Genomic DNA, 72,089 nt, shown 5'->3' on the forward strand with positions numbered 1-72,089 from the left:
GTATGCCGGGAGGCCTACATACAGTATGAGCCCAGTGCAGTACGCCAGGAGGCATACATACAGTATGAGCCCAGTGCAGTATGTCAGGAGGCCTACATACAGTATGAGCCCAGTGCAGTATGCCAGGAGGCCTACATACAGTATGAGCCCAGTGCAGTACGCCAGGAGGCCTACATACAGTATGAGCCCAGTGCAGTATGTCAGGAGGCCTACATACAGTATGAGCCCAGTGCAGTACGCCAGGAGACCTACATACAGTATGAGCCCAGTGCAGTACGCCAGGAGGCCTACATACAGTATGAGCCCAGTGCAGTACGTCAGGAGGCCTACATACAGTATGAGCCCAGTGCAGTATGTCAGGAGGCCTACATACAGTATGAGCCCAGTGCAGTATGTCAGGAGGCCTACATACAGTATGAGCCCAGTGCAGTACGCCAGGAGGCCTACATACAGTATGAGCCCAGTGCAGTATGCCAGGAGGCCTACATACAGTATGAGCCCAGTGCAGTATGTCAGGAGGCCTACATACAGTATGAGCCCAGTGCAGTATGTCAGGAGGCCTACATACAGTATGAGCCCAGTGCAGTACGCCAGGAGGCCTACATACAGTATGAGCCCAGTGCAGTACGCCAGGAGGCCTACATACAGTATGAGCCCAGTGCAGTACGTCAGGAGGCCTACATACAGTATGAGCCCAGTGCAGTACGTCAGGAGGCCTACATACAGTATGAGCCCAGTGCAGTACGCCAGGAGGCCTACATACAGTATGAGCCCAGTGCAGTACGTCAGGAGGCCTACATACAGTATGAGCCCAGTGCAGTATGTCAGGAGGCCTACATACAGTATGAGCCCAGTGCAGTATGTCAGGAGGCCTACATACAGTATGAGCCCAGTGCAGTACGCCAGGAGGCCTACATACAGTATGAGCCCAGTGCAGTACGCCAGGAGGCCTACATACAGTATGAGCCCAGTGCAGTATGTCAGGAGGCCTACATACAGTATGAGCCCAGTGCAGTACGCCAGGAGACCTACATACAGTATGAGCCCAGTGCAGTACGCCAGGAGGCCTACATACAGTATGAGCCCAGTGCAGTACGCCAGGAGGCCTACATACAGTATGAGCCCAGTGCAGTATGTCAGGAGGCCTACATACAGTATGAGCCCAGTGCAGTATGTCAGGAGGCCTACATACAGTATGAGCCCAGTGCAGTACGCCAGGAGGCCTACATACAGTATGAGCCCAGTGCAGTATGTCAGGAGGCCTACATACAGTATGAGCCCAGTGCAGTATGTCAGGAGGCCTACATACAGTATGAGCCCAGTGCAGTACGTCAGGAGGCCTACATACAGTATGAGCCCGATGCAGTACGCCAAGAGGCCGACATACAGTAGGAGCCCAGTGCAGTATATCAGGAGGCCTACATACAGTATGAGCCCAGTGCAGTACGTCAGGAGGCCTACATACAGTATGAGCCCAGTGCAGTACGTCAGGAGGCCTACATACAGTATGAGCCCAGTGCAGTATGTCAGGAGGCCTACATACAGTATGAGCCCAGTGCAGTACGCCAGGAGGCCTACATACAGTATGAGCCCAGTGCAGTATGTCAGGAGGCCTACATACAGTATGAGCCCAGTGCAGTATGCCAGGAGGCCTACATACAGTATGAGCCCAGTGCAGTATGTCAGGAGGCCTACATACAGTATGAGCCCAGTGCAGTATGTCAGGAGGCCTACATACAGTATGAGCCCAGTGCAGTATGTCAGGAGGCCTACATACAGTATGAGCCCAGTGCAGTATGTCAGGAGGCCTACATACAGTATGAGCCCAGTGCAGTACGCCAGGAGGCCTACATACAGTATGAGCCCAGTGCAGTACGCCAGGAGGCCTACATACAGTATGAGCCCAGTGCAGTATGTCAGGAGGCCTACATACAGTATGAGCCCAGTGCAGTACGCCAGGAGGCCTACATACAGTATGAGCCCAGTGCAGTACGCCAGGAGGCCTACATACAGTATGAGCCCAGTGCAGTACGTCAGGAGGCCTACATACAGTATGAGCCCAGTGCAGTATGTCAGGAGGCCTACATACAGTAGGAGCCCAGTGCAGTATGTCAGGAGGCCTACATACAGTATGAGCCCAGTGCAGTTTGTCAGGAGGCCTACATACAGTATGAGCCCAGTGCAGTACGCCAGGAGGCCTACATACAGTATGAGCCCAGTGCAGTATGTCAGGAGGCCTACATACAGTATGAGCCCAGTGCAGTATGTCAGGAGGCCTACATACAGTATGAGCCCAGTGCAGTACGCCAGGAGGCCTACATACAGTATGAGCCCAGTGCAGTACGCCAGGAGGCCTACATACAGTATGAGCCCAGTGCAGTATGTCAGGAGGCCTACATACAGTATGAGCCCAGTGCAGTACGTCCAGGAGGCCTACATACAGTATGAGCCCAGTGCAGTATGTCAGGAGGCCTACATACAGTATGAGCCCAGTGCAGTATGCCAGGAGGCCTACATACAGTATGAGCCCAGTGCAGTATGTCAGGAGGCCTACATACAGTATGAGCCCAGTGCAGTATGTCAGGAGGCCTACATACAGTATGAGCCCAGTGCAGTACGCCAGGAGGCCTACATACAGTATGAGCCCAGTGCAGTACGCCAGGAGGCCTACATACAGTATGAGCCCAGTGCAGTATGTCAGGAGGCCTACATACAGTATGAGCCCAGTGCAGTATGCCAGTAGGCCTACATACAGTATGAGCCCAGTGCAGTACGCCGGGGGGCCTACATACAGTATGAGCCCAGTGCAGTACGCCAGGAGGCCTACATACAGTATGAGCCCAGTGCAGTACGCCAGGAGGCCTACATACAGTAGGAGCCCAGTGCAGTATGTCAGGAGGCCTACATACAGTATGAGCCCAGTGCAGTTTGTCAGGAGGCCTACATACAGTATGAGCCCAGTGCAGTACGCCAGGAGGCCTACATACAGTATGAGCCCAGTGCAGTATGTCAGGAGGCCTACATACAGTATGAGCCCAGTGCAGTATGCCAGGAGGCCTACATACAGTATGAGCCCAGTGCAGTACGTAAGAAGGCCTACATACAGTATGAGCCCAGTGCAGTACGCAAGGAGGCCTACATAAAAGCCTGTGCAGTACATAAGATCATTCCATCAATTTCATCAATCAAAGTCAAATTTGATTCAAAGGACCTGACAAAACAGGAGAGAAAAAAGAGGATGGAGGCGGGGGGGGTTGATGAGAGGATACAAACCTGGTTTAGGGTAGAGGATACAAACCTGGTTTAGGGTAGAGGTTACAAACCTGGTTTAGGGTAGAGGTTACAAACTGGTTTAGGGTAGAGGATACAAACCTGGTTTAGGGTAGAGGATACAAACCTGGTTTAGGGTAGAGGATACAAACCTGGTTTAGGGTAGAGGTTACAAACCTGGTTTAGGGTAGAGGATACAAACCTGGTTTAGGGTAGAGGATACAAACCTGGTTTAGGGTAGAGGTTACAAACCTGGTTCAGGGTAGAGGATACAAACCTGGTTTAGGGTAGAGGATACAAACCTGGTTTAGGGTAGAGGATACAAACCTGGTTTAGGGTAGAGGATACAAAACTGGTTTAGGGTAGAGGTTACAAACCTGGTTTAGGGTAGAGGTTACAAACCTGGTTTAGGGTAGAGGTTACAAACCTAGTTTAGGGTAGAGGATACAAACCTAGTTTAGGGTAGAGGTTACAAACCTGGTTTAGGGTAGAGGATACAAAACTGGTTTAGGGTAGAGGTTACAAACCTGGTTTAGGGTAGAGGATACAAACCTGGTTTAGGGTAGAGGTTACAAACCTGGTTTAGGGTAGAGGTTACAAACCTGGTTTAGGGTAGAGGATACAAACCTGGTTTAGGGTAGAGGATACAAACCTGGTTTAGGGTAGAGGTTTAAGGGATGGGGTTGGGTAGAGGTTTAAAGGTTAGGGTTGGGATATGAACCTGGTTTAGGGTAGAGGTTTATGGGGTGGGTTGGTTTGGGTATGGTAGACGAAACAAAACTGTTTTAGGGTAAATGTTTAGGTGGTGGGGTTGGGATATGAACCTGGTTTATGGTAAATGTTTAGGTGGTGGGGTTGGGATATGAACCTGGTTTATGGTAAATGTTTAGGTGGTGGGGTTGGGATATGAACCTGGTTTATGGTAAGGGTTTAGGTGGTGGGGACAACTTGGGATAGCTGAACCTGGTTTATGGTAAGGGCTTAGGTGGTGGGCAGTTGGGATATGAACCTGGTTTAGGTAAATGTTTAGGTGGTGGGGTTGGGATATGAACCTGGTTTATGGTAAGGGTTTAGGTGGTGGGGTTGGGATATGAACCTGGTTTATGGTAAATGTTTAGGTGGTGGGGTTGGGATATGAACCTGGTTTATGGTAAGGGTTTAGGTGGTGGGGTTGGGATATGAACCTGGTTTATGGTAAATGTTTAGGTGGTGGGGTTGGGATATGAACCTGGTTTAGGGTAAATGAATAGGTGGTGGGGTTGGGATATGAACCTGGTTTAGGGTAAATGTTTAGGTTGCACTTGGTGGATCTCTGGGAGCAGGACATTGGAGAGCTAAATAGATAATGGGAGACAAAAGTGAGGGGACAAGACTGAATCAAAGAAATCATCACAACAAAGGAATGTAGCTAGAAATGAACATCCCGACAGTGTAAACAATGACAACACCTAGGATAGAGGATAGAGGCAGGGTGCTGGGCATCCTACAACACTTAGGATAGAGGATAGAGGCAGGGTGCTGGGCATCCTACAACACCTAGGATAGAGGATAGAGGCAGGGTGCTGGGCATCCTACAACACTTAGGATAGAGGATAGAGGCGGGGTGCTGGGCATCCTACAACACTTAGGATAGAGGATAGAGGCGGGGTGCTGGGCATCCTACAACACTTAGACTGACGGGGATAGAGGATAGAGACGGGGTGCTGGGCATCCTACAACACTTAGACTGACGGGGATAGAGGCGGGGTGCTGGGCATCCTAGGGTAACAAACTTTTAGACTGACGGTTTAGGATAGAGGATACGAACCTGGTGCTGGGCATCCTACAACACTTAGACTGACGAGGATAGAGGCGGGGTGCTGGGCATCCTACAACACTTAGACTGATGAGGATAGAGGTTACGGTTTAGGGTGCTGGGTTATCCTACAACACCTAGGATAGAGGATAGAGGCGGGTGCTGGGCATCCTACAACACCTAGGATAGAGGATAGAGGCGGGTTTAGTGGTGGGGTTGGGATCCTTTAACACTTTAGGTGGTGGACTGAACGAGGAAAGAGGTGGTGGTGCTGGGCATCCAGGTTTACAACACCAGGTTTAGGAAATAGATATGAACATGGTAAATGAGGCGGGTGCTGGGCATCCTACAACACTTTAGACTGCCTGGGATAGAGGTGGTGGGGTGCTTTATGGGTTTATCCAACAACCACTTTAGACTGTTTAGGAGGATAGAGGTAAATGCGGGGTGCTGGGCATCCTACAAATGTTTAGACTGAACGAGGATTAGGTAAATCGGTGGTGGGGTGGGCATCCTGGTTTATGGTAACACTTAGACTGAACGAGGATTGTTTAGGTGGGGGCTGGGCATCCTACAACACTTAGACTGACGGTGGATAGAGGCGGGGGGTGCTGGGCCTTGGGATATGAACACTTAAAATGATGGGGATAGAGGCGGGGTGCTGGGCATCCTGGTTTAGGGTAAATGTTTAGGTTGCACTTAGACTGATGGGGAAATAGAGGGAGACAAAAGGGTGCTGGGCATCCTACAACCCTTAGACTGATGGGGATAGAGGCGGGGTGCTGGGCATCCTACAACACTTAGACTGATGGGGATAGAGGCGGGGTGCTGGGCATCCTACAACACTTAGACTGACTGGGATAGAGGCGGGGTGCTGGGCATCCTACAACACTTAGACTGACGAGGATAGAGGCGGGGTGCTGGGCATCCTACAACACTTAGACTGACGAGGATAGAGGCGGGGTGCTGGGCATACTACAACACTTAGACTGACGGGGATAGAGGCGGGGTGCTGGGTATCCTACAACACTTAGACTGACGAGGATAGAGGCGGGGTGCTGGGCATCCTACAACACTTAGACTGACGAGGATAGAGGCGGGGTGCTGGGCATCCTACAACACTTAGACTGACGAGGATAGAGGCGGGGTGCTGGGCATCCTACAACACTTAGACTGATGGGGATAGAGGCGGGGTGCTGACATCAGCGAACCGCTCGCCCACACGACTCCATGCACATGGTCCGCAGTTCTGAAGTACTGCCAAATCCTCTACAATTGTTTTCGGAGGCGGCTTATGGTAGAAAAATTTAATTTGGATTGACGTTCCTGCAGTCAGCATGCCAATTGCACACTCCAGCAAAACTTGAGACATCTGTGGCATTGTGCTGTGTGACAAAACTACACATTTTAGAGTGGCCTTTTATTGTTCCCAGCACAAGGTGCACCTGTGTAATGATCGCGCTGTTTAATCAGTTTCTTGATATGCCACACCTGTCAGGTGGTTGAATTATCTTGGTAAAGGAGAAATGCTCACTAACAGGGATGTAAACAAATTTGTGCACAACAGTTGGGCAGCATCCTTATTATCGCCTGGCGGTGTCTCGTTTAACCATCAATACGTGCTGAAAGATAATTCCTTTTTATTGTTCCCAGCACAAGGTGCACCTGTGTAATGATCGCTCTGTTTAATCAGCTTCTTGATATGCCACACCTGCACGGAGGATCTCAATTGCAAACATTATTTGTCACCTTATTACCACTCCCTAAAAGATGCTTGCAAAGTATTTCAAGATATGTGCACTCTCTAGTTGCTATTGTCATCGCAACAACTTAGTCCTTTTAAAAAAAAATTATAAACAGACTACGGATGATGTATCTACTTGACAAGCATTCCTTTCAGTAGAATTTCCTCGTTTAGCACATCTACTGTGGCAATGTACCCCACACTGTGTGAAAAGGAAACTGTTGGTGTAGAGGAGTGTCAAACTCTTTCCCACGGACGAGACGAGTGTCTGCAGGTGTTTGGTTTTTCCTTTCAATTAAGACCTAGACAACCAGGTGAGGGTAGTTGCTTACTAATTAGTGGCCTTATTAATTCTTAATGTTTTATTCGTTTCCTATTTATGTTGTCGAAAGTGCTCTCTTCATATTAAGATCAGAGGTAAAATATCCCTGGACTGTCCATGTTTAAAATGTCTAACTACATAATGTCAATCGGGGGATTGAGTTTATTTTGCCAGAAAGGTGTGGGCTGGAACCTACTGTGAGGGTTGGAAATATGCTTGGCCTATCATAAGGGTGTCTGTGTGTGCTGGAAGTAGCATTTTGCAACATAATGTGTGACTAGCGGGAAGGCTATGGCTAACCTTGGGTGTTGGCAGTTATCATGAGTTGTGGGGGAAACATACAGAACGTAGGTGTCGCAAACAAAAGACTGTCTTTTGTTAAAAACTCAAACTTGGCAATAACGGGAAACAGAGGTGTGGGCTCATAAGATATTCTGCCCAGCAACAACTACACCTGCCAACGGGAGCGCCTGTGTGTGCCAACGATAGGCTGAGTGAGTCTAAACCACGCCCAGTCTCTACTCTGATAGGCCAGCTCAGAAGCAGGAACTACTTCTGTCAGAGTACATTAGAAGAACTTTGTCAGGAACTAGTCAGTTCTCTGTACTGTCCTGCGTGGTGTTACAGTGAACCCGTATATACCAAAATGGCATTTACCATTTATTGCTTACATAATAAAGAAGTTATGGTATACAATCGATGGTTAATTTGCATTTTGTTCTGATACCAGATTCGAATTAACGCAACCGTAACACTACACAGTAGCCCTATATATGTGGGCTGGAACCTACACAGTAGCTCTATATATGTGGGCTGGAACCTACAAAGTAGCTCTATATATGTGGGCTGGAACCTACAAGTAGCTCTATATATGTGGGCTGGAACCTACAAAGTAGCTCTATATATGTGGGCTGGAAACTACACAGTAGCTCTATATATGTGGGCTGGAAACTACACAGTAGCCCTATGTGGGGCTGGAAACTATATCTATATATGTCCCACTTCCCCCTATACATATCTACTGGAACCTCCATCACTCCAGTATCCCTGTCCCCTTCCCTATATATGTGGGCTGGAACCTACAAAGTATCTACCCCACATCCCTACTCCAGTATCCCTGTCCCCTTACCCCTACAAAGCAGCCCTATATCTACCCCCATCTGGAACTCCAGTATCCCTGTCCCCATTAGCTCTATACATATCTAACCTCCATCTCTATATATGTGGGCTGGAAATGACACCTGTGGAACCTACCTATATATGTTCCCTTCCCCTACAAAGTAGCCCTATATAAACTCAGCAAAAAAGAAATGTCCTCCTGTCAACTGCTTTATACCTGTTCCATAACTTCAACCCATAAACTGATAAATATCTGGAATAATGTGTCCCCATCACAAAAGTATCAGTCAGTATCCCTGTCTACCTTCCCCTCATGGACTGCACAGATCTGCCAGTCCATCACTCTCCCAGTATCCCTGTCTCCTTCCCCCTCCGATACATATCTACCTCCATCACTCCAGTATCCCAAAGTCTCCTTCCCCCAATGGATGATATCTACCTCCATCACTCCAGACCATATCCCTGTCTCCTTCCCCCTATAAATATCTACCTCCATCACTCCAGTATCCCTGTCACCTTCCCCTATACATATCTACCTATGTGAGACATCACTCCAGTATCCCTGTCCCCTTCCTCACCACAGGCCTCACAACCACCCACTAGGAAGCCCACATATCTACCTCCATCACTCCAGTATTCCTGTCCCCTTCCCCACCCATACATATCTACCTCCATCACTCCAGTATCCCTGTCCCACCTTCCCCCTATACATATCTACCTCCATCACTCCAGTATCCCCACTGTCACCTTCCCCCTATACATATCTACCTCCATCACTCCAGTATCCCTGTACATTGTTAATATGGTACTGACCCTGTATATAGTCACCTTCCCCCTATAAATATCTACCTCCATCACTCCAGTATCCCTGTACATTTATAATATGGTACTGACCCTGTATATAGTCACCTTACCCCTCTACATATCTGCCTCCATCACTCCAGTATCCCTGTACATTGTTAATAAGGTACTGACCCTGTATATAGTCACCTTCCCCCTCTACACATCTACCTCTATCACTCCAGTATCCCTGTCACCTTACCCCTCTACATATCTACCTCCATCACTCCAGTATCCCTGTACATTGTTAATAAGGTACTGACCCTGTATATAGTCACCTTCCCCCTCTACACATCTACCTCTATCACTCCAGTATCGCTGTCACCTTACCCCTCTACATATCTACCTCCATCACTCCAGTATCCCTGTCCCCTTCTCCCTATACATATCTACCTCCATCACTCCAGTATCCCTGTCACCTTCCCCCTATACATATCTACCTCCATCACTCCAGTATCCCTGTCACCTTCCCCCTATACATATCTACCTCCATCACTCCAGTATCCCTGTCCCCTTCCCCCTATACATATCTACCTCCATCACTCCAGTATCCCAGTACATTGTTAATATGGTACTGACCCTGTATATAGTCACCTTCCCCCTCTACATATCTACCTCCATCACTCCAGTATCCCTGTCACCTTCCCCCTATACATATCTACCTCCATCACTCCAGTATCCCTGTCCCCTTCCCCCTATACATATCTACCTCCATCACTCCAGTATCCCTGTACATTGTTAATATGGTACTGACCCTGTATATAGTCACCTTACCCCTCTACATATCTACCTCCATCACTCCAGTATCCCTGTCACCTTCCCCTATAAATATCTACCTCCATCACTCCAGTATCCCTGTACATTGTTAATATGGTACTGACCCTGTATATAGTATGGTATTAACTGACCCTCTATATCTACCCCATCATCCAGTATCCCTGTCCCTTATATAGTATGGTACCCCCATACCTGATATGTCACCTATAGTATACATATCTACCTCCATCACTCCAGTATATGTATGGTACCCCTAATATCTGACCTCCATCACTGTGTATTAACTGTCCCTTCCCCCTATATAATATTAACTGACACCCAGTATCCCTGTCTGGTTCCCCCTAACATATCTACCTCCATCACTCCAGTATCCCTGTCTACCTTCCCCTGTATACATATCTACTCCATCACTCCAGTATCCCTGTATATAATATGGTACCTACCTGTATATGTCACCTTACCCCTATACATATCTACCTCCATCACTCCAGTATCCCTGTACATTTAATATGGTACTGACCCTGTATATAGTCACCTTACCTGACCCTCCATATATATCCCTATGGTATTTAATATGAGCTCTGCTAAATGACTTCTGTACCCTGTACATTGTTAATATGGTACTGACCCTGTATATAGTCACCTTCCCCTATACATATCTACCTCCATCACTCCAGTATCCCTGTCACCTTCCCCCTATACATATCTACCTCCATCACTCCAGTATCCCTGTCCCCTTGTTACATATCTGACCCTCCATATAGTATCCCTGTCCCCTTCCCCTGTACATATCTACCTCCATCACTAACTGACCCTGTCATATAGTATCTACCTCCATCACTCCAGTATCCCTGTATATAGTATAAATATCTACCTATTACCTGACCCTGTATATAGTACCTAATTGTACCCCTTCTATATATCTACCTCCATCACCCAGTATCCCTGTATATATTATATCACTCCAGTATGGTAACTGACCCTGTATATAGTCCATCCAGTATCCCTTACATATCTACCTCCATACCCAGTATCCCTATCACCTTACCCCTGTATATCTACCTCCATCACTCCAGTATCCCTGTACATGTTAATATAGTATGGTAAATTACCTGTACCCTGTACATTGTTAATATGGTACTGACCCTGTATATAGTACCGTATTAATCCTCCAGTATCCCTGTATATAGTATGGTCCATCACTCCAGTATCCCTGTCCCCTATACCCCTATACATTACCTCTGACCCTGTATCCCTGTCACCTAATATACATATCTACCTCCATCACTCCAGTATCCCTGTCCCTGACCCTCTACATATCTACCTCCATCACTCCAGTATCCCTGTATTACCCCTGGTATTAATCTGACCCTGTACTTTATAGTGTGGTATTACCCCTGACATATCTACCTCCATCAGTGTGTATTACCTGACCCTTCCCCCTATACAGTATCTATTAACTGACCCTGTATACCTATGTATCCCTGACCCTGTATATATCTACCTCCATCACTCCAGTATCCCTGTCCCCTATTCCCCCCCATATACCCTGTATCTACCCTCCATCACTCCAGTATCCCTGTCTCCTTCCCCTATACATATCTATACTCCAGTATCCCTATTATCTACCTCCATCACTCCAGTATCCCTGTCTGGTTCCCCTATACATATCTACCTCCATCACTCCAGTATGGTATTACCTGACTTCCCCTATACATATCTACCTCCATCACTGTATCCCTGTCTCCTTCCCCCCTTACATATCTACCTCCATCACCCAGTATATGTCTCCTTCCCCCTATACATATCTACCTCCATCACTCCAGTATCCCTGTCACCTTCCCCCTATACATATCTACCTCCATCACTCCAGTATCCCTGTCACCTTCCCCCTCTACATATCTACCTCCATCACTCCCTGTATGGTATCTAATCTGACCCTGTCATATACATATCTACCTCCATCTACTCCAGTATCCCTGTATATTGTTAATATGGTAATATGGTACTGACCCTGTATATAGTCACCTTCCCCCTCTACCTATCTACCTCCATCACTCCAGTATCCCTAACCTTCCCCTATACATATCTACCTCCATCACTCCAGTATCCCTGTCCCCTTCCCCCTATACATATCTACCTCCATCACTCCAGTATCCCTGTACATTGTTAATATGGTACTGAACTGACCCTGTATATAGTATGGTATTACCTGACTCTGTATATAGTATGGTATTACCTGACCCTGTATATAGTATGGTATTACCTGACCCTGTACATTGTTAATATGGTACTGACCCTGTATATAGTCTCCTTCCCCCTATACATATCTACCTCCATCACTCCAGTATCCCTGTCACCTTCCCCCTATACATATCTACCTCCATCACTCCAGTATCCCTGTACATTGTTAATATGGTACTGACCCTGTATATAGTATGGTATTAACTGACCCTGTATATAGTATGGTATTAACTGACCCTGTATATAGTATGGTATTAACCGACCCTGTATATAGTATGGTATTACCTGACCCTGTATATAGTATTAATTGACCCTGTATATAGTATGGTATTACCTGACCCTGTATATAGTACGGTATTAACTGACCCTGTATATAGTATGGTATTACCTGACCCTGTATATAGTATGGTATTAACTGACCCTGTATATAGTATGGTATTACCTGACCCTGTATATAGTATGGTATTACCTGACCCTGTACATTGTTAATATGGTACTGACCCTGTATATAGTATGGTATTAACCGACCCTGTATATAGTATGGTATTACCTGACCCTGTATATAGTATGGTATTACTTGACCCTGTACATTGTTAATATGGTACCGACCCTGTATATAGTATGGTATTAACTGACCCTGTATATAGTGTGGTATTAACCGACCCTGTATATAGTATGGTATTACCTGACCCTGTATATAGTATGGTATTACCTGACCCTGTATATAGTATGGTACTAACTGACCCTGTACATTGTTAATATGGTACTGACCCTGTATATAGTATGGTATTACCTGACCCTGTATATAGTATGGTATTACCTGACCCTGTATATTGTTAATATGGTACTGACCCTGTATATAGTATGGTATTACCTGACCCTGTATATAGTATGGTATTACCTGACCCTGTATATAGTATGGTACTAACTGACCCTGTACATTGTTAATATGGTACTGACCCTGTAGCTTCTTACTTTCTGTGTTCTTCTTATTTCTTATTTGTATTTTTTGTGTTTTAGAATTTTATTTACAGTTGTAGAATTTTAGCTAAAGCAAAACCTAATCCTAACCCTTTTCCTAACCTAATTATCTTAACCTGCCTTTTTAATTTTCCTAAACTGCTACTTTAATTTGCCTAACCTTCTACTTAAATGATCCTAACCTGCTATATTAATTCTCCTAACCTGTTAAGTTAATTATCCTAACCTGCTTCATTAATTATCCTAACCTGCTATTTAATTTTCCTAACCTGTTATCTTAGTTATCCTAACCTTCTACGTTAATTATCCTAACCTGCTATGTTGATTATCCTAATCTGCTATGTTAATTACCCTACCATGTTATGTTAATTCCCCTAACCTGATGCGTTAATTAATTATTCTAAACTGCTATGTTAATTATCCTAATCTGCTACGTTAATTACATAACGTGTTATGTTAATTTTCCTAACTTGCTGCATTAATTATCCTAACCTGTTATGTTAATTATCCTAACCTACTGCGTTAATTATCCTAACTTGCTGCATTAATTATCCTAACCTGCTATGTTAATTATCCTCTTCTGTTTCGCTAATTATCCTAACCTGCCACTTTAGTTATCATAAACCGCTACATAAAGTCAATCAATCAGTTCCGAGAAAACCCATCAGTCATCACCACACCGGAATGCACCTCCACACTGTTACACAGACACAAAACGAGTCTAATTTCACTCCAAAGGTGCGTTCACACAACAGACACAAGAAGAAAAGCGAATAGATTAATCATATTTTCATGGCAACAACAACAACAAAAATGTTGACTTTCCAAAGTCCATATCAGCGTCCGACTGGGCACCAGTTCCGCACAGCAGCTGCGCTGCACGCAATGCGGAAGTGGTCAGCGTGCTTCTATGACAACGGCAGTAAACAACATGTCGCCGTGTGTGTGATCTCAACTTCATCACCCCCCCATCTCTCTCTCTCTCTGAAAGGTAGAACAACATTCAATACTTTTCTTGGAAATGCGTTGATGAAATTAGTGTATCTCCCGTTTTTTAAACTGAATTTACGTGATGATAAATGTTTGACATTGAGTGCAGTTTTGTGATTGCTACTGTTGTTGACTGACTATGCTACTGTATCAACAGTTCGCTGTTTGTTTTTTTAAAATATGCAACATTTCAAAAAGTAGCTAACAACCTGTCAAAGTTGTATTTGGTAAGATATACCTATTCATTTTGAAACCAGGAAGGCCTATCGATATGTCGTCAAAAAGTGACAACAAGCTCAGCCCCTGTGGTAACCGGAGGAGATCGAACGCGACTAAAGAGGACGTGAAGGTGATGTGTCCGCAGGAGCGGGCCCGGTACCTGGCCTACGAGGAGCCGCCGAAAGAGGCGAAGACCTGGATGGCGATGTCTCGGCAGCGGGTGTCCGCATGGGAGTCTTCCGGCGCTGGGGGGAAGAGACATACAACTGTCGGTCATCATCACTGCGACGAGAGGGACGAGGAAGAGAAGAAACGGCAAGATCTGATCATAGGACAGCTGAAGGCCGCGGAAGCCCGCAACAGAGTTCGGCAGATGAGACTGCAGTATCGGAGTATGAGGGTAGGGATATCCTCCCCCTCGTTCTGTTCCAAAACGGCACCCTATTCTATATATGCATATGCCCCTTATTTTGACAATATTCCTATGGGCCCCTGATCAAAGTTGTCTCGTACACAGAATGATAGTGAATAGGGTGCCGTCTGTCTCCATATGCACACATAGGTTTTTAAATAATTCACATGGATGTAACTGCTTCTTGTCGAGCTTAGACTGCACACACAGTGAAAACAAGCCTACCTTTAAATCCACTTTAGAAGTTCCTGTGGTAAGAAGTCAAATTATCTTCTATTTGTTTCTCTCTCTTCCTCTTCCTCTGCCATCCCTCTTAATTATGATGTCAATTACTGGGCCTGAACCACATTAATAATTGGCTTCCGCTCCATGAGGTCTGAATAACATGTTTCCCCGTCTGTGCATATCTCCATCCATCCCTCCGTGCAGACCGAGGAAATCAATCTAATTTGGGAAGCACCTCTTGTCATCATATTCACATAGTATTTTTATTTTTTTTTATTTTTTAATTAAGATGAATTCAACTGCTCCATGATCATTTGCTAGGCTATAATTCCCCTCTGCACACAACAACAATGAACGTAGCCTACTAGAAATCCACTGTTGTTTCATGTGAGAAACATGTAAGCCTGTTATCCTATTCTATTGTAATTGTTTGTTTACACTTCCTCTGCCCTCCCTCTTCATCAGAGTGGTATTATCAATCATTATGATGTCAATTACTGGGCCTGAACCACATTACTTCACGGTCTCTGCTCCATGGGGCCTGAACCACATTACTTCAAGGTCTCTGCTCCATGGGGCCTGAACCACATTACTTCACGGTCTCTGCTCCATGGGGCCTGAACCACAATACTTCACGATCTCTGCTCCATGGGGCCTGAACCACATTACTTTACGGTCTCTGCTCCATGGGGCCTGAACCACAATACTTCACGGTCTCTGCTCCATGGGGCCTGAACCACATTACTTCACGGTCTCTGCTCCATGGGGCCTGAACCACATTACTTCAAGGTCTCTGCTCCATGGGGCCTGAACCATTACTTCAAGGTCTCTGCTCCATGGGGCCTGAACCACATTACTTCACGGTCTCTGCTCCATGGGGCCTGAACCACATTACTTCACGGTCTCTGCTCCATGGGGCCTGAACCACATTACTTCAAGGTCTCTGCTCCATGGGGCCTGAACCACATTACTTCACGGTCTCTGCTCCATGGGGCCTGAACCACATTACTTCAAGGTCTCTGCTCCATGGGGCCTGAACCACATTACTTCACGGTCTCTGCTCCATGGGGCCTGAACCACATTACTTCACGGTCTCTGCTCCATGGGGCCTGAACCACATTACTTCAAGGTCTCTGCTCCATGGGGCCTGAACCACATTACTTCACGGTCTCTGCTCCATGGGGCCTAAACCACATTACTTCAAGGTCTCTGCTCCATGGGGCCTGAACCACATTACTTCACGGTCTCTGTTCCATGGGGCCTGAACCACATTACTTCACGGTCTCTGCTCCATGGGGCCTGAACCACATTACTTCAAGGTCTCTGCTCCATGGGGCCTGAACCACATTACTTCACGGTCTCTGTTCCATGGGGCCTGAACCACATTACTTCACGGTCTCTGTTCCATGGGGCCTGAACCACATTACTTCAAGGTCTCTGCTCCATGGGGCCTGAACCACAATACTTCAAGGTCTCTGTTCCATGGGGCCTGAACCACATTACTTCACAGTCTCTGCTCCATGGGGCCTGAACCACATTACTTCACGGTCTCTGCTCCATGGGGCCTGAACCACATTACTTCACGGTCTCTGCTCCATGGACCTGAATACTATGTTTCCTTGTTTGTGCATATCTCCCTCCCTCCCTCCATCGATCCGTCCCTCCATCCCCCCCACCCATCCATCCCTCCATCCGTCTATCCGTCCATGCAGACCCAGGAAATCAATCTAATGATTTCGTGCCAGTCCAGCGCCCAGACCGCCGTCCGTCTTGAGTTGCTGCTGCCAACGGAGGAAAGCAAGATAAATACCATCGATTGTCTGGACAAACTGCAGGTGGGTTAAACAGCCCCTCCCTCCCAACCCTCTTCCCTCCATATCTCCCTCCCTCCTTTCCCTTGGAAATAAAACAGTGTCTGTGTGTGTGTGTGTGTGTGTGTGTGTGTGTGTGTGTGTGTGTGTGTGTGTGTGTGTGTGTGTGTGTGTGTGTGTGTGTGTGTGTGTGTGTGTGTGACGCTCAATATGGAAGTGGACAGATGAAGTGAATGCTACGCTACAGGACTGTTTTGCAGCACAGAGCGGAATAAGTGTGTGTGTGTGTATATCTGTGTGTGTGTGTCTATATGTGTGTGTGTGTATGTGTGTGTATATCTGTGTGTGTGTGTCTATGTGTGTGTGTGTGTATCTATGTGTGTGTGTGTGTGTGTGTGTGTGTGTGTGTGTGTGTGTGTGTGTGTATGTATGTGTGTGTATATCTCTGTGTGTGTGTCTATATGTGTGTGTATCTATGTGTGTGTGTGTGTGTGTGTGTCTATGTGTGTATATCTATGTGTATCAATGTATTAGAGGTTGACCGATTATGATTTTTCAACACCAATACCGAAACCGATTATTGGAGGACCAAAAAAATCCGATACCCATCAATCGGACAATTTGTTTTATTTATTTGTAATAATGACAATTACAACAATACTGCATGAACACTTATTTTAACTTAATATAATACATCAATAAAATCAATTTAGCCTCAAATAAATAATGAAACATGTTCAATTTGGTTTAAATAATGCAAAAACATAGTGTTGGAGAAGAAAGTAAAAGTGCAATATGTGCCATGTAAGAAAGCTAACGTTTCAGTTTCTTGCTCAGAATATGAGAACATATGAAAGCTGGTGGTTCCTTTTAACATGAGTCTTCAATATTCCCAGGTAAGAAGTTTTAGGTTGTAGTTATTATAGGATTTATAGGACTATTTCCCTCTATACCATTTGTATTTCATATACCTTTGACTATTGGATGTTCTTATAGGCACTTTAGTATTGCCAGTGTAACAGTATAGCTTCCATCCCTCTCCTCGCCCCTACCTGGGCTCGAACCAGGAACACATCGACAACAGCCACCCTCGAAGCAGCGTTACATTTACATTTGACATTTAAGTCATTTAGCAGACGCTCTTATCCAGAGCGACTTACAAATTGGTGCATTCACCTTATGACATCCAGTGGAACAGTAGTGCATCTAAATCTTTTAAGGGGGGGGTGAGAGGGATTACTTTATCCTATCCTAGGTATTCCTTAAAGAGGTGGGGTTTCAGGTGTCTCCGGAAGGTGGTGATTGACTCCGCTGTCCTGGCGTCGTGAGGGAGTTTGTTCCACCATTGGGGGGCCAGAGCAGCGAACAGTTTTGACTGGGCTGAGCGGGAACTGTACTTCCTCAGTGGTAGGGAGGCGAGCAGGCCAGAGGTGGATGAACGCAGTGCCCTTGTTTGGGTGTAGGGCCTGATCAGAGCCTGGAGGTACTGAGGTGCCGTTCCCCTCACAGCTCCGTAGGCAAGCACCATGGTCTTGTAGCGGATGCGAGCTTCAACTGGAAGCCAGTGGAGAGAGCGGAGGAGCGGGGTGACGTGAGAGAACTTGGGAAGGTTGAACACCAGACGGGCTGCGGCGTTCTGGATGAGTTGTAGGGGTTTAATGGCACAGGCAGGGAGCCCAGCCAACAGCGAGTTGCAGTAATCCAGACGGGAGATGACGAGTGCCTGGATTAGGACCTGCGCCGCTTCCTGTGTGAGGCAGGGTCGTACTCTGCGGATGTTGTAGAGCATGAACCTACAGGAATGGGCCACCGCCTTGATGTTAGTTGAGAACGACAGGGTGTTGTCCAGGATCACGCCAAGGTTCTTAGCGCTCTGGGAGGAGGACACAATGGAGTTGTCAACCGTGATGGCGAGATCATGGAACGGGCAGTCCTTCCCCGGGAGGAAGAGCAGCTCCGTCTTGCCGAGGTTCAGCTTGAGGTGGTGATCCGTCATCCACACTGATATGTTTGCCAGACATGCAGAGATGCGATTCGCCACCTGATCATCAGAAGGGGGAAAGGAGAAGATTAATTGTGTGTCGTCTGCATAGCAATGATAGGAGAGACCATGTGAGGTTATGACAGAGCCAAGTGACTTGGTGTATAGCGAGAATAGGAGAGGGCCTAGAACAGAGCCCTGGGGACACCAGTGGTGAGAGCACGTGGTGTGGAGACGGATTCTCGCCACGCCACCTGGTAGGAGCGACCTGTCAGGTAGGACGCAATCCAAGCGTGGGCCGCGCCGGAGATGCCCAACTCGGAGAGGGTGGAGAGGAGGATCTGATGGTTCACAGTATTGAAGGCAGCCGATAGGTCTAGAAGGATGAGAGCAGAGGAGAGAGAGTTAGCTTTAGCAGTGCGGAGCGCCTCCGTGATACAGAGAAGAGCAGTCTCAGTTGAATGACTAGTCTTGAAACCTGACTGATTTGGATCAAGAAGGTCATTCTGAGAGAGATAGCGGGAGAGCTGGCCAAGGACGGCACGTTCAAGAGTTTTGGAGAGAAAAGAAAGAATGGATACTGGTCTGTAGTTGTTGACAACGGAGGGATCGAGTGTAGGTTTTTCAGAAGGGTGCAACTCTCGCTCTCTTGAAGACGGAAGGGACGTAGCCAGCGGTCAGGGATGAGTTGATGAGCGAGGTGAGGTAAGGGAGAAGGTCTCCGGAAATGGTCTGGAGAAGAGAGAGGAGGGGATAGGGTCAAGCGGGCAGGTTGTTGGGCGGCCGGCCGTCACAAGACGCGAGATTTCATCTGGAGAGAGGGGGAGAAAGAGGTCAGAGCACAGGGTAGGGCAGTGTGAGCAGAACCAGCGGTGTCGTTTGACTTAGCAAACGAGGATCGGATGTCGTCGACCTTCTTTTCAAAATGGTTGACGAAGTCATCTGCAGAGAGGGAGGGGGAGGGGGAGGAGGATTCAGGAGGGAGGAGAAGGTTGCAAAGAGCTTCCTAGGGTTAGAGGCAGATGCTTGGAATTTAGAGTGGTAGAAAGAGGCTTTAGCAGCAGAGAGAGAAGAGGAAAATGTAGAGAGGAGGGAGTGAAATGATGTCAGGTCCGCAGGGAGGCGAGTTTTCCTCCATTTCCGCTCGGCTGCCCGGAGCCCTGTTCTGTGAGCTCGCAATGAGTCGTTGAGCCACGGAGCGGGAGGGGAGGACCGAGCCGGCCTGGAGGATAGGGGACATAGAGAGTCAAAGGATGCAGAAAGGGAGGAGAGGAGGGTTGAGGAGTCAGAATCAGGAGATAGGTTGGAGAAGGTTTGAGCAGAGGGAAGAGATGATAGGATGGAAGAGGAGAGAGTAGCGGGGAGAGAGAGCGAAGGTTGGGACGGCGCGATACCATCCGAGTAGGGGCAGTGTGGGAAGTGTTGGATGAGAGCGAGAGGAGAAGGATACAAGGTAGTGGTCGGAGACTTGGAGGGGAGTTGCAATGAGGTTAGTGGAAGAACAGCATCTAGTAAAGATGAGGTCGAGCGTATTTCCTGCCTTGTGAGTAGGGGGGGAAGGTGAGAGGGTGAGGTCAAAAGAGGAGAGGAGTGGAAAGAAGGAGGCAGAGAGGAATGAGTCAAAGGTAGACGTGGGGAGGTTAAAGTCGCCCAGAACTGTGAGAGGTGAGCCGTCCTCAGGAAAGGAGCTTATCAAGGCATCAAGCTCATTGATGAACTCTCCGAGGGAACCTGGAGGGCGATAAATGATAAGGATGTTAAGCTTGAAAGGGCTGGTAACTGTGACAGCATGGAATTCAAAGGAGGCGATAGACAGATGGGTAAGGGGAGAAAGAGAGAATGACCACTTGGGAGAGATGAGGATCCCGGTGCCACCACCCCGCTGACCAGAAGCCATGCAGAGCAAGGGGAACAACCACTCCACTAACTAACTAGCTCCACTAACCACCCCGCTAACTAGCTAGCCATTTCACATCGTTTACACCAGCCTAATCTCGGGAGTTGATAGGCTTGAAGTCATAAACGGAGCAATGCGTGAAGAATTGCGATGAGCTGCTGGCATTCGCACGAAAGTGATGTTTGAATGAATGCTTACGAGCCTGCTGCTGCCTACCATCGCTCAGTCAGACTGCTCTATCAAATATCAAATCATAGACTTAATTATAACATAATAACACACAGACTTACGAGCCTTTGGTCATTAATATGGTCGAATCCGGAAACTATCATTTCAAAAACAAAACATTTATTCTTTCAGTGAAATATGGAACCGTTCTGTATTTTATCTAACGGTTGGCATCCCTAAGTCTAAATATTGTTTTTACATTGTACAACCTTCAATGTTATGTCATAATTATGTACAAATCTGGCAAATTAATTACGGCCTTTGTTAGGAATAAATGGACTTCCCACAGTTCACAACGAGCCAGGCGGCCCAAACTGCTGCATACACCCTGACTCTGCTGCACAGAACCAAGAGACGTGACACAATTTCCCTAGTTAGAAGAAATTCATGTTTAGCAGGCAATATTAACTAAATATGCAGGTTTAAAAATATATACTTGTGTATTGATTTTAAAGAAAGGCATTGATATGGTTAGGTTTGGTGCAACAACAGTGCTAAATCATCACCCGTTTGGCGAAGTAGGCTGTGATTCGATGAAAAATTAACAGGCACCGCATCGATTATATACAACGCAGGAGACAGGAGAGAGAGAGAGAGGAGGGACGGAGGGTGAGTCAGAGAGAGAGGAGGGACAGAAGGTGAGATGGAGAGAGAGAGGAGGGACGGAGGGTGAGACGGAGAGAGAGAGGAGGGACGGAGAGAGAGAGGAGGGACGGAGGGTGAGACGGAGAGAGAGAGGAGAGACGGGGGTTGAGATGGAGAGAGAGGAGGGACGGGGGTTGAGTCAGAGAGAGAGGAGGGACAGAAGGTGAGATGGAGAGAGAGAGGAGGGACGGAGGAAGAGATGGAGAGAGAGAGGAGGGACAGAGGGTGAGACAGAGAGAGAGAGGAGAGACGGGGGTTGAGACGGAGAGAGAGAGGAGGGACGGAGGGTGAGACAGAGAGAGAGGAGGGACGGAAGGTGAGATGGAGAGCGAGAGGAGGGACGGGGGTTGAGACAGAGAGAGAGGAGGGACGGAGAGAGAGAGGAGAAAAAAATAACTTGATGTAATCTTCCCAGACAGACATGTGTACCTCCCTGTCTCTCCTTTCTCTGTCTCTCCTTTCCCTGTCTCTCCTTTCTCTGTCTCTCCTTTCCCTGTCTCTCCTTTCTCTGTCTCTCCTTTCCCTGTCTCTCCTTTCCCTGTCTCTCCTTTCTCTGTCTCTCCTTTCCCTGTCTCTCCTTTCCCTGTCTCTCCTTTCCCTGTCTCTCCTTTCCCTGTCTCTCCTTTCCCCGTCTCTCCTTTCCCCGTCTCTCCTTTCTCTATCTCTCCGTTCCCTGTCTCTCCTTTCTCTGTCTCTCCTTTCTCTGTCTCTCCTTTCCCTGTCTCTCCTTTCCCTGTCTCTCCTTTCTCTATCTCTCCGTTCCCTGTCTCTCCTTTCTCTGTCTCTCCTTTCTCTGTCTCTCCTTTCCCTGTCTCTCCGTTCCCTGTCTCTCCTTTCTCTGTCTATCCTTTCTCTGTCTCTCCTTTCCCTGTCTCTCCTTTCTCTGTCTCTCTTTTCTCTGTCTCTCCTTTCTCTATCTCTCCGTTCCCTGTCTCTCCTTTCTCTGTCTCTCCTTTCTCTGTCTCTCCTTTCCCTGTCTCTCCGTTCCCTGTCTCTCCTTTCTCTGTCTCTCCTTTCTCTGTCTCTCCTTTCCCTGTCTCTCCTTTCTCTGTCTCTCTTTTCTCTGTCTCTCCTTTCCCTGTCTCTCCTTTCTCTATCTCTCCGTTCCCTGTCTCTCCTTTCCCTGTCTCCTTTCTCTGTCTCTCCTTTCTCTGTCTCTCCTTTCCCTGTCTCTCCTTTCTCTGTCTCTCCTTTCTCTGTCTCTCATTTCCCTGTCTCTTCTTTCTCTGTCTCTCCTTTCCCTGTCTCTCCTTTCCCTGTCTCTCCTTTCCCCGTCTCTCCTTTCCCCGTCTCTTCTTTCTATGTCTCTCCTTTCCCTGTCTCTCCTTTCCCTGTCTCTCCTTTCTCTGTCTCTCCTTTCTCTGTCTCTCCTTTCCATGTCTCTCCGTTCCCTGTCTCTCCTTTCCCTGTCTCTCCTTTCCCCGTCTCTCCTTTCCCCGTCTCTTCTTTCTATGTCTCTCCTTTCCCTGTCTCTCCTTTCTCTGTCTCTCCTTTCCCTGTCTCCCCTTTCTCTGTCTCTCCTTTCTCTGTCTCTCCTTTCCATGTCTCTCCGTTCCCTGTCTCTCCTTTCTCTGTCTCTCCTTTCTCTGTCTCTCCTTTCCCTGTCTCTCCTTTCCCTGTCTCTCCTTTCCCCGTCTCTCCTTTCTATGTCTCTCCTTTCACTGTCTCTCCTTTCCCTGTCTCTCCTTTCTATGTCTCTCCTTTCCCTGTCTCTCCTTTCCCTGTCTCTCCTTTCCCCGTCTCTCCTTTCTATGTCTCTCCTTTCACTGTCTCTCCTTTCCCTGTCTCTCCTTTCTATGTCTCTCCTTTCACTGTCTCTCCTTTCCCTGTCTCTCCTTTCCCTGTCTCTCCTTTCCCCGTCTCTCCTTTCCCTGTCTCTCCTTTCCCTGTCTCTCCTTCCTATGTCTCTCCTTTCCCTGTCTCTCCTTTCCCTGTCTCTCCTTTCCCCGTCTCTCCTTTCCCTGTCTCTCCTTTCCCTGTCTCTCCTTTCCCTGTCTCTCCTTTCCCTGTCTCTCCTTTCTATGTCTCTCCTTTCCCTGTCTCTCCTTTCTATGTCTCTCCTTTCCCTGTCTCTCCTTTCCCTGTCTCTCCTTTCCCTGTCTCTCCTTTCTATGTCTCTCCTTTCCCCGTCTCTCCTTTCTATGTCTCTCCTTTCACTGTCTCTCCTTTCCCTGTCTCTCCTTTCTATGTCTCTCCTTTCCCCGTCTCTCCTTTCCCCGTCTCTCCTTTCCCTGTCTCTCCTTTCCCTGTCTCTCCTTTCTATGTCTCTCCTTTCCCTGTCTCTCCTTTCTATGTCTCTCCTTTCCCTGTCTCTCCTTTCCCTGTCTCTCCTTTCCCCGTCTCTCCTTTCTATGTCTCTCCTTTCCCTGTCTCTCCTTTCCCTGTCTCTCCTTTCCCCGTCTCTCCTTTCTATGTCTCTCCTTTCACTGTCTCTCCTTTCCCTGTCTCTCCTTTCTATGTCTCTCCTTTCACTGTCTCTCCTTTCCCTGTCTCTCCTTTCCCTGTCTCTCCTTTCACTGTCTCTCCTTTCCCTGTCTCTCCTTTCCCTGTCTCTCCTTTCCCTGTCTCTCCTTTCTATGTCTCTACTTCCTCTGTCTCTCCTTTCCCTGTCTCTCCTTTCCCTGTCTCTCCTTTCCCTGTCTCTCCTTTCCCTGTCTCTCCTTTCTATGTCTCTCCTTTCTATGTCTCTCCTTTCCCTGTCTCTCCTTTCCCCGTCTCTCCTTTCCCTGTCTCTCCTTTCTATGTCTCTCCTTTCCCTGTCTCTCCTTTCCCCGTCTCTCCTTTCCCCGTCTCTCCTTTCTATGTCTCTCCTTTCCCTGTCTCTCCTTTCCCCGTCTCTCCTTTCCCTGTCTCTCCTTTCTATGTCTCTCCTTTCCCCGTCTCTCCTTTCCCTGTCTCTCCTTTCTATGTCTCCTTTCTCTGTCTCTCCTTTCCCTGTCTCTCCTTTCTCTGTCTCTCCTTTCTCTGTCTCTCCTTTCCATGTCTCTCCGTTCCCTGTCTCTCCGTTCCCTGTCTCTCCTTTCTCTGTCTCTCCTTTCTCTGTCTCTCCTTTCCCTGTCTCTCCTTTCTCTGTCTCTCCTTTCTCTGTCTCTCCTTTCCCTGTCTCTCCTTTCTCTATCTCTCCGTTCCCTGTCTCTCCTTTCCCTGTCTCCTTTCTCTGTCTCTCCTTTCCCTGTCTCTCCTTTCTCTGTCTCTCCTTTCCCTGTCTCTCCTTTCCCTGTCTCTCCTTTCTCTGTCTCTCCTTTCCCTGTCTCTCCTTTCTCTGTCTCTCCTTTCCCTGTCTCTCCTTTCCCTGTCTCTCCTTTCCCTGTCTCTCCTTTCTATGTCTCTCCTTTCCCTGTCTCTCCTTTCTCTGTCTCTCCTTTCCCTGTCTCTCCTTTCTCTGTCTCTCCTTTCTCTGTCTCTCCTTTCCCTGTCTCTCCTTTCTCTGTCTCTCCTTTCTATGTCTCTCCTTTCCCTGTCTCTCCTTTCTCTGTCTCTCCTTTCTCTGTCTCTCCTTTCTCTGTCTCTCCTTTCCCTGTCTCTCCTTTCTCTGTCTCTCCTTTCCCTGTCTCTCCTTTCCCTGTCTCTCCTTTCCCTGTCTCTCCTTTCCCTGTCTCTCCTTTCTATGTCTCTCCTTTCCCTGTCTCTCCTTTCCCTGTCTCTCCTTTCCCCGTCTCTCCTTTCTATGTCTCTCCTTTCACTGTCTCTCCTTTCCCCGTCTCTCCTTTCTATGTCTCTCCTTTCACTGTCTCTCCTTTCCCTGTCTCTCCTTTCTATGTCTCTACTTTCACTGTCTCTCCTTTCTATGTCTCTCCTTTCACTGTCTCTCCTTTCCCTGTCTCTCCTTTCACTGTCTCTCCTTTCCCCGTCTCTCCTTTCTCTGTCTCTCCTTTCACTGTCTCTCCTTTCTCTGTCTCTCCTTTCCCCGTCTCTCCTTTCTATGTCTCTCCTTTCACTGTCTCTCCTTTCCCTGTCTCTCCTTTCACTGTCTCTCCTTTCCCTGTCTCTCCTTTCCCTGTCTCTCCTTTCTATGTCTCTCCTTTCCCTGTCTCTCCTTTCCCTGTCTCTCCTTTCCCCGTCTCTCCTTTCTATGTCTCTACTTCCTCTGTCTCTCCTTTCTATGTCTCTACTTCCTCTGTCTCTCCTTTCTATGTCTCTACTTCCTCTGTCTCTCCTTTCTATGTCTCTACTTCCTCTGTCTCTCCTTTCTATGTCTCTACTTCCTCTGTCTCTCCTTTCTCTGTCTCTCCTTTCCCTGTCTCTCCTTTCTATGTCTCTACTTCCTCTGTCTCTCCTTTCTATGTCTCTACTTCCTCTGTCTCTCCTTTCTATGTCTCTACTTCCTCTGTCTCTCCTTTCTATGTCTCTACTTCCTCTGTCTCTCCTTTCTATGTCTCTACTTCCTCTGTCTCTCCTTTCTATGTCTCTCCTTTCCCTGTCTCTCCTTTCTATGTCTCTCCTTCCTCTGTCTCTCCTTTCTATGTCTCTCCTTTCTATGTCTCTACTTCCTCTCTCTCTCCTTTCTATGTCTCTCCTTTCTATGTCTCTACTTCCTCTGTCTCTCCTTTCTATGTCTCTACTTCCTCTGTCTCTCCTTTCTATGTCTCTCCTTTCTATGTCTCTACTTCCTCTGTCTCTCCTTTCTATGTCTCTACTTCCTCTGTCTCTCCTTTCTATGTCTCTACTTCCTCTGTCTCTCCTTTCTATGTCTCTACTTCCTATGTCTCTACTTCCTCTCTCTCTCTCCGTCTCAACCACTGTCACCTCTTGTCTCTATCTTTCCATTCCCTGTCACCTCTTCTCTCAGCTCAGCAGGTGAAGGGAAGGGAATGTGAATAACTATGATTTGTTCCACAGACAGAGCCGAGGCACTTCAGAAAATGTAAATATGTTATTGGACAGCGACAGACAGGTGGACCTCGGCAGCATGCTGACCACATTTCACTGACATACAGAGACATTAGGCACACAGGCGGTTCAACAAGGACTTCCTGTCTCCGCCGTGTGTGTGTGTGTGTGTGTGTGTGTGTGTGTGTGTGTGTGTGTGTGTGTGTGTGTGTGTGTGTGTGTGTGTGTGTGTGTGTGTGGTTTGCCAGTCTCTCTATTGAGCTATTACACTCCGTAGAAGACAAATGGCATTTGACACGAAGTACATGGAGTGGAATGTTACAGAGACTGGTACCCAAACTAGTGTTTATGTGTGGGGAGGCTGGCTGTGTGGGTATGTGTGGACGTGTTTAACTATTCTTTGAGGGGTGAGGAGAGAGGAGAGGGAGAGGAGGAGAGGGGAGAGGAGAGAGGAGGGGAGGGAGAGAGAGAGGAGAGGAGGAGGGGGGGGTTCTGTGACAGCAAGTCCTGTGTGGAAGGAGGAGGAGAGGCAGACAGCCTGGTTTCTTCCTAGGTTCCTGCCTTTTTAGGGGGTTTTTCCTAGCCAACTGTGCTTCTACATCTGCATTGCTTGCTCTCTGGGATTTTAGGCTGGGTTTCTGTGTAAGCACTTGTAAAAAAGGGTTTCATAAATACTGATCTAAAAAGGGTTTCATGAATAGATTTGATTTGGAGAGATGAGAGGGGGATGTGGAGGAGGAGAGGGGATGTGTAGGAGGAGAGGGGAATGGGGAGGAGGGAGAGGGGGAAGAGTAGAGGGGAATGGGGAGGAGGAGAGGGGAATGGGGAGGAGGAGAGGGGAATGGGGAGGAGGAGAGGGGGCTTGGGGAGGAGGAGAGGGGAATGGGGAGGAGGAGAGGGGAATGGGGAGGAGGAGAGGGGAGGAGGAGAGGGGAATGGGGAGGAGGAGAGGGGGAGGAGGAGAGGGGAATGGGGAGGAGGAGAGGGAATGGGGAGGGGAGAGGGGCATGGGGAGGGGGAGGAGGAGAGGGGAATGGGGAGGAGGAGAGGGGAATGGGGAGGAGGAGAGGGAATGGGGAGGAGGAGAGGAGAATGGGGAGGAGGAGAGGGGAGGAGGAGAGGGAATGGGGAGGAGGAGAGGGGAATGGGGAGGGGGAGAGGGGCATGGGGAGGGGGGGAGGAGGAGAGGGAAATGGGGAGGAGGAGAGGGGAATGGGAGGAGGAGAGGGGCATGGGGAGGAGGAGAGGGGAATGGGGAGGAGGAGAGGGGGAGGAGGAGAGGGGAATGGGGAGGAGGAGAGGGAATGGGGAGGGGGAGAGGGGCATGGGGAGGAGGAGAGGGGGAAGAGTAGAGGGAATGGGGAGGAGGAGAGGGGAATGGGGAGGAGGAGAGGGGCATGGGGAGGAGGAGAGGGGAATGGGGAGGAGGAGAGGGGAATGGGGAGGAGGAGAGGGGGAGGAGGAGAGGGGAATGGGGAGGGAGGAGGAGGGGGAGGAGGAGAGGGGAATGGGGAGGAGGAGAGGGGAATGGGGAGGGGAGAGGGGCATGGGGAGGGGGAGGAGGAGAGGGAATGGGGAGGAGGAGAGGGGAATGGGGAGGAGGAGAGGGGAATGGGGAGGAGGAGAGGAGAATGGGGAGGAGGAGAGGGGGGATGTGGAGGAGGAGAGGGGAATGGGGAGGAGGAGGAGGGGGATGTGGAGGAGGAGAGGGGATGTGGAGGAGGAGAGGGGAGGAGGAGAGGGGAATGGGGAGGAGGAGAGGGGAATGGGGAGGAGGAAAGGGGGATGTTGAGGAGGAGAGGGGAATGGGGAGGAGGAGAGGGGAATGGGGAGGAGGAGAGGGGAATGGGGAGGGAGGAGAGGAGAATGGGGAGGAGGAGAGGGGGGATGTGGAGGAGGAGAGGGGGATGTGGAGGAGGAGAGGGGGAGGAGGAGAGGGGAATGGGGAGGAGGAGAGGGGAATGGGGAGGAGGAAAGGGGGATGTTGAGGAGGAGAGGGGAATGGGGAGGAGGAGAGGGAATGGGGAGGAGGAGAGGGGGATGTGGAGGAGGAGAGGGGAATGGGGAGGAGGAGAGGGGAGGAGTAGAGGGGAATGGGGAGGAGGAGAGGGAATGGGGAGGAGGAGAGGGGGAGGAGTAGAGGGGAATGGGGAGGAGGAGAGGGGAATGGGGAGGAGTATAGGGGAATGGGGAGGAGGAGAGGGGAATGGGGAGGAGGAGAGGGGGATGGGGATACTATGACAACAAGGCCAGAGAAGCCTGTGTGGCAGGATGTTTTGAGCACTACGAACTCATCATTAAGGGTTGTCTGCCGTCTCGCTCTCTCTCCCTCTCTCTCTCTCTCTCTCATTCTCTCTCCCTCTCTATATTCTCTCTCTCTCTCTATATATTCTCTCTCTCTCTCGCTCGCTCCCCCCCTCTCTTTCTCTCTCTCTCCCTCTCTCTCTCTCTCTCTCATTCTCTCTCCCTCTCTATATTCTCTCTCTCTCTCTCTATATTCTCTCTCTCGCTCGCTCGCTCCCCCCCTCTCTTTCTCTCTCTCATTCTCTCTCTCTCTCTTTCTCTCTATCTTTCCTGTTGATTTTTGGTTTGGCGCAGTGCATCCCCTCAGCTGATTATCAGCTGTTGTCAGACAGATGTTGATCTCGAAAGATGATTCTCTTCCTCAAGTCTCGCTCTCTCGTTCCTCATCTCTCTCTCTCTACCTCTCTCTCCCGCTGTGTCTCTCGCTCTCCCTGCCTCTACCTCTTACTCGCTCTCTCTTTCTTTCTCTCTCTCTCTCTCTCTCTTTTTCTCTCTCTGCCTGGTAGTTCTTCCCATCTTCATATTATTTTTGTCTCTACACAGAGAAAGCGAGTCGAGGAGATCCTGGACGACGAGAAAGGATTGACGATAACCCGCCGTTGAGAGTGGAGACCTGCCGTCCTCCTGCTGTGTAACTGTCCTCCTGCTTTGTAACCGTCCTTCTGCTTTGTAACCGTCCTCCTGCTTTGTAACTGTCCTCCTGCTTTGTAACTGTCCTCCTGCTTTGTAACTGTCCTGCTTTGTAACCGTCCTCCTGCTTTGTATCCGTCCTTCTGCTTTGTAACCGTCCTCCTGCTTTGTAACCGTCCTCCTGCTTTGTAACTGTCCTGCTTTGTAACTGTCCTCCTGCTTTGTAACCGTCCTCCTGCTGTGTAACTGTCCTCCTGCTTTGTAACCGTCCTTCTGCTTTGTAACCGTCCTCCTGCTTTGTAACTGTCCTCCTGCTTTGTAACCGTCCTCCTGCTTTGTAACCGTCCTCCTGCTTTGTATCCGTCCTTCTGCTTTGTAACCGTCCTCCTGCTTTGTAACCGTCCTCCTGCTTTGTAACAGTCCTCCTGCTTTGTAACAGTCCTCCTGCTTTGTAACAGTCCTCCTGCTTTGTAACTGTCCTCCTGCTTTGTAACCGTCCTCCTGATTTGTAACTGTCCTCCTGCTTTGTAACTGTCCTGCTTTGTAACCGTCCTCCTGCTTTGTGACCGTCCTCCTGCTTTGTAACCGTCCTTCTACTTTGTAACCTTCTTCCTGCTTTGTAACCGTCCTCCTGCTTTGTAACCGTCCTCCTGCTGTGTAACCGTCCTCCTGCTTTGTAACTGTCCTGCTTTGTAACCGTCCTCCTGCTTTGTAACCGTCCTGCTTTGTAACTGTCCTCCTGCTTTGTAACTGTCCTCCTGCTTTGTAACTGTCCTCCTGCTTTGTAACCGTCCTCCTGCTTTGTAACCGTCCTTCTGCTTTGTAACTGTCCTCCTGCTTTGTAACCGTCCTCCTGCTTTGTAACCGTCCTCCTGCTGTGTAACTGTCCTCCTGCTTTGTAACCGTCCTCCTGCTTTGTAACAGTCCTCCTGCTTTGTAACTGTCCTCCTGCTTTGTAACTGTCCTCCTGCTTTGTAACCGTCCTCCTGCTTTGTAACCGTCCTCCTGCTTTGTAACTGTCCTCCTGCTTTGTAACTGTCCTCCTGCTTTGTAACTGTCCTCCTGCTTTGTAACTGTCCTGCTTTGTAACCGTCCTCCTGCTTTGTATCCGTCCTTCTGCTTTGTAACCGTCCTCCTGCTTTGTAACTGTCCTGCTTTGTAACTGTCCTCCTGCTTTGTAACCGTCCTCCTGCTGTGTAACTCTCCTCCTGCTTTGTAACCGTCCTTCTGCTTTGTAACCGTCCTCCTGCTTTGTAACTGTCCTCCTGCTTTGTAACCGTCCTCCTGCTTTGTAACTGTCCTCCTGCTTTGTAACCGTCCTCCTGCTTTGTAACTGTCCTGCTTTGTAACTGTCCTCCTGCTTTGTAACCGTCCTCCTGCTTTGTATCCGTCCTTCTGCTTTGTAACCGTCCTCCTGCTTTGTAACCGTCCTCCTGCTTTGTAACAGTCCTCCTGCTTTGTAACTGTCCTCCTGCTTTGTAACCGTCCTCCTGCTTTGTAACTGTCCTGCTTTGTAAACGTCCTCCTGCTTTGTGACAGTCCTCCTGCTTTGTAACCGTCCTCCTGCTGTGTAACCGTCCTCCTGCTTTGTAACCGTCCTTCTACTTTGTAACCGTCCTCCTGCTTTGTAACCGTCCTCCTGCTTTGTAACCGTCCTCCTGCTGTGTAACCGTCCTCCTGCTTTGTAACTGTCCTGCTTTGTAACCGTCCTCCTGCTTTGTAACCGTCCTGCTTTGTAACTGTCCTCCTGCTTTGTAACTGTCCTCCTGCTTTGTAACTGTCCTCCTGCTTTGTAACTGTCCTCCTGCTTTGTAACCGTCCTCCTGCTTTGTAACTGTCCTGCTTTGTAACCGTCCTCCTGCTTTGTAACCGTCCTTCTGCTTTGTAACCGTCCTCCTGCTTTGTAACCGTCCTCCTGCTTTGTATCCGTCCTTCTGCTTTGTAACCGTCCTCCTGCTTTGTAACCGTCCTGCTTTGTAACTGTCCTCCTGCTTTGTAACCGTCCTCCTGCTGTGTAACTGTCCTCCTGCTTTGTAACCGTCCTTCTGCTTTGTAACCGTCCTCCTGCTTTGTAACTGTCCTCCTGCTTTGTAAATGTCCTGCTTTGTAACCGTCCTCCTGCTTTGTAACCGTCCTCCTGCTTTGTATCCGTCCTTCTGCTTTGTAACCGTCCTCCTGCTTTGTAACCGTCCTCCTGCTGTGTAACTGTCCTCCTGCTTTGTAACCGTCCTCCTGCTTTGTAACAGTCCTCCTGCTTTGTAACTGTCCTCCTGCTTTGTAACTGTCCTCCTGCTTTGTAACCGTCCTCCTGCTTTGTAACCGTCCTCCTGCTTTGTAACTGTCCTCCTGCTTTGTAACTGTCCTCCTGCTTTGTAACTGTCCTCCTGCTTTGACGTGTAACAAAAAGGGAACTGTCTATTTCACTGCTCTGGCTTCATAGAAACTCTACTGTACATTTTCTTACCGTTTCAAAAGTCTCCGTAACTACTATTACTGCAGTTAGGTCCCCTGCTGCACTCATCGAACAAGCACCTAGAAGTTTCTTATCAGCCCTTCCTCCATTACTGCTGCAGTTGGTTTGCTTCTGCTATAAACGGCTGGCTGTGGAAGCCTCCTGGAGAACGTTGTCCCTCAACTGGCACCCAATTCCCTTTATAGTGCCCTACTTTAGACCAGGGCCCATAGGGGTAGTGCACTACTTTAGACCAGGGCCCATAGGGCTAGTGCACTACTTTAGACCAGGGCCCATAGGGGTAGTGCACGACTTTAGACCAGGGCCCATAGGGGTAGTGCACTACTTTAGACCAGGACCCATAGGGGTAGTGCACGACTTTAGACCAGGACCCATAGGGGTAGTTCACTGCTATAGACCAGGGTCCATAGAGGTAGTGCACTGCTATAGACCTGGGTCCATAGGGGTTAAGTGCACTACTTTAGACCAGGGCCCATAGGGGTAGTGCACGACTTTAGACCAGGGCCCATAGGGGTAGTTCACTGCTATAGACCAGGGCCCATAGGGGTAGTGCACTGCTATAGACCTGGGTCCATAGGGGTTAAGTGCACTACTTTAGACCAGGGCCCATAGGGGTAGTGCACTGCTATAGACAAGGGCCCATAGGGGTTAAGTGCACTACTTTAGACCAGGACCCATAGGGGTAGTGCACTGCTATAGACCAGGGCCCATAGGGGTTAAATGCACTACTTTAGACCAGGACCCATAGGGGTAGTGCACTAGTTTAGACCAGGACCAATAGGACTCTGTGGTAGTGCACTACTTTAGACCAGGGCCAATAGGACTCTGTGGTAGTGCACTACTTTAGACCAGGGCCAATAGGACTCTGTGGCAGTGCACTACTTTAGACCAGGGCCAATAGGACTCTATGGTAGTGCACTACTTTAGACCAGGGGCCAATAGGACTCTGTGGTAGTGCACTACTTTAGACCAGGGCCAATAGGACTCTGTGGTAGTGCACTACTTTAGACCAGGGCCAATAGGACTCTGTGGTAGTGCACTACTTTAGACCAGGGTCCATAGGGGTAGTGCACTACTTTAGACCAGGGCCAATAGGACTCTGTGGTAGTGCACTACTTTAGACCAGGGCCAATAGGACTCTGTGGTAGTGCACTACTTTAGACCAGGGCCAATAGGACTCTGTGGTAGTGCACTACTTTAGACCAGGGTCCATAGGGGTAGTGCACTACTTTAGACCAGGGCCAATAGGACTCTGTGGTAGTGCACTACTTTAGACCAGGGCCAATAGGACTCTGTGGTAGTGCACTACTTTAGACCAGGGCCAATAGGACTCTGTGGTAGTGCACTACTTTAGACCAGGTCCAATAGGACTCTGTGGTAGTGCACTACTTTAGACCAGGGCTAATAGGACTCTGTGGTAGTGCACTACTTTAGACCAGGGCCAATAGGACTATGTGGTAGTGCACTACTTTAGACCAGGGCCAATAGGACTCTGTGGTAGTGCACTACTTTAGACCAGGGCCAATAGGACTCTGTAGTAGTGCACTAATTTAGACCAGGGCCAATAGGACTCTGTGGTAGTGCACTACTTTAGACCAGGGCCAATAGGACTCTGTGGTAGTGCACTACTTTAGACCAGGGCCAATAGGACTCTGTAGTAGTGCACTACTTTAGACCAGGGCCAATAGGACTCTGTGGTAGTGCACTACTTTAGACCAGGGCCAATAGGACTCTGTGGTAGTGCACTACTTTAGACCAGGGCCAATAGGACTCTGTAGTAGTGCACTACTTTAGACCAGTGCCAATAGGACTCTGTGGTAGTGCACTACTTTAGACCAGGGCCAATAGGACTCTGTGGTAGTGCACTACTTTAGACCAGGGCCAATAGGACTCTGTGGTAGTGCACTACTTTAGACCAGGACCAATAGGACTCTGTGGTAGTGCACTACTTTAGACCAGGGCCAATAGGACTCTGTGGTAGTGCACTACTTTAGACCAGGGCCAATAGGACTCTGTGGTAGTGCACTACTTTAGACCAGGGCCAATAGGACTCTGTGGTAGTGCACTACTTTAGACCAGGGCCAATAGGACTCTGTGGTAGTGCACTACTTTAGACCAGGGCCAATAGGACTCTGTGGTAGTGCACTATATAGGGAATATGGTGCCATGTGGGACACAACTGTTGAGGAGACCTCATGTCCACTAGAGCCTCTCTCTCTCCCCTTCTCTCTCTCTCTCTCTCTCTCTCCCCTTCTCTCTCTCTCTCTCTCTCTCTCCCCTTCTCTCTCTCTCTCTCTCTCTCTCCCCTTCTCTCTCTCTCTCTCTCTCTCTCTCTCTCTCTCTCTCTCTCTCTCCCCTTCTCTCTCTCTCTCTCTCTCTCTCTCTCTCTCTCTCTCCTTCTCTCTCTCTCTCTCTCTCTCTCTCTCTCTCTCTCTCTCTCTCTCTCTCTCTCTCTCTCAATTCAATTCAATTCAAGGGCTTTATTGGCATGGGAAACATGTGTTATCATTGCCAAAGCAAGTGAGGTAGATAATATACAAAAGTGAAATAAACAATAAAAATGAATAGTAAACATTACACATACAGAAATTTCAAAACAATAAAGACATTACAAATGTCATATTATACATATATATATATATATATATACAGTGTTGTAACAATGTACAAATGGTTAAAGTGTAACCGTCCTCCTGCTTTGTAACTGTCCTGCTTTGTAACCGTCCTCCTGCTTTGTAACCGTCCTGCTTTGTAACTGTCCTCCTGCTTTGTAACTGTCCTCCTGCTTTGTAACTGTCCTCCTGCTTTGTAACTGTCCTCCTGCTTTGTAACCGTCCTCCTGCTTTGTAACTGTCCTGCTTTGTAACCGTCCTCCTGCTTTGTAACCGTCCTTCTGCTTTGTAACCGTCCTCCTGCTTTGTAACCGTCCTCCTGCTTTGTATCCGTCCTTCTGCTTTGTAACCGTCCTCCTGCTTTGTAACCGTCCTGCTTTGTAACTGTCCTCCTGCTTTGTAACCGTCCTCCTGCTGTGTAACTGTCCTCCTGCTTTGTAACCGTCCTTCTGCTTTGTAACCGTCCTCCTGCTTTGTAACTGTCCTCCTGCTTTGTAAATGTCCTGCTTTGTAACCGTCCTCCTGCTTTGTAACCGTCCTCCTGCTTTGTATCCGTCCTTCTGCTTTGTAACCGTCCTCCTGCTTTGTAACCGTCCTCCTGCTGTGTAACTGTCCTCCTGCTTTGTAACCGTCCTCCTGCTTTGTAACAGTCCTCCTGCTTTGTAACTGTCCTCCTGCTTTGTAACTGTCCTCCTGCTTTGTAACCGTCCTCCTGCTTTGTAACCGTCCTCCTGCTTTGTAACTGTCCTCCTGCTTAGTGCACTACTTTAGACCAGGGCCAATAGGACTCTGTAGTAGTGCACTACTTTAGACCAGTGCCAATAGGACTCTGTGGTAGTGCACTACTTTAGACCAGGGCCAATAGGACTCTGTGGTAGTGCACTACTTTAGACCAGGGCCAATAGGACTCTGTGGTAGTGCACTACTTTAGACCAGGGCCAATAGGACTCTGTAGTAGTGCACTACTTTAGACCAGTGCCAATAGGACTCTGTGGTAGTGCACTACTTTAGACCAGGGCCAATAGGACTCTGTGGTAGTGCACTACTTTAGACCAGGGCCAATAGGACTCTGTGGTAGTGCACTACTTTAGACCAGGACCAATAGGACTCTGTGGTAGTGCACTACTTTAGACCAGGGCCAATAGGACTCTGTGGTAGTGCACTACTTTAGACCAGGGCCAATAGGACTCTGTGGTAGTGCACTACTTTAGACCAGGGCCAATAGGACTCTGTGGTAGTGCACTACTTTAGACCAGGGCCAATAGGACTCTGTGGTAGTGCACTACTTTAGACCAGGGCCAATAGGACTCTGTGGTAGTGCACTATATAGGGAATATGGTGCCATGTGGGACACAACTGTTGAGGAGACCTCATGTCCACTAGAGCCTCTCTCTCTCCCCTTCTCTCTCTCTCTCTCTCTCTCTCCCCTTCTCTCTCTCTCTCTCTCTCTCTCCCCCTTCTCTCTCTCTCTCTCTCTCTCTCTCTCTCTCTCTCTCCCTTCTCTCTCTCTCTCTCTCTCTCTCCCCTTCTCTCTCTCTCTCTCTCTCTCTCTCTCTCTCTCTCTCTCTCTCTCTCTCAATTCAATTCAATTCAAGGGGCTTTATTGGCATGGGAAACATGTGTTATCATTGCCAAAGCAAGTGAGGTAGATAATATACAAAAGTGAAATAAACAATAAAAATGAATAGTAAACATTACACATACAGAAATTTCAAAACAATAAAGACATTACAAATGTCATATTATATATATACAGTGTTGTAACAATGTACAAATGGTTAAAGAACCCAAGGGAAAATAAATAAGCATAAATATGGTTGTATTTACAATGGTGTTTGTTCTTCACTGGTTGCCCTTTTCTCGTGGCAACAGGTCACACATCTTGCTGCTGTGATGGCACACTGTGGAATTTCACCCAGTAGATATGGGAGTTGATCAAAATTGGATTTGTTTTTAAATTCTTTGTGGATCTGTGTAATCTGAGGGAAATATGTGTCTCTGATATGGTCATATATTTGGCAGGAGGTTCGGAAGTGCAAAGTATACATATCGAAAAAAAATGTTTTTAAATAAATGTATATTTATATATGAAATATATATATATATATTTATATATGAATAAATGGTGGGACCAACAGCAATAATAATAGTAGTAGTGGACATGGGATTACCATTAACAACAACTACAACATGGGATTACCATTAACAACAACTACAACATGGGATTACCATTAACAACAACTACAACATGGGATTACCATTAACAACAACTACAACATGGGATTACCATTAACAACAACTACAACATGGGATTACCATTAACAACAACTACTACAACAATATTAATGAGAACAACAATACATTAAAGCAATGGTAGTAGACCAGTGTCAACATGACTGAGAAGACACATGACCTGGTAGTAGACCAGTGTCAACATGACTGAGAAGACACATGACCTGGTAGTAGACCAGTGTCAACATGACTGAGAAGACACATGACCTGGTAGTAGACCAGTGTCAACATGACTGAGAAGACACATGACCTGGTAGTAGACCAGTGTCAACATGACTGAGAAGACACATGACCTGGTAGTAGACCAGTGTCAACATGACTGAGAAGACACATGACCTGGTAGTAGACCAGTGTCAACCTGACTGAGAAGACACATGACCTGGTAGTGGACCAGTGTCAACATGACTGAGAAGACACATGACCTGGTAGTAGACCAGTGTCAACATGACTGAGGAAACACATGACCTGGTAGTAGACCAGTGTCAACATGACTGAGAAGACACATGACCTGGTAGTAGACCAGTGTCAACATGACTGAGAAGACACATGACCTGGTAGTAGACCAGTGTCAACATGACTGAGAAGACACATGACCTGGTAGTAGACCAGTGTCAACATGACTGAGAAGACACATGACCTGGTAGTGGACCAGTGTCAACATGACTGAGAAGACACATGACCTGGTAGTAGACCAGTGTCAACATGACTGAGAAGACACATGACCTGGTAGTAGACCAGTGTCAACATGACTGAGAAGACACATGACCTGGTAGTAGACCAGTGTCAACATGACTGAGAAGACACATGACCTGGTAGTGGACCAGTGTCAACATGACTGAGAAGACACATGACCTGGTAGTAGACCAGTGTCAACATGACTGAGAAGACACATGACCTGGTAGTAGATCAGTGTCAACATGACTGAGAAGACACAAGACCTGGTAGTAGACCAGTGTCAACATGACTGAGAAGACACATGACCTGGTAGTAGACCAGTGTCAACATGACTGAGAAGACACATGACCTGGTAGTAGACCAGTGTCAACATGACTGAGAAGACACATGACCTGGTAGTAGACCAGTGTCAACATGACTGAGAAGACACATGACCTGGTAGTAGACCAGTGTCAACATGACTGAGAAGACACATGACCTGGTAGTAGACCAGTGTCAACATGACTGAGAAGACACATGACCTGGTAGTAGACCAGTGTCAACATGACTGAGAAGACACATGACCTGGTAGTAGACCAGTGTCAACATGACTGAGAAGACACATGACCTGGTAGTGGACCAGTGTCAACATGACTGAGAAGACACATGACGTGGTAGTAGACCAGTGTCAACATGAATGAGAAGACACATGACCTGGTAGTAGACCAGTGTCAACATGACTGAGAAGACACATGACCTGGTAGTGGACCAGTGTCAACATGACTGAGAAGACACATGACCTGGTAGTAGACCAGTGTCAACATGACAGAAGACTCTATCTCTCCTCTCTCTGTCTTATCTCTGTCTCCTCTCTGTCTCCTCTCTCTCTCTTTCTGTCTTCTCTCTCCTCTCTTTCTGTCTCCTCTCTCTCCCTCTCTCCCTCTCCCTCTCTCCCTCTCTCTCTCTCTCTCTCTCCCTCTCTGTCTCTCTCTCTCCCTCTCTCTCTCTCCCTCTCTCCCTCTCTCTCTCTCTCTCTCTCTCCTCTCTGTCTCCTCTCTCTCTTTCTCCCTCTGTCTCCTCTCTCTCTCTGTCTCTCTCCCTTTCTCTCTCTCTCTCTCCTCTCCCTCTCTCTCTCCCCTCGCTCTCTCTCTCTCTCTCTCTCTCTCCTTCTCTCTCCTCTCTCTGCGTACAGACCTAATCATTACCTAAATTTCTATTGATCCGGTGGAGATTAGAAATGTGATGATATCGTAATGGTTGTCTGCATGGCTGAAGAGAGGAAGCCAAACATTAAATCATAGACAGGATACATAACATGAGAGACAGAACATAAACACACTCACACACTCACAAACAGACATTCAAGTGCCATCTAGTGTTTGACTTTGTTTGTAATACTCCTGTCTGCTTTTAGCCCTGAAGCCAACATGGCGTTATACTGCTCCCTGGTGGTAGTACTGAGTACTGCATGGTGTTATACTGCTCCCTGGTGGTAGTACTGAGTACTGCGTGGAGTTATACTGCTCCCTGGTGGTAGTACTGAGTACAGCATGGAGTTATACTGCTCCCTGGTGGTAGTACTGAGTACTGCACGGAGTTATACTGCTCCCTGGTGGTAGTACTGAGTGCTGCATGGAGTTATACTGCTCTGTGGTAGTACTGAGTACTGCATGGAATTATACTGCTCTCTGGTGGTAGTACTGAGTACTGCATGGAGTTATACTGCTCCCTGGTAGTAGTACTGTGCAATTACAACACAGAAGTGAACTGTTGTTGATTTCTGTTTTATTTCATTAGCAGTCAATTGTAAAAAAAAATATAAAAAAATGTAGTATTTAAAATAAAGATTATTGAAGTAAGTTTTAATCTGTGAGTGTAATGTCTAATTCATATCAGCTGAGCCTGTCTCCAACAGAAGTTCATCATGTGTGTGATAGGTGCTGTACGTACAGCAACACTGCTGGAAAACATCTAAACATTAAGTCGGTCTGGTCCCTATAAACTCATCTATGTGCAGCTCTACAACATCAACCTAATGTCCTTTGTTTAAAGCAGATAAACAAGTTTTGCTTAGCTTTGGTTTTAACAATGTTCTGAAGAAACTTGGCTCTCTTATACAGTTAGACAAGAATCCCCTGAGGGGAATTCACAGACCGCAGCGCCTTCCCAAAAACAGACTCTACAACAAACGTGTCATAACTATGCTCCTGTTGGTCTTGAACTCTCGCAAACACTCAAGAAGAGAATATGTAGAGGATTGTGTGGTAATAGTATTTAATACCTAGGAATACCTAGGATAGGATAAAGTAATCCCTCTCACCCCCCTTAAAAGATTTAGATGCACTACTGTTCCACTGGATGTCATAAGGTGAATGCACCAATTTGTAAGTCGCTCTGGATAAGAGCGTCTGCTAAATGACTTAAATGTTAAATGTAAATTAAGTGAAATAACTTGTTGTTTACAAATAGTGTAGAGGTAGAGGTTATAGTGGGGTAGAGGTAGAGGTTATAGTGGGGTAGAGGTAGAGGTTATAGTGGGGTAGAGGTAGAGGTTATAGTGGGGTAGAGGTAGAGGTTATAGTGGGGTAGAGGTAGAGGTTATAGTGGGGTAGAGGTAGAGGTTATAGTGGGGTAGAGGTAGAGGTTATAGTGAGGTAGAGGTAGAGGTTATAGTGAGGTAGAGGTTATAGTGGGGTAGAGGTAGAGGTTATAGTGAGGTAGAGGTTATAGTGGGGTAGAGGTAGAGGTTATAGTGGGGTAGAGCTTATAGTGGGGTAGAGGTAGAGGTTATAGTGAGGTAGAGGTAGAGGTTATAGTGGGGTAGAGGTTATAGTGGGGTAGAGGTTATAATGGGGTAGAGGTAGAGGTTATAGTGAGGTAGAGGTTATAGTGAGGTAGAGGTTATAGTGGGGTAGAGGTTATAGTGGGGTAGAGGTAGAGGTTATAGTGGGGTAGAGGTAGAGGTTATAGTGGGGTAGAGGAAGACGTTATAGTGGGGTAGAGGTAGAGGTTATAGTGAGGTAGAGGTAGATGTTATAGTGGGGTAGAGGTAGAGGTTATAATGGGGTAGAGGTAGAGGTTATAGTGAGGTAGAGGTTATAGTGAGGTGGAGGTTATAGTGAGGTGGAGGTTATAGTGGGGTAGAGGTTATAGTGGGGTAGAGGTAGAGGTTATAGTGGGGTAGAGGTAGAGGTTATAGTGGGGTAGAGGTAGACGTTATAGTGGGGTAGAGGTAGACGTTATAGTGGGGTAGAGGTAGAGGTTATAGTGAGGTAGAGGTTATAGTGAGGTAGAGGTTATAGTGAGGTAGAGGTTATAGTGGGGTAGAGGTTATAGTGGGGTAGAGGTTATAGTGGGGTAGAGGTTATAGTGAGGTAGAGGTTATAGTGGGGTATAGGTAGAGGTTATAGTGGGGTAGAGGTAGAGGTTATAGTGAGGTAGAGGTTATAGTGGGGTAGAGGTTATAGTGGGGTAGAGGTAGAGGTTATAGTTTGGTAGAGGTTATAGTGGGGTAGAGGTAGAGGTTATAGTGGGGTATAGGTAGAGGTTATAGTGAGGTAGAGGTAGAGGTTATAGTGAGGTAGAGGTGGGGTAGAGGTTATAGTGGGGTAGAGGTAGAGGTTATAGTGAGGTAGAGGTTATAGTGGGGTAGAGGTAGAGGTTATAGTGAGGTAGAGGTAGAGGTTATAGTGAGGTAGAGGTAGAGGTTATAGTTTGGTAGAGGTTATAGTGGGGTAGAGGTAGAGGTTATAGTGGGGTATAGGTAGAGGTTATAGTGAGGTAGAGGTTATAGTGAGGTAGAGGTTATAGTGGGGTAGAGGTAGAGGTTATAGTGGGGTATAGGTAGAGGTTATAGTGAGGTAGAGGTAGAGGTTATAGTGAGGTAGAGGTAGAGGTTATAGTGAGGTAGAGGTTATAGTGAGGTAGAGGTAGAGGTTATAGTGGTGTAGAGGTAGAGGTTATAGTGGGGTAGAGGTTATAGTGAGGTAGAGGTAGAGGTTATAGTGGGGTAGAGGTAGAGGTTATAGTGGGGTAGAGGTAGAGGTTATAGTTTGGTAGAGGTTATAGTGGGGTAGAGGTAGAGGTTATAGTGGGGTATAGGTAGAGGTTATAGTGGGGTAGAGGTAGAGGTTATAGTGGGGTAGAGGTTATAGTGAGGTAGAGGTAGAGGTTATAGTGAGGTAGAGGTTATAGTGGGGTAGAGGTTATAGTGGGCTAGAGGTTATAGTGAGGTAGAGGTTATAGTGAGGTAGAGGTTATAGTGAGGTAGAGGTTATAGTGGGGTAGAGGTAGAGGTTATAGTGGGGTAGAGGTTATAGTGAGGTAGAGGTTATAGTGAGATAGAGGTAGAGGTTATAGTGGGGTAGAGGTAGAGGTTATAGTGGGGTAGAGGTAGAGGTTATAGTTTGGTAGAGGTTATAGTGGGGTAGAGGTAGAGGTTATAGTGGGGTATAGGTAGAGGTTATAGTGGGGTAGAGGTTATAGTGAGGTAGAGGTTATAGTGAGGTAGGGTTATAGTGGGGTGAGGTAGAGGTTATAGTGGGGTAGGTTATAGTGAGGTAGAGGTTATAGTGAGATAGAGGTAGAGGTTATAGTGGGGTAGAGGTAGAGGTTATAGTGGGGTAGAGGTAGAGGTTATAGTTTGGTAGAGGTTATAGTGGGGTAGAGGTAGAGGTTATAGTGGGGTATAGGTAGAGGTTATAGTGGGGTAGAGGTAGAGGTTAAAGTGAGGTAGAGGTTATAGTGCGGTAGAGGTAGAGGTTATAGTGAGGTAGAGGTTATAGTGGGGTAGAGGTTATAGTGAGGTAGAGGTTATAGTGAGGTAGAGGTTATGGTGAGGTAGAATTATAGTTAGGTAGAGGTTATAGTGAGGTAGAGATTATAGTGGGTTAGAGTTAGAGGTTATAGTGAGGTAGAGGTTATAGTGGGCGAGAGGTAGAGGTTATAGTGAGGTAGAGGTAGAGGTTATAGAGAGGTAGATGTTATAGTGGGGTAGAGGTAGAGGTTATAGTTTGGTAGAGATTATAGTGAGGTAGAGGTAGAGGTTATAGTGGGGTAGAGGTTATAGTTAGTGAGGTAGAGGTTATAGTGAGGTAGAGGTTATAGTGAGGTAGAGGTTATAGTGGGGTAGAGGTAGAGGTTATAGTGGGGTAGAGGTAGAGGTTATAGTGAGGTAGAGGTTATAGTGGGGTAGAGGTAGAGGTTATAGTGGGCGAGAGGTAGAGGTTATAGTGAGGTAGAGGTAGAGGTTATAGTTTGGTAGAGGTTATAGTGAGGTAGAGGTAGAGGTTATAGTGAGGTAGAGGTAGAGGTTATAGTGGGGTAGAGGTTATAGTGAGGTAGAGGTTATAGTGAGGTAGAGGTTATAGTGGGGTAGAGGTAAAGGTTATAGTTTGGTAGAGGTTATAGTGAGGTAGAGGTTATAGTGAGGTAGAGGTAGAGGTTATAGTGGGGTAGAGGTTATAGTGAGGTAGAGGTTATAGTGAGGTAGAGGTTATAGTGAGGTAGAGGTTTTAGTGGGGTAGAGGTAGAGGTTATAGTGGGGTAGAGGTAGAGGTTATAGTGAGGTAGAGGTTATAGTGAGGTAGAGGTTATAGTGAGTTAGAGGTTATAGTGGGGTAGAGGTAGAGGTTATAGTGGGGTATAGGTAGAGGTTATAGTGAGGTAGAGGTAGAGGTTATAGTGGGGTATAGGTAGAGGTTATAGTGGGGTAGAGGTAGAGGTTATAGTTTGGTAGAGGTTATAGTGGGGTAGAGGTAGAGGTTATAGTGGTGTATAGGTAGATGTTATAGTGGGGTAGAGGTAGAGGTTATAGTGGGGTAGAGGTTATAGTGAGGTAGAGGTTATAGTGAGGTAGAGGTAGAGGTTATAGTGGGGTAGAGGTAGAGGTTATAGTGAGGTAGAGGTTATAGTTTGGTAGAGGTTATAGTGGTGTAGAGGTAGAGGTTATAGTGGGGTAGAGGTTATAGTGAGGTAGAGGTAGAGGTTATAGTGGGGTAGAGGTAGAGGTTATAGTGGGGTAGAGGTAGAGGTTATAGTTTGGTAGAGGTTATAGTGGGGTAGAGGTAGAGGTTATAGTGGTGTATAGGTAGAGGTTATAGTGGGGTAGAGGTAGAGGTTATAGTGGGGTAGAGGTTATAGTGAGGTAGAGGTAGAGGTTATAGTGAGGTAGAGGTTATAGTGGGCTAGAGGTTATAGTGAGGTAGAGGTTATAGTGAGGTAGAGGTTATAGTGAGGTAGAGGTTATAGTGAGGTAGAGGTTATAGTGAGGTAGAGGTTATAGTGGGGTAGAGGTAGAGGTTATAGTGGGGTAGAGGTTATAGTGAGGTAGAGGTTATAGTGAGATAGAGGTAGAGGTTATAGTGGGGTAGAGGTAGAGGTTATAGTGGGGTAGAGGTAGAGGTTATAGTTTGGTAGAGGTTATAGTGGGATAGAGGTAGAGGTTATAGTGGGGTAGAGGTTATAGTGCGGTAGAGGTAGAGGTTATAGTGAGGTAGAGGTAGAGGTTATAGTGGGGTAGAGGTTATAGTGGGGTAGAGGTTATAGTGAGGTAGAGGTTATAGTGAGGTAGAGGTTATGGTGAGGTAGAATTATAGTTAGGTAGAGGTTATAGTGAGGTAGAGATTATAGTGGGTTAGAGTTAGAGGTTATAGTGAGGTAGAGGTTATAGTGGGCGAGAGGTAGAGGTTATAGTGAGGTAGAGGTAGAGGTTATAGAGAGGTAGATGTTATAGTGGGGTAGAGGTAGAGGTTATAGTTTGGTAGAGATTATAGTGAGGTAGAGGTAGAGGTTATAGTGGGGTAGAGGTTATAGTGGGGTAGAGGTTATAGTGAGGTAGAGGTTATAGTGAGGTAGAGATTATAGTGAGGTAGAGGTTATAGTTAGTGAGGTAGAGGTTATAGTTAGTGAGGTAGAGGTTATAGTGAGGTAGAGGTTATAGTGAGGTAGAGGTTATAGTGGGGTAGAGGTAGAGGTTATAGTGGGGTAGAGGTAGAGGTTATAGTGAGGTAGAGGTTATAGTGGGGTAGAGGTAGAGGTTATAGTGGGCGAGAGGTAGAGGTTATAGTGAGGTAGAGGTAGAGGTTATAGTGGGGTAGAGGTTATAGTGAGGTAGAGGTTATAGTGAGGTAGAGGTTATAGTGGGGTAGAGGTAAAGGTTATAGTGGGGTAGAGGTAGAGGTTATAGTGGGGTAGAGGAAGACGTTATAGTGGGGTAGAGGTAGAGGTTATAGTGAGGTAGAGGTAGATGTTATAGTGGGGTAGAGGTAGAGGTTATAATGGGGTAGAGGTAGAGGTTATAGTGAGGTAGAGGTTATAGTGAGGTGGAGGTTATAGTGAGGTGGAGGTTATAGTGGGGTAGAGGTTATAGTGGGGTAGAGGTAGAGGTTATAGTGGGGTAGAGGTAGAGGTTATAGTGAGGTAGAGGTAGAGGTTATAGTGGGGTAGAGGTAGAGGTTATAGTGGGGTAGAGGTTATAGTGAGGTAGAGGTTATAGTGAGGTAGAGGTTATAGTGGGGTAGAGGTAAAGGTTATAGTTTGGTAGAGGTTATAGTGAGGTAGAGGTTATAGTGAGGTAGAGGTAGAGGTTATAGTGGGGTAGAGGTTATAGTGGGGTAGAGGTTATAGTGAGGTAGAGGTTATAGTGAGGTAGAGGTTATAGTGAGGTAGAGGTTTTAGTGGGGTAGAGGTAGAGGTTATAGTGGGGTAGAGGTAGAGGTTATAGTGAGGTAGAGGTTATAGTGAGTTAGAGGTTATAGTGAGGTAGAGGTTATAGTGGGGTAGAGGTAGAGGGTATAGTTTGGTAGAGGTAGAGGTTATAGTGGGGTATAGGTAGAGGTTATAGTGAGGTAGAGGTTATAGTGAGGTAGAGGTTATAGTGAGGTAGAGGTTATAGTGAGGTAAAGGTTATAGTTAGTGAGGTAGAGGTTATAGTGAGGTAGAGGTTATAGTGGGGTAGAGGTAGAGGTTATGGTGGGGTAGAGGTTATAGTGAGGTAGAGGTAGAGGTTATAGTGAGGTAGAGGTTATAGTGGGCGAGAGGTAGAGGTTATAGTGAGGTAGAGGTAGAGGTTATAGTTTGGTAGAGATTATAGTGAGGTAGAGGTAGAGGTTATAGTGAGGTAGAGGTAGAGGTTATAGTGGGGTAGAGGTTATAGTGAGGTAGAGGTTATAGTGAGGTAGAGGTAGAGGTTATAGTGGGGTAGAGGTAAAGGTTATAGTTTGGTAGAGGTTATAGTGAGGTAGAGGTTATAGTGAGGTAGAGGTAGAGGTTATAGTGGGGTAGAGGTATAGGTTATAGTGGGGTAGAGGTTATAGTGAGGTAGAGGTTATAGTGAGCTAGAGGTTATAGTGAGGTATAGGTAGAGGTTATAGTGAGGTAGAGGTTATAGTGGGGTAGAGGTTATAGTGGGGTAGAGGTTATAGTGAGTTAGAGGTTATAGTGAGGTAGAGGTTATAGTGAGGTATAGGTAGAGGTTATAGTGGGGTAGAGGTAGAGGTTATAGTGGGGTAGAGGTTATAGTGAGGTAGAGGTTATAGTGAGGTATAGGTAGAGGTTATAGTGGGGTAGAGGTAGAGGTAGAGGTAGAGGTTATAGTTTGGTAGAGGCTCCTCCTCCTCTATGTGGGTGTGAGGCTCCTCCTCCTCGATGTGGCTGTGAGGCTCCTCCTCCTTTGAGATGCTGTAAGGCTCCTTCTCCTCTATGTGGCTGTGAGATCCTCCTCCACCGTTTCTGTGAGGCTCCTCCTCCTCTATGTGGCTATGAGGCTCCTCCTCCTCTATGTGGCTGTGAAGCTCCTCCTCCTCTATCTGGCTGTGAAGCTCCTCCTCCTCTATCTGGCTGTGAGGCTCCTCCTCCTCTATGTGGCTATGAGGCTCCTCCTCCTCTATCTGGCTGAGAGGCTCCTCCTCCGCCGTTTCTGTTAGGCTCCTCCTCCTCTATGTGGCTGTGAGGCTCCTCCTCTTCCTCCTAGTGTTGCTGTGAGGCTCCTCCTCCTCTATGTGGCTGTGAGGCTCCTCCTCCCTCCTCCTCCTCTATATGGCTGTGAGGCTCCTCCTCCTCTATGTGGCTGTGAGGCTCCTCCTCCTCCTCTATGTGGCTGTGAGGCTCCTCCTCTTCCTCCTAGTGTTGCTGTGAGGCTCCTCCTCCTCTATGTGGCTGTGAGGCTCCTCCTCTTCCTCCTAGTGTTGCTGTGAGGCACCTCCTCCTCTATGTGGCTGTGAGGCTCCTCCTCCTATGTGGCTGTGAGGCTCCTCCTCTATGTGGCTGTGAGGCTCCTCCTCCTCTGTGGCTGTGAGGCTCCTCCTCTATGTGACTGTTAGTGTCCTCCCTCCTCCTCTATGTGGCTGTGAGGCTCCTCCTCCTCTATGTGGCTGTGAGGCTCCTCCTCCTCTGGCTGTAAGGCTCCTCTTTGTGGCTGTGAGGCTCCTCCTTCTCCTCTATGCGGCTGTGAGGCTCCTCCTCCTCTATGTGGCTGTGAGGCTCCTCCTCCTCTATCTGCCTGTGAGGCTCTTCCTCCACTGTTTCTGTTAGGCTCCTCCTCCTCTATGTGGCTATGAGGCTCCTCCTCCTCTATATGGCTGTGAGGCTCCTCCTCCTCCATGTGGATGTGAGGCTCCTCTTCCTCTTTGTGGCTGTGAGGCTCCTCCTCCTCTTTGTGGCTGTGAGGCTCCTCTGTGGCTGTGAGGCTCCTCCTCTATGTGGCTGTGAGGCTCCTCCTCCTCTATGTGGCTGTGAGGCTCCTCCTTCTCCTCTATGTGGCTGTTAGGCTCCTACTCCTCTTTGTGGCTGTGAGGCTCCTCCTCCTCTATGTGGCTGTGAGGCTCCTCCTCCCCAATGTGGCTGTGAGGCTCCTCCTCTATGTTGCTGTGAGGCTCCTCCTCCATGTGGATGTGAGGCTCCTCCTCTTAGTGGCTGTGAGGCTCCTCCTCCTCTATGGTTTCTGCATTACGATGTGTTATTATCTATGCATAAGTCACCTTAATAACTCTACCTACATATATATATATATATTACCTCACATTGACTCTGTACCTGTTCCCGCCGCACGTGACTATTTTTCTTCATTTGTTTGGATTTAACATGACGTTGTAACATTCTATGGTACCCATGTTAGCATTTCCATTAACATAACGTGGGAATAGAATACATTTTCTATTATTTAAATCATGTTATGTAACTAAATGTCTAGCCTGGTTGCCAGTTGTTTTAGATAACATTCCACTCCTTGTCATCGAGTAGGCCTACAAGGAGTGGAATGTTATCTAAAACAACTGGCAACCAGGCTGGTCTACTGAATGTCTAGAGTTGGCTCAACTCACTAAATACACTATATGACTCTGGAGATATCTAGGTTAGCACAATGTATCATTGGACATGATTGTTTATTTTATTTTTAATAAGAAATCATTTAGCTTACTGAACAGTGACTGCCTGGTAACATTTATACTGAACAAAAATATAAACGCAACATGTAAAGTGTTGGTCCCATGTTTCATGAGCTGAAATTAAAGATACCAGAAATGTTCCATTATGCACAAAAAGCTTATTTCTCTCATTTGTTTGCATCCCTGTTAGTGAGCATTTCTGCTTTTCCAAGATAATCCATCTACCTGACAGGTGTGACATATCAAGAAGCTGATTAAAGAGCATGATCATTACACAGGTGCACCTTGTGCTGTGAACAATAAAAGGCCACTCTAAATTGTGCAGTTTTGTCACACAACACAATGCCACAGATGTCTCAAGATTTGAGAGAGCGTGTAATTGGCATGCTGAATGCAGGAATGTCCACCAGAGCTGTTGCCAGATAATTTAATGTTCCCGTCTCTACCATAAGCCGCCTCCAACGTCGTTTTAGAGAATTTGTCAGTACGTCAAACCAGACTCACAACCCGAAGACCCTGTGTAACCACACCAGCCCAGGACCTCCACATCTGGCTGCTAAACCTGTGGAATCGTCTGAGACCAGCCACCTGGACACCTGATGACCAGCCAGCTGGACACCTGACGACCAGACACCTGACGACCAGACACCTGGACACCTGACGACCAGCCACCTGGACACCTAACGACCAGCCACCTGGACACCTGACGACCAGACACCTGACGACCAGACACCTGGACACCTGACGACCAGCCACCTGGACACCTGATGACCAGCCACCTGGACACCTGACGACCAGACACCTGACGACCAGACACCTGATGACCAGACACCTGGACACCTGACGACCAGCCACCTGGACACCTGACGACCAGCCACCTGGACACCTGACGACCAGCCACCTGGACACCTGACGACCAGACACCTGGACACCTGACGACCAGACACCTGGACACCTGACGACCAGACACCTGGACACCTGACGACCAGCCACCTGGACACCTGATGACCAGCCACCTGGACACCTGACGACCAGCCACCTGGACCAGACACCTGACCCAGACACCTGGACCTGACGACCACCACCTGACACCTGACGACCAGCCACCTGGACACCTGACGACCAGCCACCTGGACACCTGACGACCAGCCACCAGCCACCTGGGACACCTGACGACCAGCCACCTGGACACCTGACGACCAGACACCTGGACACCTGACGACCAGACACCTGGACACCTGACGACCAGACACCTGGACACCTGACGACCAGCCACCTGGACACCTGATGACCAGCCACCTGGACACCTGACGACCAGCCACCTGGACACCTGACGACCAGCCACCTGGACACCTGACGACCAGACACCTGACGACCAGACACCTGGACACCTGACGACCAGCCACCTGGACACCTGACGACCAGACACCTGACGACCAGACACCTGATAAAACTGAGGAGTATTTATATCTGTAATAAAGCCCTTGTTCTGATTGACTGGGCCTCTCTCCCCCTGTGGGTAACGGGGTCTTCGGGTTGTGAGTCTGGTTTGACGTACTGACAAATTCTCTAAAACGACATCGGAAGCGGCTTATGGTAGAGAAATGAACATTCAACGGCTGCGCCCCTACCCAGTCACGTGAAATCCATAGATTAATGAATTTATTATAAAATTGACTGATTTCCTTCTATGAACTGGAACTCACTGAAGTCGTTGAAATTGTTACGTGTTGCGTTTATATTTTTGGTTCTGTCACATCCTGACCTTAGTTCCTTTATTATGTCTTATGTGTTAGTTTGGTCAGGGTTGTGAGTTGGGGTGGGTAGTCTATGTTCTTTTTTCTATGTTGTATTTCTGTGTTTGGCCTGGTATGGTTCTCAATCAGAGGCAGCTGTCGATCGTTGTCTCTGATTGAGAATCATACTTGGGTAGCCTGGTTGTCTCTGATTGAGAATCATACTTAGGTAGCCTGGTTGTCTCTGATTGAGAATCATACTTAGGTAGCCTGGTTGTCTCTGATTGAGAATCATACTTAGGTAGCCTGGTTGTCTCTGATTGACAATCATACTTAGGTAGCCTGGTTGTCTCTGATTGAGAATCGTACTTAGGTAGCCTGGTTGTCTCTGATTGAGAATCATACTTAGGTAGCCTGGTTGTCTCTGATTGAGAATCATACTTAGGTAGCCTGGTTGTCTCTGATTGAGAATCGTACTTAGGTAGCCTGGTTGTCTCTGATTGAGAATTAAACTTAGGTAGCCTGGTTGTCTCTGATTGAGAATCATACTTGGGTAGCCTGGTTGTCTCTGATTGAGAATCATACTTAGGTAGCCTGGTTGTCTCTGATTGAGAATCATACTTAGGTAGCCTGGTTGTCTCTGATTGAGAATCATACTTAGGTAGCCTGGTTGTCTCTGATTGAGAATCATACTTAGGTAGCCTGGTTGTCTCTGATTGAGAATCGTACTTAGGTAGCCTGGTTGTCTCTGATTGAGAATTATACTTAGGTAGCCTGGTTGTCTCTGATTGAGAATCATACTTAGGTAGCCTGGTTGTCTCTGATTGAGAATCATACTTAGGTAGCCTGGTTGTCTCTGATTGAGAATCATACTTGCCTGGTTGTCTCTGATTGAGAATCAGCAGCCTGGTTGTCTCTGATTGAGAATCATACTTAGGCAGCCTGGTTGTCTCTGATTGAGAATCATACTTAGGTAGCCTGGTTGTCTCTGATTGAGAATCATACTTAGGTAGCCTGGTTGTCTCTGATTGAGAATCATACTTACGTAGCCTGGTTGTCTCTGATTGAGAATCATACTTAGGCAGCCTGGTTGTCTCTGATTGAGAATCATACTTAGGTAGCCTGGTTGTCTCTGATTGAGAATCATACTTAGGTAGCCTGGTTGTCTCTGATTGAGAATCATACTTAGGTAGCCTGGTTGTCTCTGATTGAGAATCATACTTAGGCAGCCTGGTTGTCTCTGATTGAGAATCATACTTAGGTAGCCTGGTTGTCTCTGATTGAGAATCATACTTAGGTAGCCTGGTTGTCTCTGATTGAGAATCATACTTAGGTAGCCTGGTTGTCTCTGATTGAGAATCATACTTAGGTAGCCCGGTTGTCTCTGATTGAGAATCATACTTAGGTAGCCTGGTTGTCTCTGATTGAGAATCATACTTAGGTAGCCTGGTTGTCTCTGATTGAGAATCATACTTAGGCAGCCTGGTTGTCTCTGATTGAGAATCATACTTAGGTAGCCTGGTTGTCTCTGATTGAGAATCATACTTAGGTAGCCTGGTTGTCTCTGATTGAGAATCATACTTAGGTAGCCTGGTTGTCTCTGATTGAGAATCGTACTTAGGTAGCCTGGTTGTCTCTGATTGAGAATCATACTTAGGTAGCCTGGTTGTCTCTGATTGAGAATCGTACTTAGGTAGCCTGGTTGTCTCTGATTGAGAATCGTACTTAGGTAGCCTGGTTGTCTCTGATTGAGAATCATACTTAGGTAGCCTGGTTGTCTCTGATTGAGAATCATACTTAGGTAGCCTGTTTTCCCCCATTTTGGTTGTGGGTGATTATTTTCTGTTTAGTATTTTTCCGTCACCTTACAGGACTGTTAGTTTGTCGTTTTTGTTGTTTTGTTCAGTGTTAAAATAATGAACACTTACCACGCTGCACCTTGGTCCTCCTCTCTTTCTCCAGATGACAATCGTTACAGGTTCTGTATATTTAAACATGACTGTACTTCTAGTATGTAAGTCTATGTGACAGTCAGCAGATAAATCATATCCATTGAGTAAGTAAAGTATACTGTAATGACTGCTGACATTTTTAAAGGATGGAATTGCTTATATCTAACTGCATTATTCATTCATTTCAATGTATTAAAGCACATTTATTTAATACTATATTTTGTTATTAAGAATATATTTACAATATTATTTTTTACGACCTTTTATTCAATATTTGTGATTTTTTTTTTTTAAGTGTACTGCACTGTTGAGAGCTTGTAAGTAAACATTTCCTGTCACCATTGGCACCCTTTATTCCATGAACGTGACCAAATAAACTGTGATTTGATTAGTTTGGTATTGATGCATATGGCTGGATCTACATATCACATGGCATGGAATGTGGTCGACATGAGACCACACGGTGTTCTCTCTAAGGTCCATTATGAACTAGAGCCCCCCTACAAATAAACCACGGTGTTCTCTCTAAGGTCCATTATGAACTAGAGCCCCCCTACAAATAAACCACGGTGTTCTCTCTAAGGTCCATTATGAACTAGAGCCCCTCCTACAAATAAACCACTGTGTTCTCTCTAAGGTCCATGATGAACTAGAGCCCTCCTACAAATAAACCACGGTGTTCTCTCTAAGGTCCATTATGAACTAGAGCCCTCCTACAAATAAACCACTGTGTTCTCTCTAAGGTCCATTATGAACTAGAGCCCCCCTATAAAAATAAACCACAGTGTGCTCTCTAAGGTCCATTATGAACTAGAGCCCCCCTACAAATAAACCACAGTGTGCTCTCTAAGGTCCATTATGAACTAGAGCCCCCCTACAAATAAACCACGGTGTTCTCTCTAAGGTCCATTATGAACTAGAGCCCCCCTACAAATAAACCACGGTGTTCTCTCTAAGGTCCATTATGAACTAGAGCCCCCCTACAAATAAACCACAGTGTGCTCTCTAAGGTCCATTATGAACTAGAGCCCCCCTACAAATAAACCACAGTGTTCTCTCTAAGGTCCATTATGAACTAGAGCCCTAGTACAAATAAACCACAGTGTTCTCTCTAAGGTCCATTATGAACTAGAGCCCTCCTACAAATAAACCACAGTGTTCTCTCTAAGGTCCATTATGAACTAGAGCCCTCCTACAAATAAACCACAGTGTTCTCTCTAAGGTCCATTATGAACTAGAGCCCTCCTACAAATAAACCACGGTGTTCTCTCTAAGGTCCATTATGAACTAGAGCCCCCCTACAAATAAACCACGGTGTTCTCTCTAAGGTCCATTATGAACTAGAGCCCTCCTACAAATAAACCACAGTGTTCTCTCTAAGGTCCATTATGAACGAGAGCCCCCCTACAAATAAACCACGGTGTTCTCTCTAAGGTCCATTATGAACTAGAGCCCTCCTACAAATAAACCACGGTGTTCTCTCTAAGGTCCATTATGAACTAGAGCCCTCCTACAAATAAACCACGGTGTTCTCTCTAAGGTCCATTATGAACTAGAGCCCCCCTACAAATAAACCACTGTGTTCTCTCTAAGGTCCATTATGAACTAGAGCCCCCCTACAAATAAACCACTGTGTTCTCTCTAAGGTCCATTATGAACTAGAGCCCCCCTACAAATAAACCACGGAGTTCTCTCTAAGGTCCATTATGAACTAGAGCCCTCCTACAAATAAACCACTGTGTTCTCTCTAAGGTCCATTATGAACTAGAGCCCTCCTACAAATAAACCACAGTGTTCTCTCTAAGGTCCATTATGAACTAGAGCCCTCCTACAAATAAACCACAGTGTTCTCTCTAAGGTCCATTATGAACTAGAGCCCCCCTACAAATAAACCACGGTGTTCTCTCTAAGGTCCATTATGAACTAGAGCCCCCCTACAAATAAACCATGGTGTTCTCTCTAAGGTCCATTATGAACTAGAGCCCTATTACAAATAAACCACAGTGTTCTCTCTAAGGTCCATTATGAACTAGAGCCCTCCTACAAATAAACCACAGTGTTCTCTCTAAGGTCCATTATGAACTAGAGCCCTAGTACAAATAAACCACAGTGTTCTCTCTAAGGTCCATTATGAACTAGAGCCCTCCTACAAATAAACCACAGTGTTCTCTCTAAGGTCCATTATGAACTAGAGCCCTCCTACAAATAAACCACAGTGTTCTCTCTAAGGTCCATTATGAACTAGAGCCCTCCTACAAATAAACCACAGTGTTCTCTCTAAGGTCCATTATGAACTAGAGCCCTAGTACAAATAAACCACAGTGTTCTCTCTAAGGTCCATTATGAACTAGAGCCCTCCTACAAATAAACCACAGTGTTCTCTCTAAGGTCCATTATGAACTAGAGCCCTCCTACAAATAAACCACAGTGTTCTCTCTAAGGTCCATTATGAACTAGAGCCCTAGTACAAATAAACCACAGTGTTCTCTCTAAGGTCCATTATGAACTAGAGCCCTCCTACAAATAAACCACAGTGTTCTCTCTAAGGTCCATTATGAACTAGAGCCCTCCTACAAATAAACCACAGTGTTCTCTCTAAGGTCCATTATGAACTAGAGCCCTAGTACAAATAAACCACAGTGTTCTCTCTAAGGTCCATTATGAACGAGAGCCCCCCTACAAATAAACCACAGTGTTCTCTCTAAGGTCCATTATGAACTAGAGCCCTCCTACAAATAAACCACAGTGTTCTCTCTAAGGTCCATTATGAACTAGAGCCCCCCTACAAATAAACCACACAGTTGTTTGCTTATGTTTTATTTGTCATCAGATATAAAAATCAATGAATTGATGTCTGTATGATACAGTGTATAACTGCTACCTATGAACACAACATGTGGACCCTCTTGGTATCGGGGGAAATAAGCAACAAGTCATATTCAATGTGTGTCATGTCAACACAAACGATTACTTGAACTTGAACATGTAAATATATTGTTATTATTATCCGTAAGATAGACTGACTGAAAAGTAGAATTAGTTCACATCTTTAGTTGTATTAGGACTATGCACTATAATTGACCCAGTTTGTCTATGGTTCACAATGACAGGCCAGAATACCGCCTATGTATCTACAGCAAAGTGTATAGGCTACATCACTGTTAGAGCCCCATAGTTTCACTACAGTGTAGGCTACCTGCCCTCACTACAGTGGAGGCTACCTGCCTTCTCACTACAGTGGAGGCTACCTGCCCTCACTACAGTGGAGGCTACCTGCCCTCACTACAGTGGAGGCTACCTGCCCTCACTACAGTGTAGCCTACCTGCCCTCACTACAGTGTAGGCTACCTGTCCTCACTACAGTGGAGGCTACCTGCCTTCTCACTACAGTGGAGGCTACCTGCCCCCTCACTACAGTGGAGGCTACCTGCCCTCACTACAGTGTAGGCTACCTGCCCTCACTACAGTGTAGGCTACCTGCCTTCTCACTACAGTGGAGGCTACCTGCCCTCACTACAGTGTAGGCTACCTGCCCTCACTACAGTGTAGGCTACCTGCCTTCTCACTACAGTGGAGGCTACCTGCCTTCTCACTACGGTGTAGGCTACCTGCCCTCACTACAGTGTAGGCTACCTGCCCTCACTACAGTGTAGGCTACCTGCCCTCACTACAGTGTAGGCTACCTGCCTTCTCACTACAGTGTAGGCTACCTGCCTTCTCACTACAGTGGAGGCTACCTGCCTTCTCACTACAGTGTAGGCTACCTGCCCTCACTACAGTGTAGGCTACCTGCCTTCTCACTACAGTGGAGGCTACCTGCCCTCACTACAGTGTAGGCTACCTGCCCTCACTACAGTGGAGGCTACCTGCCCTCACTACAGTGGAGGCTACCTGCCCTCACTACAGTGTAGGCTACCTGCCCTCACTACAGTGTAGGCTACCTGCCTTCTCACTACAGTGGAGGCTACCTGCCCTCACTACGGTGTAGGCTACCTGCCCTCACTACAGTGTAGGCTACCTGCCCTCACTACAGTGTAGGCTACCTGCCCTCACTACAGTGTAGGCTACCTGCCTTCTCACTACAGTGTAGGCTACCTGCCTTCTCACTACAGTGGAGGCTACCTGCCTTCTCACTACAGTGTAGGCTACCTGCCCTCACTACAGTGTAGGCTACCTGCCTTCTCACTACAGTGTAGGCTACCTGCCCTCACTACAGTGTAGGCTACCTGCCCTGACTACAGTGTAGGCTACCTGCCCTCACTACGGTGTAGGCTACCTGCCTTCTCACTACAGTGGAGGCTACCTGCCTTCTCACTACAGTGGAGGCTACCTGCCTTCTCACTACAGTGGAGGCTACCTGCCCTCACTACAGTGGAGGCTACCTGCCCTCACTACAGTGGAGGCTACCTGCCCTCTCACTACAGTGGAGGCTACCTGCCCTCACAATAGTGGAGGCTACCTGCCCTCACTACAGTGGAGGCTACCTGCCCTCACTACAGTGGAGGCTACCTGCCCTCTCACTACAGTGGAGGCTACCTGCCCTCACAATAGTGGAGGCTACCTGCCCTCACTACGGTGGAGGCTACCTTCCTTCTCAGGACACCAGGGGGAGACAAATGTCCATGAAAAAGAAATACTCCCCTCCAATCCCGGCCAGAATCCATATGATTCCATATGATTTATTCCATATTAAATATTAAATATTTAAGTCATACCATGGCAACAATGATAATCACCTAATGTAGATTCAAGCAAACATAAATAATATGATCATAGTTTATTTTTGAATGGCATCAGTATTAACACACCATATTGTATCCACTATCCACTAAGCCTGTAAGAAATTTACATTCCTGCCGGTCTACATTCTAGCATCTTTTTGAACGCTTTCCTGAAGCTGTCATCCAGAAAGGCGTAAAGAAAAGGGTTCAGACAAGAGTTTGCGTAGCTGAGGCTGGTGATAAAGTAGGACAACCCGATGAGCAGCGGAGTGGTCCTCAGGTCGGTGGTGAGAGCCACTATGGTGCTGAGGTGAAACCCCGTCCAACAGAACAGACACACCGCTAAGACTATAAACACCATAATAGTTACTTTCTTTTTAGCCTTGTCCAGCGCCTTGGCGTTGGAGTTGAGGCGCATGTTCCGTAGTTTGTACAGCATCATGGTGTAGAGAATACAGATGGTCGACACCGGGATGGCAAAGCCGAGGATAAGGGTGTATATCCGGCTCGCCTTGAACCACAAACTCTCCGGGCTCGGGAAGCTGAGGACGCAGCTTTTCCGGTCCAAGTCATCGGGACTGATGTAGACCCCGGCGAATACAGTGAAAGGCATCACGATAAGAATCACGAGGATCCAGACGCACAGGCTCACTATCTTGGCCGCGCGGTACGTGCGGTACGGCATACGCTTGGAACGCACCGTCGCCAGAACGACCAGATAACGGTCCACACTCATGACCGTCAGGAAGTAGATACTGGAGAAGATGTTATAGTGGTCTATGCTCAGGATGACCTTACACAGCACCTCTCCTAAGGGCCAGTAGTGGAGCAGGTGCTCGGCGATGTTGATGGGTAGGACCAGAGTAAACAGGTCGTCGGCTATCGCCAAGTTTAGGATAAACATATTGGTCACCGTCTTCATTTTAGGCGCTTTGAGGATAACGTAGATAACGGCCGTGTTCCCCGTTAAACCCACGGCGCATATTACCGAATAGATCACAGGCAGGACTACATAGAGGTCCGCGTAAAAGTAGAACTCTGATTGGGGCGTGCAGTTCAGATCTGTCCGGTTAGTCGCGCTCAGATAATAGTAGTCCGTGGATTCGTTACACACCACCGGAAATACCCTGCGGCTGTTCGAGATAGATATATTCTCCATCTTCTAAGTCTTCTAATGTTTTATTGCACGTAAGAATAGAGAAAAGCACGTCGTTCAGGATGCATGTTTGTTTAGAGGTAAAACAGGCAGTGGTGAAGTGTCATGTTGGCTCTTGTGTAGGTCGTCTCTGTCTGATTTTACGCACGCACTCCGCATCACGAAATCTATGGAGAGCAGAAATATGGAATACAAATGAAAAGCAGCACATCACAACAAACCTCTTCTGCTGTTAATAGTTTATTCACAACACATTATATCATAATTTAACCCACATCTATCACAATGGATTGGATAAACACAACACCCACCTATATGAATAGACCCACTTGGCACAGACGTCAATTCAACGTATATTCCCAGCCAGCTCCACGTTGGCTCAAAGTAATTGAATTGAAAATGATGTAGAAACAACGTTGATTCAACCAGTGTGTGCCCGGTGGTGACGCACTGTTATTTGAGTTATAACCTGCAATAGGACCACAATTATAAATGTTATTTTAAACTGAGAGTGCAGAAATACATTTTCAACAATAATAATATTTAAGTTTTTTACATTTCTTTTCCAGACCATACACATGACATATCTCGTGGGCAATCATGCTTGTGTCATGTTTGTGCCACAATCAAAAGTAACAAAAACAAAAGCTCAATTAGGGACTTACCGTGCTCGTGGACGCTCGCTCCTTCTCCTTTCAGTCTTCTGTGCTGCGGTGAGCAGCAGCAGCAGCAGCGAACTGGAGATGTCCACGTCCCAACCAGTTGGACCGGAGGAAAACACTGGACAGGGTGACGTCAGTCCACAGCACAGCGCGCAGTGAGGCACGAGGCACTCAGCTCGCTGTAGGTACCCAGAAGTGTTGCTATACTTCGTGTCCTGTAGTGAGGAATAGCCAAGTGATGATATTACTCCTCTGCATAGACACTTGGTGTATTTATTGTAAAGCGTAACTGTTGGCATATTGCTGTGTGGTATGGCTGCTATGAGTGATAATCTTTTTTTCTGTACGGATGGAGATCCTAGAGGTTGTTATTGCTCCTGGACTCTAAGTGTATCTGGGCAATATAATGTTATATTATTTGCCTTGGTGTTGTTACATTGTGAACAATACAGTGTGAACACTACAGGTGTCTATGATGGGAACATTACAGTGGTTTATGATGGGAACATTACAGTGGTCTATGATGGGAACACTACAGTGGTCTATGATGGGAACATTATTGTGGTCTGTGATGGGAACACTACAGTGGTCTATGATGGGAACACTACAGTGGTCTATGATGGGAACACTACAGTGGTCTATGATGGGAACACTACAGGTGTCTATGAAGGGAACATTACAGTGGTCTATGATGGGAACATTACAATGGTCTATGATGGGAACATACAGTGGTCTATGCTGGGAACATTACAGGTGTCTATGATGGGAACATTACAGTGGTCTATGATGGGAACACTACAGTGGTCTATGATGGGAAAATTACAGGTGTCTATGATGGGAACATTACAGTGGTCTATGATGGGAACATTACAGGTGTCTATGATGGGAACATTACAGTGGTCTATGATGGGAACATTACAGGTGTCTATGATGGGAACATTACAGGTGTCTATGATGGGAACATTACAGTGGTCTATGATGGGAACATTACAGTGGTATATGATGGGAACATTACAGTGGTCTATGATGGGAACATTACAGTGGTCTACGATGGGGACATTACTGTGGTCTATGATGGGAACATTACAGTGGTCTATGATGGGAACATTACAGGTGTCTATGATGGGAACATTACAGTGGTCTATGATGGGAACACTACAGTGGTCTATAATGGGAACATTACAGTGGTCTATGATGGGAACACTACAGTGGTCTATGATGGGAACATACAGTGGTCTATGCTGGGAACATTACAGTGGTCTATGATGGGAACATTACAGGTGTCTATGATGGGAACATTACAGTGGTCTATGATGGGAACATTACAGGTGTCTATGATGGGAACATTACAGGTGTCTATGATGGGAACATTACAGTGGTCTATGATGGGAACATTACAGTGGTCTATGATGTGAACATTACAGTGGTCTATGATGGGAACATTACAGGTGTCTATGATGGGAACATTACAGTGGTCTATGATGGGAACATTACAGTGGTCTATGATGGGAACATTACAGGTGTCTATGATGGGAACATTACAGGTGTCTATGATGGGAACATTACAGTGGTCTATGATGTGAACATTACAGTGGTCTATGATGGGAACATTACAGGTGTCTATGATGGGAACATTACAGTGGTCTATGATGGGAACATTACAGTGGTCTATGATGGGAACATTACAGTGGTCTATGATGGGAACATTACAGTGGTCTGTGATGGGAACACTACAGTGGTCTGTGATGGGAACATTATAGTGGTCTATGATGGGAACATTACAGTGGTCTATGATGGGAACATTACAGTAGTCTATGATGGGAACATTACAGTGGTCTATGATGGGAACATTACAGTGGTCTATGATGGGAACATTACAGGTGTCTATGATGGGAACATTACAGTGGTCTATGATGGGAACATTACAGTGGTCTATGATGGGAACATTACAGGTGTCTATGATGGGAACATTACAGTGGTCTATGATGGGAACATTACAGGTGTCTATGATGGGAACATTACAGGTGTCTATGATGGGAACATTACAGTGGTCTATGATGGGAACATTACAGTGGTCTATGATGGGAACATTACAGTGGTCTATGATGGGAACATTACAGTGGTCTATGATGGGAACATTACAGTGGTCTATGATGGGAACATTACAGTGGTCTATGATGGGAACATTACAGGTGTCTATGATGGGAACATTACAGGTGTCTATGATGGGAACATTACAGTGGTCTATGATGTGAACATTACAGTGGTCTATGATGGGAACATTACAGGTGTCTATGATGGGAACATTACAGTGGTCTATGATGGGAACATTACAGTGGTCTATGATGGGAACATTACAGTGGTCTATGATGGGAACACTACAGTGGTCTGTGATGGGAACACTACAGTGGTCTGTGATGGGAACATTACAGTGGTCTATGATGGGAACATTACAGTGGTCTATGATGGGAACATTACAGTGGTCTATGATGGGAACATTACAGTGGTCTATGATGGGAACATTACAGTGGTCTATGATGGGAACATTACAGGTGTCTATGATGGGAACATTACAGTGGTCTATGATGGGAACATTACAGGTGTCTATGATGGGAACATTACAGGTGTCTATGATGGGAACATTACAGTGGTCTATGATGGGAACACTACAGTGGTCTATAATGGGAACATTACAGTGGTCTATGATGGGAACACTACAGTGGTCTATGATGGGAACATACAGTGGTCTATGCTGGGAACATTACAGTGGTCTATGATGGGAACATTACAGGTGTCTATGATGGGAACATTACAGTGGTCTATGATGGGAACATTACAGGTGTCTATGATGGGAACATTACAGGTGTCTATGATGGGAACATTACAGTGGTCTATGATGGGAACATTACAGTGGTCTATGATGTGAACATTACAGTGGTCTATGATGGGAACATTACAGGTGTCTATGATGGGAACATTACAGTGGTCTATGATGGGAACATTACAGTGGTCTATGATGGGAACATTACAGGTGTCTATGATGGGAACATTACAGGTGTCTATGATGGGAACATTACAGTGGTCTATGATGGGAACATTACAGTGGTCTATGATGGGAACATTACAGTGGTCTATGATGGGAACATTACAGTGGTCTATGATGGGAACATTACAGTGGTCTATGATGGGAACATTACAGTGGTCTATGATGGGAACATTACAGTGGTCTATGATGGGAACACTACAGTGGTCTGTGATGGGAACACTACAGTGGTCTGTGATGGGAACATTATAGTGGTCTATGATGGGAACATTACAGTGGTCTATGATGGGAACATTACAGTAGTCTATGATGGGAACATTACAGTGGTCTATGATGGGAACATTACAGTGGTCTATGATGGGAACATTACAGGTGTCTATGATGGGAACATTACAGTGGTCTATGATGGGAACATTACAGGTGTCTATGATGGGAACATTACAGGTGTCTATGATGGGAACATTACAGTGGTCTATGATGGGAACATTACAGTGGTCTATGATGGGAACAGTACAGTGGTCTATGATGGGAACATTACAGTGGTCTATGATGGGAACATTACAGTGGTCTATGATGGGAACATACAGTGGTCTATGCTGGGAACATTACAGTGGTCTATGATGGGAACATTACAGGTGTCTATGATGGGAACATTACAGGTGTCTATGATGGGAACATTACAGTGGTCTATGATGGGAACATTACAGTGGTCTATGATGTGAACATTACAGTGGTCTATGATGGGAACATTACAGGTGTCTATGATGGGAACATTACAGTGGTCTATGATGGGAACATTACAGGTGTCTATGATGGGAACATTACAGTGGTCTATGATGGGAACATTACAGGTGTCTATGATGGGAACATTACAGTGGTCTATGATGGGAACATTACAGTGGTCTATGATGTGAACATTACAGTGGTCTATGATGGGAACATTACAGGTGTCTATGATGGGAACATTACAGTGGTCTATGATGGGAACATTACAGTGGTCTATGATGGGAACATTACAGTGGTCTATGATGGGAACACTACAGTGGTCTATGATGGGAACACTACAGTGGTCTGTGATGGGAACATTACAGTGGTCTATGATGGGAACATTACAGTGGTCTATGATGGGAACATTACAGTGGTCTATGATGGGAACATTACAGTGGTCTATGATGGGAACATTACAGTGGTCTATGATGGGAACATTACAGGTGTCTATGATGGGAACATTACAGTGGTCTATGATGGGAACATTACAGGTGTCTATGATGGGAACATTACAGTGTCTATGATGGGAACATTACAGTGGTCTATGATGGGAACATTACAGTGGTCTATGATGGTAACATTACAGTGGTCTATGATGGGAACATTACAGTGGTCTATGATGGGAACATTACAGTGGTCTATGATGGGAACATTACAGGTGTCTATGATGGGAACATTACAGTGGTCTATGATGGGAACATTACAGTGGTCTATGATGGGAACATTACAGTGGTCTATGATGGGAACATTACAGTGGTCTATGATGGGAACACTACAGTGGTCTATGATGGGAACATTACAGTGGTCTATGATGGGAACATTACAGTGGTCTATGATGGGAACATTACAGTGGTCTATGATGGGAACATTACAGTGGTCTATGATGGGAACACTACAGTGGTCTATGATGGGAACATTACAGTGGTCTATGATGGGAACACTACAGTGGTCTATGATGGGAACACTACAGTGGTCTATGATGGGAACATTACAGTGGTCTATGATGGGAACATTACAGGTGTCTATGATGGGAACATTACAGTGGTCTATGATGGGAACATTACAGTGTCTATGATGGGAACATTACAGGTGTCTATGATGGGAACATTACAGTGGTCTATGATGGGAACATTACAGTGGTCTATGATGTGAACATTACAGTGGTCTATGATGGGAACATTACAGGTGTCTATGATGGGAACATTACAGTGGTCTATGATGGGAACATTACAGTGGTCTATGATGGGAACATTACAGTGGTCTATGATGGGAACATTACAGTGGTCTATGATGGGAACATTACAGTGGTCTATGATGGGAACATTACAGTGTGTCTATGATGGGAACATTACAGTGGTCTATGATGGGAACATTACAGTGGTCTATAATGGGAACATTACAGTGGTCTATGATGGGAACACTACAGTGGTCTATGATGGGAACATTACAGTGGTCTATGATGGGAACATTACAGTGGTCTATGATGGGAACATTACAGGTGTCTATGATGGGAACATTACAGTGGTCTATGATGGGAACATTACAGGTGTCTATGATGGGAACATTACAGGTGTCTATGATGGGAACATTACAGTGGTCTATGATGGGAACATTACAGTGGTCTATGATGGGAACATTACAGTGGTCTATGATGGGAACATTACAGTGGTCTATGATGTGAACATTACAGTGGTCTATGATGGGAACATTACAGGGTGTCTATGATGGGAACATTACAGTGGTCTATGATGGGAACATTACAGTGGTCTATGATGGGAACATTACAGTGGTCTATGATGGGAACACTACAGTGGTCTGTGATGGGAACACTACAGTGGTCTGTGATGGGAACATTATAGTGGTCTATGATGGGAACATTACAGTGGTCTATGATGGGAACATTACAGGTGTCTATGATGGGAACATTACAGTGGTCTATGATGGGAACACTACAGTGGTCTATAATGGGAACATTACAGTGGTCTATGATGGGAACACTACAGTGGTCTATGATGGGAACATACAGTGGTCTATGCTGGGAACATTACAGTGGTCTATGATGGGAACATTACAGGTGTCTATGATGGGAACATTACAGTGGTCTATGATGGGAACATTACAGGTGTCTATGATGGGAACATTACAGGTGTCTATGATGGGAACATTACAGTGGTCTATGATGGGAACATTACAGTGGTCTATGATGTGAACATTACAGTGGTCTATGATGGGAACATTACAGGTGTCTATGATGGGAACATTACAGTGGTCTATGATGGGAACATTACAGTGGTCTATGATGGGAACATTACAGTGGTCTATGATGGGAACACTACAGTGGTCTGTGATGGGAACATTACAGTGGTCTATGATGGGAACATTACAGTGGTCTATGATGGGAACATTACAGTAGTCTATGATGGGAACATTACAGTGGTCTATGATGGGAACATTACAGTGGTCTATGATGGGAACATTACAGTGGTCTATGATGGGAACATTACAGTGGTCTATGATGGGAACACTACAGTGGTCTATGATGGGAACACTACAGTGGTCTATGATGGGAACACTACAGTGGTCTATGATGGGGACATTACAGTGGTCTATGATGGGAACACTACAGGTGTCTATGAAGGGAACATTACAGTGGTCTATGATGGGAACACTACAGTGGTCTATGATGGGAACACTACAGGTGTCTATGATGGGAACATTACAGTGGTCTATGATGGGAACATTACAGTGGTCTATGATGGGAACACTACTGTGGTCTATGATGGGAACACTACAGTGGTCTATGATGGGAACACTACAGTGGTATATGATGGGAACACTACAGTGGTATATGATGGGAAAATTACAGGTGTCTATGATGGGAACATTACAGTGGTCTATGATGGGAACATTACAGTGGTCTATGATGGGAACATTACAGTGGTCTATGATGGGAACATTACAGTGGTCTATGATGGGAACATTACAGTGGTCTATGATGGGAACATTACAGTGGTCTATGATGGGAACACTACAGTGGTCTATGATAAGAACACTACAGTGGTCTATGATGGGAACACTACAGTGGTCTATGATGGGAACATTACAGTGGTCTATGATGGGAACATTACAGTGGTCTATGATGGGAACATTACAGTGGTCTATGATGGGAACATTACAGTGGTCTATGATGGGAACACTACAGTGGTCTATGATGGGAACATTACAGTGGTCTATGATGGGAACATTACAGTGTTCTATGATGGGAACATTACAGTGGTCTATGATGGGAACATTACAGTGGTCTATGATGGGAACATTACAGGTGTCTATGATGTGAACATTACAGTGGTCCATGATGGGAACACTACAGTGGTCTGTGATGGGAACATTACAGTGGTCTATGATGGGAACATTACAGTGGTCTATGATGGGAACATTACAGTGGTCTATGATGGGAACATTACAGTGGTCTATGATGGGAACATTACAGTGGTCTATGATGGGAACATTACAGTGGTCTATGATGGGAACATTACAGTGGTCTATGATGGGAACACTACAGTGGTCTATGATGGGAACATTACAGTGGTCTGTGATGGGAACACTACAGTGGTCTATGATGGGAACACTACAGTGGTCTATAATGGGAACATTACAGTGGTCTATGATGGGAACATTACAGTGGTCTATGATGGGAACATTACAGTGGTCTGTGATGGGAACTTTACAGTGGTCTATGATGGGAACATTACAGTGGTCTGTGATGGGAAAAATACAGTGGTCTATGATGGGAAGATTACAGGTGTCTATGATGGGAACACTACAGTGGTCTATGATGGGAACATTACAGTGGTCTATGATGGGAACATTACAGTGGTCTATGATGGGACCATTACGGTGTCTATGATGGGAACACTACAGTGGTCTATGATGGGAACATTACAGGTGTCTATGATGGGAACATTACAGTGGTCTATGATGGGAACATTACAGTGGTCTATGATGGGAACATTACAGTGGTCTATGATGGGAACACTACAGTGGTCTATGATGGGAACACTACAGTGGTCTATGATGGGAACATTACAGTGGTCTATGATGGGAACATTACAGTGGTCTATGATGGGAACATTACAGGTGTCTATGATGGGAACATTACAGTGGTCTATGATGGGAACACTACAGTGGTCTATAATGGGAACATTACAGTGGTCTATGATGGGAACACTACAGTGGTCTATGATGGGAACATACAGTGGTCTATGCTGGGAACATTACAGTGGTCTATGATGGGAACATTACAGGTGTCTATGATGGGAACATTACAGGTGTCTATGATGGGAACATTACAGTGGTCTATGATGGGAACATTACAGTGGTCTATGATGGGAACATTACAGTGGTCTATGATGGGAACATTACAGTGGTCTATGATGGAACATTACAGTGGTCTATGATGGGAACATTACAGTGGTCTATGATGGGAACATTACAGTGGTCTATGATGGGGACATTACAGTGGTCTATGATGGGAACATTACAGTGGTCTATGATGGGAACACTACAGTGGTCTGTGATGGGAACATTACAGTGGTCTATGATGGGAACATTACAGTGGTCTATGATGGGAACATTACAGTGGTCTATGATGGGAACATTACAGTGGTCTATGATGGGAACATTACAGTGGTCTATGATGGGAACATTACAGTGGTCTATGATGGGAACATACAGTGGTCTATGCTGGGAACATTACAGTGGTCTATGATGGGAACATTACAGTGGTCTATGATGGGAACATTACAGTGGTCTATGATGGGAACATTACAGGTGTCTATGATGGGAACATTACAGGTGTCTATGATGGGAACATTACAGTGGTCTATGATGGGAACATTACAGTGGTCTATGATGGGAACATTACAGTGGTCTATGATGGGAACATTACAGTGGTCTATGATGGGAACATTACAGTGGTCTATGATGGGAACATTACAGGTGTCTATGATGGGAACATTACAGTGGTCTATGATGGGAACATTACAGTGGTCTATGATGGGAACATTACAGTGGTCTATGATGGGAACACTACAGTGGTCTGTGATGGGAACACTACAGTGGTCTATGATGGGAACATTACAGTGGTCTATGATGGGAACATTACAGTGGTCTATGATGGGAACATTACAGGTGTCTATGATGGGAACATTACAGTGGTCTATGATGGGAACATTACAGTGGTCTATGATGGGAACATTACAGTGGTCTATGATGGGAACACTACAGTGGTCTATGATGGGAACATTACAGTGGTCTATGGGGAACATTACAGTGGTCTATGATGGGAACATTACAGGTGTCTATGATGGGAACATTACAGTGGTCTATGATGGGAACATTACAGGTGTCTATGATGGGAACATTACAGGTGTCTATGATGGGAACATTACAGTGGTCTATGATGGGAACATTACAGTGGTCTATGATGGGGACATTACAGTGGTCTATGATGGGAACATTACAGTGGTCTATGATGGGAACACTACAGTGGTCTATGATGGGAACATTACAGTGGTCTATGATGGGAACATTACAGTGGTCTATGATGGGAACATTACAGTGGTCTGTGATGGGAACATTACAGTGGTCTATGATGGGAACATTACAGTGGTCTATGATGGGAACATTACAGTGGTCTATGATGGGAACACTACAGTGGTCTGTGATGGGAACATTACAGTGGTCTATGATGGGAACATTACAGTGGTCTATGATGGGAACATTACAGTGGTCTACGATGGGAACACTACAGTGGTCTATGATGGGAACAATACAGTGGTCTATGATGGGAACACTACAGTGGTCTATGATGGGGACATTACAGTGGTCTATGATGGGAACATTACAGGTGTCTATGAAGGGAACATTACAGTGGTCTATGATGGGAACACTACAGTGGTCTATGATGGGAACACTACAGGTGTCTATGATGGGAACATTACAGTGGTCTATGATGGGAACATTACAGTGGTCTATGATGGGAACACTACAGTGGTCTATGATGGGAACACTACAGGTGTCTATGATGGGAACATTACAGTGGTCTATGATGGGAACACTACAGTGGTATATGATGGGAAAATTACAGGTGTCTATGATGGGAACATTACAGTGGTCTATGATGGGAACATTACAGGTGTCCATGATGGGAACACTACAGTGGTCTGTGATGGGAACATTACAGTGGTCTATGATGGGAACATTACAGTGGTCTATGATGGGAACATTACAGTGGTCTATGATGGGAACACTACAGTGGTCTATGATGGGAACATTACAGTGGTCTATGATGGGAACACTACAGTGGTCTATGATGGGAACATTACAGTGGTCTATGATGGGAACATTACAGTGGTCTATGATGGGAACATTACAGTGGTCTATGATGGGAACATTACAGTGGTCTATGATGGGAACACTACAGTGGTCTATGATGGGAACATTACAGTGGTCTATGATGGGAACATTACAGTGGTCTATGATGGGAACATTACAGTGGTCTATGATGGGAACATTACAGTGGTCTATGATGGGAACATTACAGGTGTCTATGATGGGAACATTACAGTGGTCTATGATGGGAACACTACAGTGGTCTATGATGGGAACATTACAGTGGTCTATGATGGGAACATTACAGTGGTCTATGATGGGAACATTACAGTGGTCTATGATGGGAACATTACAGTGGTCTATGATGGGAACATTACAGTGGTCTATGATGGGAACATTACAGTGGTCTATGATGGGAACATTACAGTGGTCTATGATGGGAACACTACAGTGGTCTATGATGGGAACATTACAGTGGTCTGTGATGGGAACACTACAGTGGTCTATGATGGGAACATTACAGTGGTCTATGATGGGAACATTACAGTGGTCTATGATGGGAACATTACAGTGGTCTGTGATGGGAACTTTACAGTGGTCTGTGATGGGAACTTTACAGTGGTCTATGATGGGAACATTACAGTGGTCTGTGATGGGAAAATACAGTGGTCTATGATGGGAACATTACAGGTGTCTATGATGGGAACACTACAGTGGTCTATGATGGGAACATTACAGTGGTCTATGATGGGAACATTACAGTGGTCTATGATGGGACCATTACAGGTGTCTATGATGGGAACACTACAGTGGTCTATGATGGGAACATTACAGGTGTCTATGATGGGAACATTACAGTGGTCTATGATGGGAACATTACAGGTGTCTATGATGGGAACATTACAGTGGTCTATGATGGGAACATTACAGTGGTCTATGATGGGAACATTACAGTGGTCTATGATGGGAACATTACAGTGGTCTATGATGGGAACATTACAGTGGTCTATGATGGGAACATTACAGTGGTCTATGATGGGAACATTACAGTGGTCTATGATGGGAACATTACAGTGGTCTATGATGGGAACATTACAGTGGTCTATGATGGGAACATTACAGTGGTCTATGATGGGAACACTGGTCTACAGTGGTCTATGATGGGAACATTACAGTGGTCTATGATGGGAACATTACAGTGGTCTATGATGGGAACATTACAGTAGTCTATGATGGGAACATTACAGTGGTCTATGATGGGAACATTACAGTGGTCTATGATGGGAACATTACAGTGGTCTATGATGGGAACATTACAGTGGTCTATGATGGGAACATTACAGTGGTCTATGATGGGAACACTACAGTGGTCTATGATGGGAACACTACAGTGGTCTATGATGGGAACATTACAGTGGTCTATGATGGGGACATTACTGTGGTCTATGATGGGAACATTACAGTGGTCTATGATGGGAACATTACAGTGGTCTATGATGGGAACACTACAGTGGTCTATGATGGGAACATTACAGGTGTCTATGATGGGAACATTACAGTGGTCTATGATGGGAACACTACAGTGGTCTATAATGGGAACATTACAGTGGTCTATGATGGGAACACTACAGTGGTCTATGATGGGAACATACAGTGGTCTATGCTGGGAACATTACAGTGGTCTATGATGGGAACATTACAGGTGTCTATGATGGGAACATTACAGTGGTCTATGATGGGAACATTACAGTGGTCTATGATGGGAACATTACAGTGGTCTATGATGGGAACATTACAGTGGTCTATGATGGGAACATTACAGTGGTCTATGATGGGAACATTACAGTGGTCTATGATGGGAACATTACAGTGGTCTATGATGGGAACATTACAGTGGTCTATGATGGGAACATTACAGTGGTCTATGATGGGAACATTACAGTGGTCTATGATGGGAACACTACAGGTGTCTATGAAGGGAACATTACAGTGGTCTATGATGGGAACACTACAGTGGTCTATGATGGGAACACTACAGGTGTCTATGATGGGAACATTACAGTGGTCTATGATGGGAACATTACAGTGGTCTATGATGGGAACACTACAGTGGTCTATGATGGGAACACTACAGGGGTCTATGATGGGAACACTACAGTGGTCTATGATGGGAACATTACAGGTGTCTATGATGGGAACATTACAGTGGTCTATGATGGGAACACTACAGTGGTATATGATGGGAAAATTACAGGTGTCTATGATGGGAACATTACAGTGGTCTATGATGGGAACACTACAGTGGTTTATAATGGGAACATTACAGTGGTCTATGATGGGAACACTATAGTGGTCTATGATGGGAACATTACAGTGGTCTATGATGGGAACATTACAGGTGTCCATGATGGGAACACTACAGTGGTCTGTGATGGGAACATTACAGTGGTCTATGATGGGAACATTACAGTGGTCTATGATGGGAACATTACAGTGGTCTATGATGGGAACACTACAGTGGTCTATGATGGGAACATTACAGTGGTCTATGATGGGAACACTACAGTGGTCTATGATGGGAACATTACAGTGGTCTATGATGGGAACATTACAGTGGTCTATGATGGGAACATTACAGTGGTCTATGATGGGAACATTACAGTGGTCTATGATGGGAACACTACAGTGGTCTATGATGGGAACATTACAGTGGTCTTTGATGGGAACTTTACAGTGGTCTATGATGGGAACATTACAGTGGTCTGTGATGGGAAAAATACAGTGGTCTATGATGGGAACATTACAGGTGTCTATGATGGGAACACTACAGTGGTCTATGATGGGAACACTACAGTGGTCTATGATGGGAACATTACAGTGGTCTATGATGGGAACATTACAGTGGTCTATGATGGGACCATTACAGGTGTCTATGATGGGAACACTACAGTGGTCTATGATGGGAACATTACAGTGGTCTATGATGGGAACATTACAGTGGTCTATGATGGGAACACTACAGTGGTCTATGATGGTAACATTACAGTGGTCTATGATGGGAACATTACAGTGGTCTATGATGGGAACATTACAGTGGTCTATGATGGGAACACTACAGTGGTCTATGATGGGAACACTACAGTGGTCTATGATGGGAACATTACAGTGGTCTATGATGGGAACATTACAGTGGTCTATGATGGGAAAATTACAGTGGTCTATGATGAGAACACTACAGTGGTCTATGATGGGAACATTACAGTGGTCTATGATGGGAACACTACAGTGGTCTGTGATGGGAACATTACAGTGGTCTATGATGGGAACATTACAGTGGTCTATGATGGGAACATTACAGTGGTCTGTGATGGGAACATTACAGTGGTCTGTGATGGGAGGACACTTTTCATAACCCCTCTGTAATATAGACTTATACGTAATTTATATCTGTTAGTCACGGTACATGGCCTCAGACCTCTGGTGTTTCTGAGTTAGGGTGGTCTCTGTTTGGCTTGGTTGAAACATAGCTAATTCTAGGCTGTAGCTCAGTGGGCTGACACATTCTTGTGGGATTTAGCTCAGTGGGCTAACACAGTCTTGTGGGTCACAGATGAGCCAGAGCCACTTGGGTGGTCAGACCTTCAACCATTGATCATTCTAACCATGTGAGATGCTTCACGTGAATTCCGGGCTCTTTCCCTTTCTCTCAATTTGTGTCAAGCAAAGTTTGAGTCGCTTAGAAACCACTAGGAATGAACTTTCTTAGTGAAGTTTTACCTTCTTTTTCCAAAAGGTATTTTCATGTTTCCCCTCAATATTCCTATAATGTTTCCATTCCTCCCTGGCTTTCATCTCCAATCTCCTCCTTTACCTCTGTGACTGTCAACTCAAATCCACTTTTCTACAATATAGTTCACTTTTTCAATTACCTCTTCCCCCTCTCCTCCCCTCATCCTCTCCTCCTCCTCCCCTCATCTT

At 46.3% G+C, this 72,089-nt stretch overlaps 2 protein-coding genes across 2 annotated transcripts; one reads left to right on the top strand and one right to left on the bottom strand.

Annotated features, from left to right (window-relative positions):
• The first annotated feature begins 13,823 nt into the window (after window positions 1–13,823).
• On the top strand, window positions 13,824–30,502 carry LOC135562784 (uncharacterized). Its single transcript, XM_065005129.1, has 4 exons — window positions 13,824–14,083; window positions 14,340–14,701; window positions 16,651–16,773; window positions 29,178–30,502. Exons 1-4 carry the CDS (start codon window positions 13,885–13,887, stop codon window positions 29,235–29,237), a joined length of 744 nt encoding a protein of 247 aa, XP_064861201.1. The 5' UTR covers window positions 13,824–13,884; the 3' UTR covers window positions 29,238–30,502.
• Window positions 30,503–56,006: 25,504 nt separating this feature from the next.
• LOC115126540 (neuropeptides B/W receptor type 2-like) lies at window positions 56,007–57,248 on the bottom strand. The gene has a single exon (XM_029656163.2). The coding sequence runs from the start codon at window positions 57,246–57,248 to the stop codon at window positions 56,214–56,216; it is 1,035 nt and encodes a 344-aa protein (XP_029512023.2). The 3' UTR covers window positions 56,007–56,213.
• Between the last annotated feature and the right edge of the window lie 14,841 nt (window positions 57,249–72,089).

This window comes from Oncorhynchus nerka, linkage group LG20 (assembly GCF_034236695.1).
Source record: "Oncorhynchus nerka isolate Pitt River linkage group LG20, Oner_Uvic_2.0, whole genome shotgun sequence".
Taxonomy (NCBI): domain Eukaryota; kingdom Metazoa; phylum Chordata; class Actinopteri; order Salmoniformes; family Salmonidae; genus Oncorhynchus; species Oncorhynchus nerka.

Excerpts from the sequence above, each read along its gene's own strand:
- LOC135562784 (XM_065005129.1), top strand. The coding sequence starts at position 13,885 with ATGGCAACAACAACAACAAAAATGTTGACTTTCCAAAGTCCATATCAG. Across the intron at positions 14,084-14,339 it reads TCTCTCTCTCTCTCTGAAAG|GAAGGCCTATCGATATGTCG; the intron begins GTAGAACAACAT and ends TTTTGAAACCAG. Across the intron at positions 16,774-29,177 it reads ATTGTCTGGACAAACTGCAG|AGAAAGCGAGTCGAGGAGAT; the intron begins GTGGGTTAAACA and ends GTCTCTACACAG.
- LOC115126540 (XM_029656163.2), bottom strand. The coding sequence starts at position 57,248 with ATGGAGAATATATCTATCTCGAACAGCCGCAGGGTATTTCCGGTGGTG.